The 72,089-nt window shown below is 38.8% G+C and overlaps 2 long non-coding RNA genes across 3 annotated transcripts; one reads left to right on the plus strand and one right to left on the minus strand.

Moving 5' to 3' along the window:
* Window positions 1-26,255: 26,255 nt before the first annotated feature.
* LOC108640307 lies at window positions 26,256-34,555 on the minus strand. 2 transcript variants are annotated; one of them, XR_001921081.1, is made up of 3 exons: window positions 34,345-34,555; window positions 31,190-31,337; window positions 26,256-26,639 (listed from the first exon to the last, which is right to left on the minus strand). It is a non-coding gene; the product is annotated as an uncharacterized LOC108640307 (long non-coding RNA). The 2 variants fall into 2 exon arrangements; XR_001921083.1 differs by lacking the exon at window positions 26,256-26,639 and adding an exon at window positions 29,568-29,711.
* A 64-nt stretch (window positions 34,556-34,619) lies between these two features.
* LOC108640254 lies at window positions 34,620-49,082 on the plus strand. Its single transcript, XR_001921045.1, has 3 exons — window positions 34,620-34,866; window positions 47,338-47,634; window positions 48,804-49,082. It is a non-coding gene; the product is annotated as an uncharacterized LOC108640254 (long non-coding RNA).
* Window positions 49,083-72,089: the final 23,007 nt, after the last annotated feature.

Here is a 72,089-nt window from a genome sequence, read left to right on the forward strand (position 1 = left end):
TGTTAAAAGTATATTGTGTAATGGTGTGCCATGTCATATATTATAACTGAAAAATAATTAAATATTATTAAAAGCAATCAAATTCTTTTCAGGCTGTGATGTGTATGTTATCTCAAACAGCAATGTTCTGAAACCTCCTGCTTCACACTGCTGAAAGTGGAAATTCAGGTCAGAAAAGTGTTGATTTATGAGATTGTAGTTTAGACTCCAAAAGAAGAGTGTTGGGAAGGTATTTCAGGGCTTTGCAGACTCATGCCATAGCAGGTCACATCTAGCAATTTTATTATTAATACATCCATGCTCTTTTAAAAAATGCTTTCTATTTTATACTGCTTTAGACCTTCGGTGTTTTGCTAAAAGAATAACAGAAATGGTAATAGCAGACAAATTTTCTGCAATATGGCCAGATTCTTCATATCACAGAGGGGTTTGGAATTCTGACTAAAGAATTCTTTAGCTGATGACATCTCTAAAGTGTTTTGCTTTGTACCAGATATAGACATAAAACAATGGATGTCCCTAAATTATATTTGAATGATAAAAATTATTAGTAAAGACAAAAATAAGGAGAAAACATCGTTTCTGTTTTCTATTACTTCAGAGACAAAGGAAAGAACTTGTATGCAATAACATTTAATTTGCTGTTAAAGAGCCAGGCCTAATTTTGTGATTCAGGGGTCCAGAGAATCACGCTGAAACCATATAGAAGTAGTCCTGTAATAGGACTACATACATTTATTTATTTGCAGGACAGCAAGGGGAGAGTCAATTTTTAAATCACTAGATTTGTTTGGCTAAATCAGTGCATGGTGAAAGTCTCTAAAAGTTATGCTGGAGTTTACAAGTTGCAATGAAGACTAGGGACACTAACTCTAGCTGCTTCATCACAGACAGACTTTTTCTCATCTTCAAGTCTTTACACAGGAGAGGTTCATGTTCCCAAACTTTTTAAGTAACTGAGTTGTACTTTAATTGAACTGGAACCATGCTTTCACAGAGACAGAATACCAGTGGGGTCTCTAAATATGGAAAGTTAATGAATGAACCTGTTGATCAGTGATTAACTATGGTAATTCAGGTGAAGCATGAATGTGTGGGTGACCACTGGAATGCACTAACAGGGAAAGCAGCAAGACTCTAGAAACTCTAGAGTTCACTCTAGAAGCCCTCCTAGAGGTTACAGTTAAGCAGAAGGCATGTTCAGGTGACTGCCCCAAGTCACCTTCAGTTCTGTGTCCTGAGATATGCAGCAGTCAGGCTCTGCCATCTGATTATTTTCTTTTTAAGAAGTTGCCAGTCCCACCCCCAATAGCCTCTGGAAGGAAGCAGCACCAGTGAAAGGGTGCACGCTGAAGGAATTGATGTGCTGAGATGGTCCCTGGACACCTGCTTTGGGCAGTATCCCAGCACCCTTCACACCATTTCCTGGGGGATCATTCTAGAACATATTAAATAGCCTGTTATCTCTGAGCCATGCCATTTTGCAGCTGAGTTAAGTCATTGACAAGAATCAAGTAATCTCAAAGTTTCATCTCTCTCACGTCTCTTTCAATGTGAATCAAAGCTCCTACTTCTTATTATTTCACCAGCATGAAAGTTCAACTGCAATTCAAATGTGTACATTTCACTGACTTCCACATCTTTACCTTGTAATTCTTGGTTTTATAATAGGCTTAAAATTAAAAGTTAACTTCAGCCATGAGCATAAGTTCTTCCACAATTACAACATTCGAATTACTTGTTGCAGTAGTATTTCATAGTATATACTCCTTTGAATAGTAATTTGGTTGCTTCATTTAGCAAATTTATTTTAAAAATCATGTTCTCAATCCTTATTCAGAAGGAACAAAAATATTTCTGTCTCTTCAAAATGCAACTGAGTGCATTTTAGTTACCCATTAAATTATGAGAATTGTTAGCTAATGCAACAAAATTAGCTTTTGGTAACTTGCACATCAAATTATTTTCTGAAGAAGCTCAGCATTTAATGAATGTATGTGACCTGCTGCTGAGAATTTGTTCATCAAGCATTTATTAACATATGGTTCATAGAATCATAGAAACACAGAACCATAAAATGGTTTGGTTTGGATGGGACTTTAAAGATCATCAAGTTCCAACCTTCCTGCCATGGACAGGAACACTTTCCACTAGACCAGGTTGCTCAAAGCCCCATCTGGTCTGGTCTTGAACAATTCCAGGGACAGGGCACCTACAACCTCTCTAGTCAAGTAATTCTTTGCCAAATGATTTCTGGTTAAAAACAAACTAACTGAAAAAAAATCTAATCTGAAATATCTTCTTGTATTCATACATATTATCTACCCTGTTATGTGTATACATATGTGTATGTGTATGTGTTTGTATACATACTTTTGTAGACTAAATTCTCCATCAATGAAATAATTCTACCATTTCTGTTATGCTATTGGATATTTATATCTGAAGATATTTACAAGAGTATAACTATGTGAAGCACACTTCATATCCATCTGTCTTGCTAATCAGGGAACAAAAAAATCTGATTTATACCCACAGAGTGATTACAAATGAAGCAGAAACTGCCTTATAGGATTCAACTCTTTATCCATAACTGTCTGGTTATTATTCCAAATCCCTAAGAGTGAAACCATGACTTTTAAAAATATTTCCCTCGATTTCTTTATAGCCCCTGAAAAGGTTTAAGACAACCTCATGAACTTTAGTACACTAACTGTCACAGCTTCCTTCTAGGTTAAGTAAATAAGGATATTTAACATAGGGACTAGTTTTAGGTACTAGTATGGCCTATGTGCCAGGTTTTGAATGATGCATTCCTGGACTCAAGCAGAACTGCTCTCATGTGTGGTGTCAGGCTCTGGTCCCAAACCAGCTTGAGAGGGTTAGAAGTAGAGGCACTAGCACTTTGCAAGAGGTCTGATGTCAGATATGCTGAGGACATGTCATTCTGTGTCAGTGGTTTGATGGGCCTATCTTTGAAACCAGAACTCTTATCATCCAATTATTGCCAAGTATAGTTTTAGGCTGTAAACTTTCAGACCCACATCCTCTCTTTAAGAACCTTGTTTCAATTGTGTGGGCAATTGGCAAGAAAGATATGACTAGAGTTCCACTTCTGTGTGGCTGCTTGCAAAGGCTGCAGCTTTCACTAGGTCCAAAGCACAGAGGCCTCAAGGGTCTGGGCGCTTGCACTGGCAGTACAGGTGAAGAATTGTTTTCACATGCATAGGAAAGTATCTACAAAAAGCACAGAGGATTTAACAGGATGCATTTTGATTTGGGTACCATCTATAAAGAAGTATAATATTTCTTGAATTTGACATGTCAGCTCAGCATAAAAATCATTCGGCTGTGTACAGAGACACCAACCTATCACCACTTGTACCATGTTTGAGGGCTTGACTGGAACATATGAAATGCACTGATTTTGCAGTGATCCTCTATTCACCAGTAAAAGGTTGTTTTTCAGTTTTGTGAATGCTTTCTAATACATCCCTGGACAGACTGCAGGCAGTGGCTTCATCGCTTCTTATTAGGACACTCATCATAGAAGAGGCTGAAATTGGAACTGATCTATTAACAAAAAAAAAAAATCAAAGAAAAGAAATGGGTGATTCTGCCAATAGCAGGATGTATCCCTCTAGTTTTCAATGTCACCATTAGGGGGAAAAGGAAACAAGATGAAAAACTACAAACAGGGAATGTGCACATTTGCAAGGAGCTGCTCATGCCTCTAGCATTTATCAAGCCATGTTTACTTCTTTTTATTCTTTCTTTGCATGTGCACATCTGTCTTAACCTCTTTGTTTTCTTCTGATTTGATGATGAATTTTGACCTTTGCAAGCACTTCAGATTTTATACTCCAACTGGTTTTCCATGCCCTACTTGTAGTTTTCCTATAAGCAGATGTCAGCAGTTCAGCTGATTAACCTCGCTGGCATCCAGTCACAGGCACATCTGCAGTCACATTTCTGAAGATGGATAGATTTAACATCCTTTGCACTATTCTAAAATTACGTCTACATAGTTCATCATTTAGCCAGAGAGATTGAATTTTATGTTGTGTGCTGAGCCAGTAATACTCATTTGGGAATATTCTTGCATTTGAGTTTTTTTCTGAAGACTTGAGCAGGCAGAACTCTACAATACCATTACCTGGATGAAGATCTCAAGCATAAGTTAGAGATACCATTCTGTGTTTTTTCCAGGTGATGACTGCCACCTCAAAAAAGACTGGCTGGATATTTTACAAGGGAAAGGTTCTCTGATAGGCAATTTTTGGTTTGTATAAAGCATAATGTCCTGTGGAAATATGTTTATTTTAAAGAATGTATGTTGGAAACATTCCTTCCTCCCCTGTCACTTGATACTCAGATAGCTTGAATAGCCACCTGGCTCAGAAACAGGACAACTCTAGTTCAGCCAGGGATGAATGGCTTCCAGGTCCACAGATCCATATGAGAGAACTTTCACAAGTGATTTTGCTCATTTCCTGTTTTAGCAGGTTGCTTTTAATTTGGGCTTTTTAAAATATAAGGGCTTTACCACAAACTGAAACAAATATCTTAAAATCTTGGACTGGTCTTTGAAGTTGAGTTACTAAAAAATGAGTTCTGCAGCCATTCTATTCCAGTGGCTCTGGGAAAGCTTTTACTGGCTTTAATTACCTGGAATAAGGTTCTTAGTTTGCAATAAGTCGTCATCACTGACTTCAGCCAAGACAATGTCATATTTTTTTACTGAGACATCATTATACATTTCCTTGATGAAATATAAACTACAGCATCCTAAAGTACAGATAAAATTACCTACTTATTCCTCATAGGCCTTGTGAGGTGCCTTTCCATTACTGATATGAGCTTTTAGAGCTGCCTTTGGAGTCACTGGCTAAAGGGTCAAGTGCTGAGCCTTCATTATACTGCATGAGGGGAACCAGCAATTAAGATAAATTGACCTCAGGTACATACATTGTTAATTGTGCAGAGGGATTCTAGAAGACCTGAGAGAAAATAGGAACTGAGGATTGAGAAAATCAAAGTATCAATCAGAAAACTCAAGAGAAATCAAGAAGTTCAAGAGAAAAGGCAAGAAGTCTGGTTTGGTCACACAGAGGTGAGTGACCAGAGTGTTGGTGTCCCAGGCTGGGGCAGATGTTTGGTGCTTAGGTTGTGCTCCACATGGCACGTGTGTGACTGTGTAAGAAAGTATCATCAAACTCTGCCATATTTTCATATGAATCTTTTAAGAACTATTCAAACTCAATCTCATCTACAGACAGTTGGATTTTATTTTCATTTCAAAATTAGTGCAATTTGTTTAACTAATCGTGTATTGTGCCGCCTTCGCCAAACTGCACAAAATGCAGGATGTGTACCACAGGCTGGTCATGCCTACAACCTGTACAACAGAATGACTAAGGAATTTTTGACAGACAAGGAATGTCTCTCCAATTACCTGGTTCTGGAGTTTTATTCTCAAAAAATAAATTCATTTTCCCACTCGTTCAGGTATTGAAATAGATTAGTGAATTCCAGTTGAATATTATTGATTGCTTGTTTCTGATATTATTTAATCCCTGAGGTGATTTCATAGCAAACTAAAAAACATTAGGATATACACTTCTCCTAGTTACATTTCAGAATCATGTATGGCCATTCAAGGCAAGAGAAACAATTCTCTCTTTAATTGTTTCTGTGTGGTCTCACTTTGGACTACTGTTTATAGGGTTGTTAGAGAGTGGGCTTTAGTCATAGTAATTTTCCATTCTGGTTGCAATTCAAGTTGGTAACTTTCTTTGAAGTTTCAACAACAAAAATATTATCCCACTTTGTTTTTTATTCAGGCAAGAAAAATAAATTTCCAAGGCTTAAGAAAACAGGTGCTCATTAGACACCTGTTAGTTCCTGGGAACAAACAGTTCTTCCAATAAGCTCAAGAGGGGCTTAATTCAAATGCTGTTTGTCAAGGCCAAGGACTAATGAGCATTCTCAGATCAGTGCAGCCTAGGGTGGGGGGATGCACCACCACAGTCTATCCCGTGATTAAAGTCAGCTTCTCTCAGTCTCTACACACAGTATTTGCGTTTAGATGTGTTATCAACAACCCCCACCTCAGTCTTATGTAATAAATGCCCACAATTACTTATTTGTTAGGGTTTTTCATTCAAAATGGCCTGTAAAAGCAATTCTCAAACTGTTTTTCAGTCCCAAGTTGAAATGTGCATTTATTATTACAACAACAGCACCTGCAGTGGAACTTTTTGCTTTGAAATCCATTTATGGACATTGCTTAGTTTCCTGAAAGCAGAATTGTCTGATTCCTTTTTTTTCAAGAGCAACTTAGCATCATGAAACATGACTGATTCATTTTGATACACTGACATTTTTGACATACTGGCATTTTTCCAGTTTGAACTCAGTCCTTGGGAGTTTGCATAGCCATGCGCTCTCACCATGGTGAAATACCACACAATTGCCGTACACAAGAGCTCAAGCTTACAGCATGTGGTGAAAACACCTTCAAGGCACAAGTTGCAGAAACAGATGCAAAAGCTCTGAGAGGTACATGATGGCTCCCACACATCTGCACCATGCCTCCAGAGCAGAGAGCATGGTGGAATACACTGCAGAGGCACCTGCAAGACTCAGACAAAGCGAGTGAGCTGGGCCAGTCCTTTCAGCCCCAGACCAGAACCATGGCTGAGGTGGACGTGGGAAGGAGAAGGGTCCAGAACAACATGCATCTCTGCCAGCTTCTGTAGGCAAGGTGGTCTGTGCTCAGGGAACCACTGTGGAACCGTGTCAGGGTCAAATGCCAGCCAGTACTATGGCAAGGGAAGTGGGCAGGATGAAGTGAGTTACTTTGCTGCTCTGTACTGTGGAGAGGTTAAAACACAGAGCTCTTTTCCATGTTTTTGTTTTCAAAGTTACAGTCAAAGGTAGGGATGATGCCACTGCTCTAACAATATGAATCTCTTCAGCTTACAGCTTTTTTAACTCTCAAAACTTTTCAGTGAGACTCCCCAGTAAATATTCTAGCTACAGAATTAAGAGAGAAGTTTTTTGTTTTCCGAGGAAAAAGGAAGATGTCCCTGTCTCTGTACTCTGTGTCTGTGCAGTGTTTCGGGCTATCAGAGCAGCATTACATTTTCATTTAAACCATAAAAAGCAAGTGATGATTTCTCATGGCAAAACTGTCATTTAATGCAATCATGGTTGGCAAAACGAGTAATATTTTATCTCTGAAGCAGTAGGAAGAGCAGGTGCATGTGTCTCTCTTTTCTTGCTTCCATCAGCAGTGTTGCTTGTTATTTTGTTACCATCTGGCAAGGACAGCAGGATCTACTAAAAAAATATTGCTGTTAGTTTTTCTTTAATAAAACATAGTTACCCAGTTACCATTGGCCCAGAACTGAACAAGAAATGCATAAAGTGTGAGTTTTCAATAGGATTTTCTGAGGTAATAATTTTGTATTCTCTCAGTTTTCTCCTCTGATAATTCTTTTCTCCAAGGAATGTTGTTGATCCATTACAAAAAAAAAAAAAAAGGTGAACAGAGAATACTCCTTTGGCTGCCATTACTTTAGTCTTGAAGATTCTCATCCCCTGGTATTTCATCTTACAAAGCATGCTCAGCTAAGGAAATACTATATCTCCTTTGAGTACCTTAGGTTTTTAAACATGTCGAAAGATTTGGTCAAAGCAATAATTATAATGCTGGTGACAGCACTACACAAAGCCAACACAGCAGGCTAATGAAAACAGGAGGTTGGTTTGTTTTAATGTTACATGAGTGCTGCTCTATTGTCTTAAATAGCAAAAATTAATACTGCTGGCTATGTCAGCTACTGGCCTAAGGTCTGAACCAGTCACAGTTACAATATTTAACACAGTAACTAGAAAAACAGAGAATTCCTATATGTCCCATGAATGTGCACATATTCCAGTAGCAAAGCTACTCCCACAGACTGCTTATAAAGGTGGGAGGGAATGGAATTTCACTTTGTGTGCCAATCCAAATCATGCATTATTTTAAGACCATGCAGCACCAGCTTTGTAGAATTTCATATTATCAATAAAGAAAAACATGCATGTTCTTGTATAGAAAAAAAAAGTACAGTTAAAACTGCAATATGACATTGAAGTTTTGGAAACAAAACAGGTTAGCTTTGCTGTGAATTTTTTTTCCTTGTTGAGTTGTTCTTATTGTAGAATCATAAAGACATAGAATGGTTTCGGTTGGAAGGGACTTTAAAGATTATCTAGTTCCAACCCCTCTGCCATAAGGGTGACTTCGCCTGACTGTTACAGCTTCTGAAGTATGATGGATAGTGGCTTAGCAATTTCATCTGCCAGTTCACTCAGGACCTGCAGACACATCTCAGCAGGTCCCGTGGACTTGAGAACCTTCAAGTTCCTTGGGTGTTTACAAATGCAGTCTCCTACAGCAGGTGGCTCCTCATTCTCCCAGTTCCTGCCTTTGCCTTCTGCAAATTGGACAGTGTGGCTGGAGCACTTCTTGGTGAAAACTGAGACAAAAAATCATTGATTACCTCAGCCTTCTCCATATTCCAGGTAACCAGATTTCCAGCTTCCTTCCAGAGTGGACCATTTTCCTAGCCTTCCTTTTATCACTGATGTACCTAGAGAATCTTTTCTTGCTGCCCTTGTTGTTCCTGGCCAGATTTCATTCTATCAGGGCTTTAGCTTTCCTACTTCATCTAGTCCTCAACTTTCTTGCAGTAAATGTGTATCTGCCGGCTTCTGAAAGCAATTCTTCAATATAAAATACCAGGCATCACTATTATTCACAAATATTTGTAACCAGGAAAATCATCCAGATTTGTAATTTTTAAAACTGAAGATACATCGCAATTCAAACTGACTAAAGTCTCATGAGTGAGATTTAGGAAATTAAACAAGCCTAGAAAACAGAGATGCAAAAGACCACCTAAGTCCTCCATTTCATTCACAGAATACATGTTTCTTTCCCTAATTTTTTGATTCAGTATAATCAATAAGGTCTAAGTGACAGGAAGTGATATGTAAGAGATGAAAACAGTTTTGTTCTTTTAATTTCCTCTTCGGTGTAGTTAATTATAATTTTAAGCTTAATGGACTGTATGTGTGAAAAGTAGTGGATTTGGTTGGTAATTTTCCAGTAAAGCCACTTCAGCATTAAAAAGATAGCAGGTCTTCAAAACACTTCTCAGAAATATTTTCTACAGACTTTTATCTGCCAGCTCACCTGGAGGGTTACACAGTTTGCAGAATACATGATACCAAGGAGACTCTGCAATATCTAGTGTATCATGACATGGATCCTGGGTTTCTGTTAGAAAGAATGCCTAGTGGAAGGCAAGACACACTTGGAACCAGGCCTCCAAAGCTTATCTCCTTGCTTCTTCAGAGTACTTAATAGTCTGTCCCTACTCCAGGAAAACTGAAGAACTGAAGGAAGTTGAATTGCAGTCCCACTGTTGTCTGCCTTAGAAGTCAAATTGATTTTTTGGTTGTTTTTTTTTTTTTTCCTAAAAAGAGGGGAAAAATACTACCATGCTACAGGAATTTTCCGAATTGCAATCACTTTCTCCAAATGACAACAAAATCTGTCAGCAGACATTACAGAATGGAAATTGCCAGGATAGCCACCTCTAAAATGTGGTATCACTATTCAGGGCAGGACTAACAACACCTGTAAGAAGATGTTAACAGTAGAAGACTTTACCTCAGATCTAGGTCCTCCCTCGTATGAAAGGACAGTGGGCAGTGTTTGATGTTGCTCCACATGAATGCTCCTTTGTTATCCTGTCCTTGGCCAAGGTGACCACAGGTATCCCTATAACCCATCAGTTATCCAATGAACTTTTGTCACCTCTCTCCTCCCATCATGATATTTTAGCTCCTTGTTTCAGTGTCTTTTGGTGTGTTTGCCTTGCCCAGAAAGTCCCTTTTCCTCTCCCAGGAACCAAATGTCCCCCATTTTCCAGAGCCACACTCGAACAGAAATTTCCTTAAAGGCTTTAAGCCTGGAAATCCAGCCTTATTGTTCCTTTTGGTTCACTTGATCTCCATTACTGCCACTTGCGGCTTGTGAAATAAAAACAGGCATCAAAACATGGGAAAAGAGAGTGCCCATCAGACTGGGCAGAAATCCACTCCTGAGCATGCAAAGACCTCCTCTGTGGCAATGTCCCTTCTTATTTAGGCTTCTGGACTCAGACAGCTGCCCAGAGAGCACGTAAAGCCCAGCAGAAAGGACAGAAACCTCAGGGATGTATTCAGGAGGCTGTATGCCACCATTTTAAAAAGACAGATAAACAACACAGGTTAAATTTATGCCACCGAGAGGTTTGATGATACTGTTACATTGCACAATATATATTTGCCTGAGAGCTGAAAAGTGAAATTAAACTATCATATAAAACAGGAAAGAACCATTTATATTTCTTGAAATACACAAAGTATTATGAGCTCTAAAAGTTCTTTTTGAGAGTAACACTTAATGCTTTTTTTAAAAAAGCACTCAAATCAGAATGGCATTTCTTTGATATACGTAGATTGATTGTCCTAAAACCAGTGAACACAGAGAACACTAAATAATGTATTGTGGCTTAAATAATTGAAATAGGGCAGATTCATGTGGCTTTCTAAAATACATTTGATTCAGCTGACTCAATAAAATAGGATTGTATAAAAACTCTCTTGAAAGTTACTCTAGGAAGAAAAAATAAAGTGAGTTCGAGCAGCAGAGCAAACAGACTTGCATGTGGGAGTACAATAGATGATGTCTTTGGCACCGGCACTCATTTTACTCTACCACTGCCTCCCATTGTCTTTTCTACTGGTCTTATTTCTAGTTTTACCGATTTTTACCCTTTGCTATTTACCTGTTACGTGATGGTTTTCATATCACCAGTAGACCTCTTGCCTTCCTAAGCTTAAATAATTCTGTTAGAGAGGGAAATCTATAATTTAATTTTCTCCAGGAGTGAGATTTATCTTTTCTTTCCAGACACACATCTTTCACAGATGGCAAAAGCCATACGAACTGAGCCTATGACTGGTAGTGTTTCTGGATAAGGAGTTTCTACCACACAGTAGTTCAGTTGAGATATACAGGAAACAAATTGTGTAATAAGTGATAAATGAAAATATTTAAGTAAGATAATTATTTTATCTTGAAGTGAGACTTTTAGTTTACTTTTTCGTTGGTACTTGAAGTCATGCTTAATCTGTATATTAAAGAGGGCAAATGTTAAGCTACAAAGCTGATTCACCTAGCTACTTTGGCACAGACAAAGCAACTTTGGACACAGAAATACTTCTTTAGATTTCATCATAAAGGTTAAATCATCAAAATGTGCATGAAAATGACTAAACTTAAACCTGGAGAAGTTTAAAATAATCAAAGGAGTTATTCAGATATTTAAAGTGGACCTACAGATTTATGATTTAATTCCTGCCTAGGTACCAAACTCCCTACAATGTGTATGAAAATATTCTGACAGACAGAGGGTGTGCAAGAGAGAACAGTCACAGGTTTGGATGCCTGGGTAGAACTATTGTGGGCTCCAGTGAATGGTCACATGCAAAGCAATCATTGAATAATACAGAAATATGATGGGTTTAAAAATGTAAATTTAGTAGTTCTGATGGCCTAATAAGATCTTTAGAATTTACCCATTCATATTTTAGACTTTTTTCCTGGAATAGAAATAGATAGATAATAGATTTAATGAAAGTGGAGTTTTTCAGATACTCACGTCTCTTCTAAAGCAGGTGTGTAAAAGGGAAAAAAAACCACCACTGTGGATTTATGATCAAGTCATTTGAAATGCCAGTACTGATCTCTAGAAAAGGCATAATACAGTTAGAGAAATGTAATGGTAAAATGTATACCTTTTGCATTGTTCCAAAGGTTTTTATTGTAGTACCCTAGATACATAGAAACAGGCTTAGATACAATCAAGTGAAGCTCATACTCATTCCATGTGTCACATCTGCTGCTTTTTCTACTCTATTTAATAAGGCAATAATTCTTTGCACCCCATATGGCTGGAATAATCTGAAGTTTTACATATTAATATTGTCTGTTCACCTGCAATTATTGGTGTAACACTACAAATTTGAAACAATTTTAATTGCAAAGAACAAGTCATCAACCACTTTTTATTTCTAGATATTACATCTTGCCTTACCTGTTTCCCAGGAATAACATGAAGTGATTTAAGTCAATAAAATGAGTAGGACACATACTGAAAACCTAAAATCCTTTAATCTGTATTTTGAAAACATAATTGGACTGAAAGTAAGGAACAAGATATTCTGCTTTTTTTGATAAGCAAGTGTTGCATTTTATTTGGCATTTTGAGAAGGCTGGGGGAAAAAAAAGTGAAAAATATTCAGGTTGTATTTCTGATTTTCAAATCAAGTTTGATAAAGCTTAGTTTATGTAGCTAAGAAACATTTAAAACCAAATCTCTTAAAGGCTCCTATCAATTTTATTTTCAGAACATGAAAATTGTTATAGTAAAGTGCTATATCAAAGAGAACATTTGGTGGCATGAATGTTGGATTAGAAGCCTGGATGTTACCCTTGGAGATGCAGACTCTCAACAGCAGTCATAAAATATATATCTAGACCTAAAAGGCCTGAAACATATAAAATGTACTTTTAGTACTTGGGACCAAATGAAAAAATCAGATCTTTACATTCTATCCTGTCACCAGTAAGATGCACAGGGCACCCATGTATGGGTAAAGACAAAGTGAATGGGGAAAGGATGGGGAAAAGTATAAGGAGGGGAAGAGCAGAGAGGGATATGTGGTGGCGAAATGGTAGAATCTTCCTTAGGGAAAGTTTTCTTAAATCCTAATTTTTCTCTCTCCATCCTTATAGAAAAAAAGAAATTGAACACACTACTTCCCCTGAACCTACATTTCTGCCCTTTTTGAAAACTTCACTGTAGTCAGGTACTATTTAACCAGTAGTTTTTGCTGGTCAGGAGCAATTGCTTTACGCTGCCCTAAGAAAGCAGGTTGGCAATGCAGTGCACATTTCCACTGTGCTCAAGTTGCAGTGCTCCCATGAGCAGAATTCTTTTTAGCTGGGAAATTCAGTTGTGTAAATGGAAACTGCTTTACCTATGCCAAAAGTAAATGGAAAGAGGTTTAAATTTTCAGAGACTCCATTCTGTATTGCTCATAAATCATCATACTTATTACAATGAATCAAAATGAACTCCTCAGGAATGCTAATGATAAAGTTTTTAAATGGTATGGCCAGCAGCCTAACCTCCTTGGCTTTGGACTTAAAAGCTTAGTCCCAGCATGAAGAATATAGAAAAATTATTAAAGCCAGTTAACCAAGTATTCAAAGTTGTCCCCATAACACTTGCTTTCTGAGCTGTGTTGATGGTGTTTTCCATGAAGTGTTACTTAAAACTTAATTGCTATTGATCTATCTCTCTGCTCAATTATTTTCATTACCTCCGATGAACTTAAAATGCAAAAAGAAAGTATTTAACAGAAAATAGTGCAAAGTGTGATGCTACTTGCTTGTCAGCAAATGCACACTTACCTGTCCTGTAAATGTTAAGTACCTGATTCAAACCCAAAGTGTGTGTGTGAGCTCTGAGAATCTTCAGATGCAATGGATGGAATTCATCTGTTTTCAGCTGTTTGAGGGTTAAAAACAGTCTGAGTTAATTGCTTAAATTCTTGCAATAACCAAAGAAAAGAGAGTAAAACTTATGTCAGGATAAACAGGCCTCTGTACTCTGAGAAGTACCTCCCAAGGTACCAAGGTGAAGAAAATTGATAGCTAGCTCTATTAACTCCAGTAGGCATTTTTAAAATATACATTTGTTAAAAATGAGCCTAGCAAAACCCTTCTCATAGTTTAAATTCCTGAGTTCAGAATAAATACCTAAAACCTCAGAACATAATTACAGTTGTCATTAGATAGTAGAACTATAAACAAATGGATTTAATATTTTCTGTACAAGTGTGTGCTCTTAATACTGGATCACAAGATAAAGACTGAAGCAATAAACTCTGAAATAAACAACAGTTTTGCTACTGATTGAAAGCCTCAGACTCGTGGTGCATATCTGCATATTGAGAAGAAATGAAATACTAAATAACATTCTTTATTATTAACTTGTCTTGATTTTTTTTTAAAAAAGCACCAGTGTACTACCTGACAGTGCCTAAGTAAGGTAATTTTGTTTCATGAAACAGGGCTACTTACTAAAACATTTTAGCAAAAACAAAAAGCAATTTAGAACTTTATGTGGCTATGCTTTCACATGAATTTTTTATTTTGAATTGAGTGCTAGGAAACCTGTAGATGAGTTTTTTGTATCTTCAAATTTCAGTTTTGGGGAGCAATTTAAGTAAAGTTACTCTCTTTCCTTGATCCCAAGTACTTTCAGCAACTAGAAAGTAAAAAATACCAATAACCATTAGCTTCTTCCCAGCCTGAATGTCCCTTCCCATCAGGCATCCCAATCCCAAACTGCTAGCATAATCAGCAGTTTCTTCATGAACCCAAATAGCTGAAGCAGGTAACTGTTCACTAGAGGCAACACAGGATTTCCTAGCAATGTGAAGAGCTCAGACTGTGCTAAGTTCACCTCCACCTCTGCCATCTGCCATAGTCTGTGGTCCATGAGGAGCAAGAGAGTGAACTGTGCCATGAGTCTGGGTGCAGCTGTGCCCTAACAGCTGACACAAGAGACAATAACAAAATGAAGCAGATGTGGATCCAGGCCACTAATGCTTTACTTGCTCAGACGGGAGATGGAAAGGACACATCACTCTCTCTGTGCTGAAGTGCAGAAGGCAGCCTGCCTTTGTCTCATGTCAAATATTTAATGTGTCTAGTTCGTGTGTGGTGGATGGTTTGGGAAACAGATTGTCTGAGCCTATGTATGACTTCTGCCTTGAGAGAGCTGCCCAAAACAGAGGGAACAAACGAGTTGGTTTTCCACAGTCCAGAAAAGGACTGGTGGACGTATGTGGTCTGCTACGCATGGCAGTGTGATTAAGGCCTTACAGCAGTATCTTGCTAGTCCTGTAGTGCACACTTAACCTGGGATGATATAACCATGTGTAGATTGGCTCATATTTTTCCTGTAAAATGATTTGGCAGTGCACAGATCTGGGGCTAATGGTAGTCAAGTGATGTCACACTAGAAGACCTCTAATAAAGCATCACTAAAGAGAACAATATGTATTCCCAGCTGATCGTCAGATGAACTTTGTCTTTTGCAATTTTTCCCTTGTTTCTGTCACAGCAAATACTTGGCAGAAATATTGCCAGAAAAAAAAATAAAAAAGAAAATAAAGTCTTGCAGTCAATACTAGAGAATACAAACTTCATAAGTAATAAGTATCCATGTATTACTCTGAATAGATGCAAAGTTGAATAAAAAAGCCTAAAAAAGGTAGTCTTTTTTTCATGGTGGATGAAAAATTAAGTTTCAGAAAGAATTCAGTTTACAGTTGGTATTTTTCACTTTCAGAGTTTTTTATGCATAATTTTGAGTGACTACAATAACTCATTCATCTCTACAAATCACATTCTGTGTTCTTTTCTATAATTGTAATAGGCACAATCTGCTCATCATCATGGCTAGGCTTCACGAATGAAGATTTGGGAAAGGCTCTATCCACATTTGTTACAAGCACGCTGGTGGCTAATAAGGCCAATACGAGATAGACATATCCAATTGCAAAAGGCACAACAGAAAAGCTCCTTTGGAGGTATATTCTGCAAGACACGATTCTTTTCTCCTCAAGAGTGATCCTGTGTGCGTTCTCAAAGGAAACAACAGCGCTATAGGTGGTGTGTCTCCAGACCTCCCGATTTGAGGCCAGAGTAGACCAGTTATGTTGATCAATATGGCCAAGGCTGAGATGTTGTTTCAGGGAGTCCTTGTATCTCTTCTTTGGGGCTCCTCTCTTGCGGCAGCCGGTGGCAAGTTCACCATAAAGCAGGATCTCAGGGAGGCGATGGTCCTTCATCCTTGAGATGTGTTCTGCCCATCGCAGTTGTGTTCTCAGCAACATGGCCTCAATACTCGTGACTGCTGCTTGTTCTAGAACAGATGTATTGGTCACATAATCTGACCAGTGGATGTTTAGGATTGTGCGGAGACAGCGTTGATGGAAGCGTTCTGGGAGTCGCAGGTAGTGGCGGTAGATGACCCATGATTCAGATCCATATAAGAGAGCAGACAGCACTATGGCTCTGTAAACACTGATCTTTGTACTTTTCTTCAAGTGTTTGTTACGCCATACTCTTTTATGAAGTTTTCCGAAGGCACTATATGCCTTTGCATATAACCTGTTGTCTATCTCTCCGTCAATCTTACCATCTGAGATGAGGCTGCCTGGGTAATTACACTGTTGGACTGATTTGAGCTCTGATTGGCCAATGGTGATATGGGGATGGTGGAAGACTTCCTGAGGTGCAGGTTGATAGAGAACTTCTGTCTTCTTTAAGCTGACTTCCAGCCCAAAGAGCTCAGCAGCATCTGTAAAGTAGGATGTTAAACGCTGCAGAGCTGCTTCTGTGTGGGCAACAAGGGCGGCGTCATCAACATTAAGCAGCTCCCGGACCAGATGGTTTAAGGTCTTGGTGTGGGCCTTCAGTTGCCTTAGGTTGAAAAGGCTTCCATCAGTACGGTATCGAATGTAGATACCGTCCTGATCATCGAGGTCTGCCGTGGCCCTTTGGAGCATCCTGCTGAAAAAGACTGTGAATAGAGTTGGTGCAAGAACGCAGCCTTGTTTCACTCCACTGGTAATTAGAAGGGGTTCAGAAAGTGCATCACCATATCTGACTTGGCCATACTGATCCTCAGGGAGTGAGATGATCATTTTAAGGAACTTGGGGGGACATCCTAAACATTCCAAAATCTGCCATAGACCTTTTCTGCTCACAGTATCGAAAGCCTTGGTGAGATCAACAAAGGTTACATAGAGACCCTTATTCTGTTCCCTACACTTCTCTTGCAGCTGTCTGAGAACAAATACCATGTCTGTGGTACTCTTGTTGGCCCTGAAACCACATTGGCTTTCAGGTAGAATTCCTTCTGCTATAGCGGGTATTAATCTGTTCAAAAGTATTCTTGCCAGGATTTTGCCAGCAATGGAGAGCAGAGTAATACCATGGTAACTTGAACAATCTGATTTAACTCATTTCTTCTTATACAAAGGTCTGATGGTAGTTCACCTAGTTCCCAACAGCGCACTACAAACTTGTGAAATTTAGCATGGAGTGCAAGGCCCCCATGTTTCCAGATTTCAGGTAGAATTCCATCAACCCCAGCTGCCTTGCCAATTTTCACCTGCTCTATGGCCTTAAGGGTTTCTCCCAAAGTGGGGGCAGTATCCACTTCATTCTTCACCGTTTGTTGTGAGATGGACTGAATTGCTGAGCCTTTCACTGCACGGCTAGTACTGAAGAGAGTCTGAAAGTGTTCAGACCATCAATTCAGAACGGAGGTTTTATCTGTCAGAAGTGTTTGACCATCAGCGCTGAGTAGAGGGCTTTGGACCTAGTATGTAGGCCCGTAAGCTGTTTTCAGGGCCTCATAGAATCCTCTGTGATCACCCGTATCTGCGCATAATTGAGTTTTTTCAGCTAGATCAATCCACCACTTGTTCTGGATGTCACAGAGTTTCTGTTGGAGATGGCTGCATGCAAGACAAAAGGCTGTTTTTCTTGTATGACAGGATGGCAGTGCAAGGTGTGCTTGGTGAGCGGTTCTCTTCTTCCTCAACAATTCCTGGATCTCGATTGTTTTCATCAAACCAGTCCTTGTTTTTCTTGCAGGAGAACCCTAAAAATTCTTCAGAGAAGTGCTGGATGCTGTTTTTAATATGGAGCCAGAGTGTTTCAGGAGAAGGATCTAAAGAATCTATAAAATGATTTTCAAGCCTAGTTTGAAGATTTGCCTGGAATCTGTCTCTCACTGTGGCTGATTGGAGATTGTTAACTTGGAGTCTCCTCCTTGGGATACTGCCCCTTTTGGGTTTGAACTTAAGGTTGAAGTTAAGCTTGCAGCGCACAAGTCGATGGTCTGTTTGGCATTCTGCACTAGGCATCACGCGAGTATGGTGGACATCGCGGACATCCCTCTGTCGCACCAAGACATAATCAATGAAGTGCCAATGCTTAGATCTAGGATGCATTCAGGTTGTCTTCAGACTATTTTTCTGTTGAAAGATAGTATTAGTGATGGTGAGTTATTGCTTCACACAGAATTCTAGCAGAAGGTGACCATTATTGTTGCAGTTTCCAACACCATGCTTGCCAGGCTTCAAAGTTCTTACCTACTCTGGCGTTGAAATCACCAAGGATAACGATCTTATCATCTGCAGGAATCTTTTGGGTAAGGCGGTGCAGGTCAGTGTAAAATTTATCTTTTTCAGCAGGGTCAACTTGGAGAGTTGGGGCATATATAAAGAGGACAACATGCTGCTTGTTGTGTAGTGGAAGGTGTAGGGAGATAATGCGGTCAGAGTGACCTGTCAGCAGATTTTCAAGTTTAGGAACAATAGAGTTTTTGATCATGAAGCCAATTCCTGAGAGATGCCTTTAGGTTCTAGGTTTACCTGACCAAAAGAGTGTGTAACTGGCATCATGTTCTCTAAGGCTGCCTTCCTCGTGAAACTGACTTCACTGAGAGCAACTATGTCGATGTTGAGACATGCTAGTTCGTGAGCGATTAGGGTGTCCACTATTCGTGGAATCAAGCATGGTTCTGATGTTCCAGCATGCTTCAGTCAGTTTAGTTACACCTTTGGAGGCAGATGTATGCCTTTGTCTCTTGATCTTTGTGTGACCGCATTGGAAGAAGATGCCCATTGGCCTGTGGTTAACCAACCAGGTGAAGGTGGAGATGAGGTTTGTTTAGGCCACCTTTTCTAGGCCCCTCTGCAAGTGGAGCAAGCAGTGATGTCCTTGAAAAGGCTGCTTGGTCATTCAGGGTGCTGCCCCAAGAGACTGTCATCTCCGGCCAGTCTCAAATGACCAATATCCTGAACCGCCTGCATGCAGGGTTGGGTCTGCAGCTTCCAATGCACCTTTCACCTGCCGTATCGACCCTCACCCATTGCTACAGGTCTTTGTGATGTGGGTAAAGCCTTTGAGCCTGCGCAGTGGATTTTTCTGGTGAGACGCAGTATGCATGGAACTGGACCCACCCTTTAATCCTAAGGTTCATCTGCCAGGGCCAAGCGAGCTTGGACAGTGGCAGCGAGGTTCTCAGGATGCAGATTTGATTAGAGTGCCCTTCTCTTAAATGGATGGCCTTACAGGGCTAAGCGAGCTCCATCCACCCCAGTTTGGGATTAGAGTTGTCCTTCTCCTAGGACGACTGCCAGAAGGCTAACGAGCTCATCCTGCCCAAGTGTCTATTGTATCTGACCCTACGTTTTTGACCTGTCTGGTATGGGTGACCCTACCAAAGGCATGTACCATCGCCAGCATAGCTCTCAACCACATAGGGATATACAGGCTACATTACTATTAAAACGATTAGGGCAAGTCTTTCACTTCCTATTTTTCTGCCAACTATCTATATTCAATCCTAAGGAAATACCCAGGAACAACCCTTTGTCCTGACTGCCCTTGCAGGATGTAACAAATATATCCAGAACATACTGAGTCTGGGCAGTAGCTACAGGTGAGCCAAAACCAAACAAACGAACAAAACCGTTCCGGCCCCGGTACCCACCCAGGGCTCAAGTACTTCTCAAGGCCCTAGCCCAGCTGATACCCCCAACCTTCCAGAAGAAACCGTTATCCACCCTGACCTTGTTCTCCCTCCACTGTGTTACCTCATATCTTCTTATGCACCACTTACCTGTGACACTTCATGCAGGGCTGCCCCACCCGCCCTCCTGCCCACCTGCCAGTCCAAAGGAACCCCGCAGCCTGCCCACAGCCCGCCTGGCACCCTTCCCCCAAACCGGCTGGCAAACCTCTGTGTGCTCCAAGGCCTCCCTTCTTCTCTCCCACGAGGGCTCAAAGCCACGCTGGAAAGGCTCCCCCTCTCCTTTCCCACCCCGGTGGCAGCCCCGCCCGGGGCCGTGTGGTTCCGGCAGGCCCGGGGGTGGCCCTGGGCCGCGCGGTTCCGATGGGGCTGGAGGGACCCCCTCCTCGGCCAGCGCGGTTCCGGCAGGGCACAATCTGCAAATGTAAAGTAGTTTTTGTGTGTGAAAAATAGAGCAATATTTTGCAGTTACATAGTTCTGTGCATCTATAGCTCTCAAAAAAAAGAAAAAAAGAAAAAGGAATAATGTCCATTTAAAAATTTTTCATTTTCTTAATAGCATGCCTTGGAGCTCACACTTTCTATGACAGTTATTAAATCCAAGAATGGTATCCAAGCTGGAAATTTAGATGAACTTTACACTGCAAATACATACTCACATATTTGGGTTTTCTTTATTTTTTTATGTCATTGTTGTTTATTTTAATTCATTATTTTATAAACTATTTTATACTTTTAGACTAATTTCCTCTATAGCTGAGGTCTCTTTTTCAGATATGTAGAGAAGAAAACCCGCACTATTGCTGTTGCTGGATTATACCTCTGCCTGCTTGCTTGGTTGTCTAGGCTTTTCTTAGAAGTTATCTCTTTTCTTTGCATAAGATCTGCATGGATATTTGGACTTTTTGGACATTAAATATATATTTTTACTAGTCTACCAAAAGAACCCAGGCCCAAGTTCTCACATAAGCACAGAGCTCATCCACGCTAACATCATGTCATGTTTTTGGTCTGTGCTCTTAGCACTCTCATAGGCAGCCTCTGGGGTAGCTTAGGAGTTTACAAAAGTCGGAAAAAATCCACAGGAGGCATCAAGGACCAACCATCCTGTTCTAGTGAAAGAAAGGATTTGTCTGTATAAACTCTGTAGTCCTAATTGTCATGAGAAGCAGAGAATAGACTGTCCCCTCTGGTTTCATTAGTATACACATTGCCTAAGTGTCAGTGTCCTTCCTCATTGTCTGACTGGATTTGAGCTTGTACCAGTTCCTCTACACTTGATTTTTATCTCTGAAGCCTGTTAGTTAACTCTTGCTAATTAGTTAATGAGTGCTTCTTTTCCATTTTGCTACTGTCTCTTATGTCAGAAGAAATTTTGTTAAAATCTCCAATTAGATGTATACACATAAACGAGACACATGAACAGGCCCTGAAGTATGCTAAACAGTATAAACACTGTTTATACTGTTTATACAATAATGAATTTGTCATTCATTATTGAATTAACAAATGAAGTTCTGCAAGAAAAGATAAATGCTGTTGGTTGCTATAACAAAGTCAATTTATTTTCACTTCAGAATTTGTATAGATGTATCTTAGGATGCTTGCAGTCTTACTTCTAATGAATAGGAGTAGTACTCCAATTCTGCTCTACTTTCAGGTTTGTTAAGCTCTATCTGAGTTAGTGAAAGGACAGTACTACTGATAACATTACCCGGAATATGTCACTATCTAATGGGTTTGCCACTATTACAAATTGTTACATTCCAAATTCTGGTACGGTTCCTGCATGGAGAATTCTAATCTGATAGCTTGCTTATAGCCTTGTCCTGGATTAATCTGAGCAGTTCAGTAAAGCCAGCACAGATACACATAATGCACAAACATCACACTAGTGAATTATAAGACAATCTTTTCTTGCTGGACAGTGCTGTACTGTTAGCACTGTACATTTTATCATGGCAATTTTAAGTGTCCAACTCCACACCTATATGTGTGCTTAGAAGTGTAAGTGTACTGCTTAATCAGGCTTTCTTTGCTTTTCTAGTTTATCATCTTCACAATCTGACCATCATCCATCTGCTCTTTAAAGTAAGAACTCATTTGCTTGGTTATTTCTGTACTCTACCAATTACAAAGCAAGAAACTGAAGTACTCTCTCTGAGCCTTTTCTTTTTCTGCATGACAGCTTTTCTTCTTTTACACTTCCCCTGACAATGAACTGTATAAACTCTTTCAGTCTCTAACCTAGCACAGTTATATCAAGTGAAGGTTTTTTGTGGGGACCTGGACTCTGTCTGTACTCTGAACAAAAATGGTTTTGCTCATTGTTTTGTTTCTTCTTATTATTTCTTCTATCATGTAGTGATCATCTAATTTACTTCTAAGCTGATGAGAACATAAATTAAAAAAATCAGGAAAGGTCTGTGAAAGGCCCCAGCACATGCCTAGGTCAGCATCTTGAATTAGGTAAGGTCTCAGGTTAGGTATGATCTCACATCGTGTTTGGAAAACAAATACAGTGTACAATTTTCAGCAGTGAGCACAAGTAGCCAGCAAAATAGTCAGTAGGATAGCTGAGAATAATCTTATTCCCAATACCTCTTCAAATTTTGAACACGTCTATAATAGACTATGACTCACAGCCCACATTTCCCTCTAGAATAGGGGATGAACATTTTGGGTGCAAATAAGGGGTTGACAGTAGGGAAACTGTTATCTACACTTCAACTACACCTCAGAGTTCTTTACTAGAAAATAAGAGAAAATTATTCATTTTATACCCTGCCTACAACCCGTCCTCTTAACCATTCATCAGTAGTTAAATTTATTGTCCATCTGCAATGGAGTCCATTTCACCATGGAGTCAACTGGAAAGAAATCCATCTCTCCATTTTACAGTAACTGAAGACTTCAGAGACTGCATTAAAAACACCTTACAAGACTCTGAACAAAAAGACACCAGAACAACTCAGACACACTAAAAATAAACATTCCTGTTTCACATAACTATTCAGAAATCAGATTCAGAAACTGAAGAAAATTGAAGACCCATATCAAATCACTCTTGTTATAGGAAAGCAGAATGGGACAATGCTCCTAGCTTTCATCACAGCATTTATTTTCCCTCTAGAGGAAAGATAATAAAATAGTATTAACAAAATACAAGTGGGAATTTCTAAAATCTAGTGGTCTTCAATGACTCTCCATTGTGATTTAAATGTATTTCCTTTTAAGAGTTTCTCATAAGAAAGGACTCATAATCAGAAAAACCTCAGTTTTCACTTGTCTCATTTTTATTTCAGCGACGGTACTTTGCACCACTGTGTATAGACAGCCTTTATAATTATTTTTATAAGTTAGACTAAACATAAGCACATTGCTCTTTCCTTTTTTTTTCTTTTAGGTCATCTGGAACAGGATTTAGGAGTGGAAAGTTCCAAGTCCCTGTATGGAGATATTGACAAGCGTGGGATTTTTAATTTATGCTCTGAGGTCTGTGCAGTCCATGCAGCGGTACAGATACCTGGTGAAGCAGGGGACTTGCACACTGAAAGTTGGCCTTGGGTGACCAAAATTCTAATTCAAATGAAGCTATCTTCTTAAAATCCTAGATGCCACATTTTCCAAATGTATGCCACTGTGCAGAAATGTGAATGAGTCACTGGATCAACAGAAATGCAAAAGACTGGCTGCTACTCCCTCGCTGGAGAACGCATTTGTGATGGGGGAGTTCTCAATACTGTTTCCATTCCTAATGAGATATATAGGTCTAAATCTGCATAATGCACATAAAGGGCCTAAAACTAGTCTTCAAAATTGTCATCCTTTCCACATAATTCTGGGCCTGATGGATCTGTTTTTTCTGCTTCTATCCTGGCTCCCTCTGGAGAAGAAGGGAAAAAGGGGCTCAATTCATAATAAGATTCGGATTAGGAAATCAGTAGAAAATCATCTTCCCATTTCCTAAATCTGAGCTTTAATCACCATCCCAGATTATAGTGTACAAGATAGACATCTGTTTCCTGCTTTTAAAGCTGCAGAAATCTGCCTTCAGCAGAAATGTCCAGCTGAACCTGAAGAGGAGAGGGGAGGGGAGGGGAGTGGAGCTGGAAGGCATGTACAACAATCTAGTTCACCTGTCTGACCACTTCAAAGATGACCAAAGTTTGAAGCATGTCCGCATGTCTCGTAAACTCTGACAGTCTTGGGGCATCGACCACCTCTCTAGGAAGCCTGTTCCAGCGTTCAACCACCGTCTCGATAAAGAAATGCTTCCTAACATCTAGTCTGAACATCTCCTGATGCAGATTTGAACCATTCTCGTATGTCTTGTCACCTCCCTCTACACTTTTCTTCCTCAGGAAGCTGTAGAGAGCAATGAGGTCATTCCTCAGCTTTCTTATTCCAAATCAGACAAGTTCAAAGTCCTCAGCCACTCCACACAGGACATGCCTTCAAGCCCTTTCACCGTCTGTGTTGTCTTCCTCTGGACACATCAAGGACCTTCACATCCTTCTTAAATGAAAGGGCCTAGAACTGTGCACAGTGCTCAACGTGAGGCCACACCAGTGCTGAATACATTGGGGTAACCCCCTCTTTTGCCCAGCTAGTTATATGTGTTTGATGCATTAGAAGTCATCAAGTGCATTTCACTATGCGAGATGGCCATGAAAATAGTTTCCCTCTGACAAAGGGTTTTTTTTGTTGTTCCAAACTTCCAGTGTAGTTTACAGTTGCCTGGCTGGGTCTTTGATCCTAAAGGAAGGACAAGAGCTATTTTCCCCATATTGGTTTCAGCAAATCAGAATATGAAATGAGGCTTTCAATTTCAGCTTTCAATTAAGTAGCTAATTAGACAAAATTCTTTATCAACAGGGAATATCCCAAATTTTTACATGAAGCAGATGTAGCACTTACATGAACAATATTCCTCAAACTGACAACCATGAAATACAAGCATAGGATAAATACTCCAGCCCTGGAAACATTGAAAAGGACATCATCTGACAAGACATCAGAAACAAACTGAGCATATGTGATTTTAACACCTTCATCATTATAACCAAAAACAGTTTTATGCTGCATGATTTTCTTTTGATTTTACCCTTTCCTTTTTAAGGGAATTAAATGCTAGGATTTTCAGAGCTGTGACAAAAAGTCACATATGTGACTTTTTGACCATAAGAGTATTTCCTGTTGCAAGTGTCTGATTATGTCTTTGGCAGTAGTACTATAGCCATTTCAACAGAAAAAAATCTAGTCATTTGCAATAATTCTTCACACATGTTTAAGGGAAAGACATGAAACTAGATTTTGCTCACTGAGAAGAAAACAAGCAACTTCTCAATGCAACAACTTGATTTTTCTGTTTTTTGCTGCTCTGATCCACTTTGTAGATGAATTAAATGGCACTAGTTGATTTGATTTGAAGAGACGAGGAGATGCCATGTGCCCCCTTGAAGGTTAACAACACTGAGGGCTATTACAAAGGTAGTTTATCTACTTCCACTGAGATTTTTTGCATGCTCCTTAGAAACAGTCTTCTAGCTCCTTAGAAACAGACTGTCTTCAGTAGTCTCTTCCTGAAGTCAGTCAAGTAACACATAGTAATCATTATGATCTGATCAATGATATTACATGCCTATGCTTCTTTTGTTTTTAATTACCAACTTAGGGTTTTTAAGGTTACTCTGCAACAAGTTTGTCCATGTAATGGGTTACTGCCCCGATCTGAAAAAGGAGTATACAATGGGTTTTGCTAAACTTTAAGATTCTCCTCAATTTTAGATTCTCAATTCTGACAGGATACTCTGTATCTGCTCCTTCAGGGAGCAGATGCTTCATGCTGCAGTTTTCAATTCAGAGGGGATGTTCAGCATCTGGCTATCCCAGAAGAAGATGAGCTGGCATTCTGCTTCCTACTGAACAGACCTCAGTAACATTACCCAGCAGATCTGGATAAAAATTAACCACTGAGCTCCAAGCTAAGGTTTATGGAAGGAGTCCCAGACAGTGCTGATGAGGCTGCACTGAGGCATAACAGCATGGCACTCTGCAGAACATTAAGGTTTGTTATCTCCTAAGTACATGTTAAACTCTACTTGCTTTCTTCAGAAGTTCAAGTCAATCAGACAAAACTTTACTCTTAAATTCTAAGGTAAATATATTTCTTGCCCCTGACCTCAGCAGAAATTACTTTATTCATAAATTCTATTTGTATAAAGGTCTCAACATCGAAGCAATACAGGCAATAATGTCATTAGCTAATAATGGGAATCATTTGAAGAAAAATACTAAAATACCTTAAATACTTAGCCTAAAATTTTGCAAACCATAATTGCACCATTCCTGAGAAAGAGTGAAAAGATTACAGCTAAAATGGGGTCAGCAGTACATGAGTTTTGTCCCACAAATCTTTTTAGTGACTTTCACTCCTTTCATATTTCAGCACACCTTCATTTCACTCTACCCAGCAGAGAGCTGAAATATTTTGTAATTGCGACCAGAAGCACTGTCTGGAGTTAATGTGTAGAAACACAGAACAGTACAAGAAACCCTCTGTTCCAGTGGTTTTAGGTCCAGAAGTCCTCTGAGCTTAGCTTCCTGGTCTTTCCTTCTCATGTGTTCATCCATACAGACATCAGCCAAGTAAAGCCAGCAGAATACTCTTTTGGAAACAAGAGAAATAACATACTACCTCTGTGTCTCAGCTGGAGAAAACTACAAAATGAGAGGTAATTCTTGGGCAGGGGGGCAATAATATTATTCATCAGAGAGAATAATCTGTCTCTGGTTTAATACGAAGCTGCCATTGGTGGGACTCTTAGGTACGGAAAGGATGTCCTGCAAAAAAAACCAGAGACTCCAACTACCATTCAAAGAAAATACTTAGAGTTAGAAATATTTAGAGCTAGAAATATTTGTATATTCTTATCAGTCAGTTTTCAGTAGAAAAGTCCTGATAAACTCTTTCCTCATGATATCTGTTGTTTGCCTCTTCCCTACAGAAATATAAAGTGCAATCATCATCATCATCATGGCTAGGCTTCGCAAATGAAGATTTGGGAAGGCACTACCCATGCTTGTTGCAAGCGTGTTGGAAGGCACTACCCACACTTGTTGAATGCACCATCTCACTATAACAGGCACCTGTTTTTTTTCCCCAGCTGTTTCATTATTCAACATATATCTCACTAAAATATCTCATGACAATACCTTTCTGATCCAGTTTTGTCTGCTTCCTGAATCCCATATTTTTGAAACAGTCTATCAGTAATTAATTTTTAAGATATTTTTAGGACTTGGAATATTTTTAGTATGCAAATTAATTACACATTTACAATAGAAATGTTCTGAAGTATGTAATTACAGATAGCCTTTGAGTGGTAAGATGTTAAGTACTTTTATACAGGATGTGGTTTCATCTCTCAGTTCCTGCAAGGCTGGTTACTAAAAAAATACTGCACATCTTATTAATGAGTTTCATATTGGGCTAAACTGAAACAAGTACTAGGAATGACATTAATATTTTGAACTTTATCCTTCTGAATCCCTCATGCTTTAAAAATACCTGCTAGCAGCAAATATGCTACACTTAGAGAAACTAGATTTGACCTTGCAGTACCCTGCAAATGTACCAGAGGTGCCTTCCTCCTTTTGCTCAATTAAACAAGGCTCCAAGCACTTGCTGTCACCTTTGTATTTGTTTGTTACCGATTAAAGTGTTCTTGCTGCATGAAGGTTCACATCTGCGACAGCAGCTGAGAAAATGTTTTATTTTTATCTCCCTGTGCTCCTAACTTCTTCAATTAATACTGTGAACTGAGCAGACTCCTTGAACTACCTTTTTTATAACAGTTGTTTCCCCTCAGAGCAAAGCTGCCTCATTTCTTGTAGATGGGATTTTGCTTTGACTCCAGGGTCACATCAAACATTTTACAGTCTTTAAATAAACTTATCTTTCCTTATTTGCATGAAACTTAGCAAATGGTGTTCATGACTTATTATTTTTCTCCTAAAGAAATAAAATGTAAAAGTCTGCCTATCTTGTTTCATTACCTGCTTATTTGTAATTACTGAAATACATAAAAGGTTTTTGTTTTTTATGTCAGGATCTTGCAGCCGTAGGCACTCTCCCTTATGTACGACGTCCAAACTGCAAAAACAAAATGGTGGCAGAAATCCTTCTCTTCAGTCTGTAAACTTTACAGACATTTATGGAAGCACTTAAGGCCCACATTTAAGGGCACTCTGGTACTTGTCACACAATTTAATATATCCAACTAATGCCAGTCTATGAGATGATCGACTGTATTTCAACCTTGTGCCATTATTAAGACATAATTCTATTTTGCAATCCTGTTGCACATAGCTGGCCTAAGCCTACAAGCACATAAACAGAAGTTCAAGCACTTGGCATGTCAGAAATGTCCTCTTTATCCTGTGATCTGGCAGCTACACACGTGCTCATCATGTGACCTGTCATGCAACAAAGATGTTTAAGTGTGCTCTAGAAAGATGGTAGGTAATGGACTACAGACTTTATTGCTCTACGTTTCAGGCTGAAAGTAGTTGAAAAACAGCTTCTACGTGTTTACTACTAAACTTAGTAATGTCAAAGCCTCACTGAAACATCCAAATGCGACTGTTTGTATTCGTTAACCATTAACATGTGCCCACCATGCTTTTGGCTTCCCACTTCCCATGCTTTTGTTGCATCCCACCTAGCAACATTACCAAAATAGAATGTTTGAGCATGTTTCAGAGAATAGTTTGAAGTATAAACTTTCCCCAGTAAGTTATATAGACCAGGTGATCCTCTTATCAGGGGAGAACATTTAGATGAAGAAATATGGAATATACAATGCTGCCTGCCCTCACAACCAAAGGATAAAATTTGGCCTGCAGCATCTACTAGTATAGAAGAAGACTGTGATGCTAAACACTTGAATGGGAATAAGCTGATGTCACATAAATCAGATTAATTATGAAGAATTGTCTTTCTTATGTTCCTAAGTACATACTGTAGTTTTTAATGGAAGTGATTGTCCTGATAAATACTTAGAGGTCTTTATCTTACTCTAAACAAGAACTGGGACAGTTGTAGCACCACTGCAACAACCTCTTTGCAGACAACTAGCAAGACCTCCACTGACTGTGAACAGTTTCTAACATCATAGTCCTTTACTAATATTATATAGAGTTTCTGCTGACAATCCTTACTACACAATCTAGTGCTTGTCAGCCAGAAACTTTTTAACCCCCCAAAATTTTACCTATATGGGACCTGGCCTTTTTTATTAGCAAAAACTGGATTATGATAGATAGTGTGAGAAAAAAAAAACCTGCAAGGATACTTCCACTGTAAATCATTAACTTCAGTATCTAAGTGTAATTGATTATGGAACATCAGTTAAGGTAGTTTACACTAAATACTGTGAAAAGGCACCAAAGTCATGTGTGTTTCTAAAAGCATGGCTGTATGACTTCAGACTAGCAAATTGAACCTGCAAAAGAATGTGAAAATAGCACAAAAGTTACTGTCATTTACACTGGCCAAGTATAGTAAGTAGTATGACAACCTGTCTCATGTTTGGCTAAACAACATCCCTGAGTGCTTCCTGAGGCTAAAGCTGGATCTTTGTCCAGCTTACACTGCAAAGGGCAGTGAAGGGTCTGGTAAGTGATGAAACAAATCTTTGAGTTAGTCACAGATGGGAAAAGTGTTCCTTGAATATTTGTAGTTACTAAAGCCTGTCTTCCTGGATATCAGGGGTTTTTTTATCTAAAAACTGAAATTTATGTGTTTTCCCCACATCTATACTCTCACAATTCCCCTCTTCCTCCTAAATCCCAGATGATTCCAGCGATGTCCATGGTGACTGACTTGCCACATGAACATGCTGAATAACTAACCTACAAACCACAAAAGAAATATCAGTTGAGTTCAGACTTAAACCTTTTTCTCATCAGACACTAATTTTATCTCTCTCATTTCCCTGCCATCATTTTTCATACAAGTTTTGGGACTGGAATAACTCATTAAATATGATTGAAATTAAACTTTAGATTCAAAACCTACTACAATGAGAGAAGTAAAATACATAGAAGTCCAATAATAATTTTTCTCTTGGAAAACGACATAGAATATTCTTTTTCCTGCATGCCCAGGAGGAATACATTCCATTTTCTTTTCTTGGCAGGAAATCCAAAGAGCCAGAACAGATTGCTGTTGAAAAGCCATGAAATTGATTCTCAATCATCTCTTCTGTTGGATCATTTTAGCTATAGTTCTGGTATTTAAAAAGTCATCAAGAGGATAGGTTTTAGCACTAAGTAAGGTGGACGTGATGACCTGAAAGGGCATTGCCTGGCCTTTTTACAATTGATGAAATTGCACAACTTTTCACAGAAAAATTGCTCATTGCATATCATGTTTGTTTAAATTTCAGCAAAGTGTAACTACTATCAGCAGGAGTCTATACCAATTATATCAAAAATCCTGTTTACAGCACAGTGCTTGGGATGATTACTACTACTCACACTTTAATATTCAGTAAATGGTATGAAAGTTATGTGGGGACTCAGAAATCAGAAATCAGGATCTCTGCCTCAGTGTGTGTCTCTCTCATAGACAGCCCGAAAGAGACTGAGAAGTGTGCTTGCATTCTTGACATCAGTCTCTAGGCAACAAAGAGCTGAATTATGGCTACTGAGTAGCACATGATCATAAAAGGCTTAAATTTCAGGAATCACATAAATACTATATGCACCTGTATACTTCAAAGTATCTAATCCATACTTACTACACATATATGTATGTATACATAAGAGTATGCAATATGTATAAAGTGTGTGTATATATACATATATTTGTACCTAAAGGTACATATGTTAATGTGATTCTCATATAAAGATGCATCTATAACATATAGGTACAATATATATATATAGTATGCAGAACACATGTATACTGGACCAGATGTTATTTCATGTGGTTCTCATCATATGTGTGCATATGTAGAGAGGTGTGTGATACATGTGAGATACATATGCATGTACCTATATTTGCATGAAAATATATGTATAGATGACTATTAATTCCATCATGCTTGAAGTACTTGCATTCAGACCTCAAAGAAGAAAGGCCATATAGTCATGGGTTTTGGCCAAGCCACTGCAGGCTGATGTCTAATCTGTTTTGGTTTCCTGCAATGTCTGTATCAATTCATATTACCTCTAAACTACCAGAGAGTGTGTTTTGAGACATACTTTGTGAGGTGATATGTGGGCTTGAAGTCAGAGCACATGCAATGTGGCCTAGAGTTTGTTCTTTCTTTGGGGATGCAAGGGGATCATCCAGGAGATGCCATTAATCTCATTTAAGAACTCACCATCTCTGAGGGTTCTTTGACTTCTCTGCTCAAAAAGGCAAATGTTTCTCCTCCTTGACTGTAATCACCCAATTCAACTAAAATAAATTTTCCTTCACAGGAGGGTAAGTGGGAGAGTTGGTGGTTTGCATGGACTGAGTCATTTCTCCTGTGGAGAAATCCCACATTAAATATTCAGGGAAATAGGAAACATGAAAGAGAACAGTCAGAAAAGTGAGCTCATCATGTACATCTATAGATGCAGGCAAGCAACACTCCCTGTTACTGAGCAAGGTAATATCTATCTTTAACAAACTCTTTTATTTCCTAGCTGTCCAGTAGCAATTTCATTCTCCTTTTCCACAAAAGCATCTATCTCTCCTTACTCTTGCTCTTTCACTACAGAATGGGAAGATGAGACAGTAAAGCTTGTTTTGAGAACCCAGAAATTACAGCTGTTTCAATCCGAATATTAAGAGGGTTGCAAGGCAACCTAACAGACAGAACAGGTGATCCTGCCAGTACTCTCCAACTATTGATCTGAAGGCCATTTTGTCAAAACCTCCTTAATTTACAGATATTGAGAATCATAGAATAGTAGAATCATAAAATTGAATCATAGAATCAACTGGGTTGGAAAAGACCTTCAAAATCATCAAGTCCAACCCTTCATCCAACACTGCTGTGGTTATTAGACCATGGCACTAAGTGCTACATCCAGTCTCATCTGAAAAACCTTCAGGGATGGTGAATCCACCACCTCCTTGGGAAAAAGATGCAGCTGTTGCATTGGCTGGGAATCGAACCCAGGCCTCCAGCATGGCAGGTGAGAATTCTACCACTGAATGCCAGATAAGATGTTTTTAACTCGTTTACAGAAAGGTGGTCAGTCTTTCATTATTTCCATAAAAATTAAATGTTCCTTTGGAAAGTATCCAGCTTCCTGAAGATCATCTCTGCGTGGACTCCTTATACATGTTCACATTTCAGCTGAGAGACCAAGCCAAGAGAACCAGTGCAGTGAAGAGGCAGAACAGGAATAGGGAAGTACTACAGAGCCCAGAGGTCTAATGAATATTTAATTATTTAAGAAATAATTTTAAGAAAGCAGATCAGCCAAATTAGACATCCTGGACCTTTGATCACTCTGCTGGGACATAAAAGACTGCCCTATCTTCCACTCTGTCTGTTTGGAAAATGGGGTCTTTTACATTGGTAGTTATTTAAGAGTCCATTTGTTAGCTATCTGGAATCTTAAAAGTGTTGGGTTTTGTTCACAGCCTGCAAAACAAGTGCCAGGCTTCACATGTGAAGGTGGGATCCATTTACCCAGCTAGACAACACGTGGCAACACTGGTCATCTCTCAAACAGTCATCACTTAACTATTTAGGGCTTACTAGGTAAAATCAAAAGTTTGAAATGCTACCTGAAAGCCAGGCACCCATCCCAGTCAGGAAATAATAGGACTAAATTAGCAACAGGACCATCAGGTTTTGTTACCCTGGCAAGGGCAGGAGGACTGGCTTCAGGACTCAGGGCCAGCTTGGAGTCGAGCAGCTGAGGCGGCTCTCATCCCACTGGGATGCCAGGCAATGGCCCAACCTGGCCCGTGGCACTTGCTATTCAACTGGGGCTGAGCTACAGAGCCCAAGGCACCACAGCCCTGTCCTGCCACCCCACAGGACCCACCTGTGAGCCCATGGCCTGGCCTCAACCCATCCCTGCTGTCCCAAATATGGTTGGGACATTTGGAATGGTGAAAGTTTGGTATTTCCCATTTAGGAAACAATGTAAAGATAGAGCAATGGGCTATACATTCCTTCAGCTCCATTTTACCATGTATGCTCTATGAGGAAGGGGCTTATGTGAGTAAGGGGGAATTACAGCCTCTGGGTGGATATTTCACTGCGTCAGTGATTAAAGGTCAGCACAAAGTTCAAGCAAAATTCTTCTTTGGCTTCAGCAGTAGCTTGTAATGGTGTTACCTCCTTGCTGGATTATAGTGTCATCCTGCTCTTGCTCCTCAGGTTGTGGCTCCTTGTTTCTGCTAGCTGTCCTTCCAGGAAAGCAGTGATGGTCTACAGGGAGCTGAGAGTCTGCAAGCAAACATGACCCCTTGCACCCACACGCCCCACTTCTGTGCACTGCTGATGACTAGGGCAGGGGGAAACACAAAGTCATGGGTCCTCTAACGAGGCCACTTCAAATGGTGGGCAGTGGCTTAAAAGCTGCTCTATTTGATTTTCACTTGTAATTCCATGGGCCTGTGCCCTGGAGAGCTGCCAGGCTGATGCTGTTTAGCTCCTTGCTAAACAGAATGCTACTTTGACCTTTGACATCATTAGTCTCTGAGGTGTTATTATGCTGTTCTTTTAGTGTCAACTGTCTTCCTATTGTCACCTGCTCCCCTTCAATGCAGAAATTTCCTTGTTTGCTATGGAGATCCCATTGTGGCCCACAAGGTAAATGAATCACTGCTCATAACTATTATTTACCTCAAAGGTGAGGAAAACCTATTAACCTGTAAATCCCTCCCTGTAGTCTTGTCTTGTTCCCGTCTGCCATCTTGTGGCAGTAAAAATTTAATTCGGCTGTAGCCAGAACTGTCATTCCAGACTGAGGGGCAGCAAAGCACCGAGTTGTTGCCTGTCCCACCTCTATAAGCTTATTCCCTCACGATGTTGAGAGGCACCCTGTGTTGCTGCCCAGGGAATGATGGAATCATTAAATACCATCTCTGAAGGTATTTAAAAGACATGTAGGTGTGGCACTCAGGGACACGGTTTAGTGGTGGACCTGGCAGTGTTAAGCTAATGGTTGAACACAATAATCCTAAAGGTCTTCTCTAACCTAAATGATTCTATGATTCTGTGTTAGGCACACACCACGGTAACAGGCATTCCAACCTTTTCCAGAATTTGGTGACAAACCTGAAATAAAATGTTCACATCAACAATTTGGAAGATGTTCAGAGTGAGAAGGAGAGATAAGGTTGGATTAGAAATGCATTACACGTACAATGCATCAAAACAGAAATTAAATCTTGTCCAGAACAACTGATATGTTTTTCCCTTCTGTAATTATTTCTGAAGAGAATGATGAGGTGACAAGGGAACCAGGAGAAGCCACAGGCAGACTTGGGAATATTGAATAAGGGTCAGCAGTGATAGCTTACCAAGGCTTCACAGCAAGTAAGACAAAATTGAATTTGTTATTTCACATATGAGGACAGGCCACAGCTGTGATGGAGAACAAAAAGGCAGATGGAAAGGGCTGGAGCAGCAACACAGAACTCTGTCCCAGTTTCAGAGGAGAGTCCTTGAAGTCACACCAGACATTACTGTAGTGGCTGGGACTGTACAATAATGTGCTCAGCCACGCAGAGAGGCTGCCTCTTCTCCAAACACACCACAGCTATGATGTCATGGCTAGCTCCCGCTCAGCCACAAGAAGTATCAGCCACAAGAAGTATCATGAGCAGAAGATATGGCTCTACAAACAGCTTATTTCCTACAGTAGCATGCCATTGTAGACATCAATCTGCTTTATCTCACCTAGAGACATTTGAGATCCCTGGAGAGCCTCTGCCATCAGATCCACAGGTCTTGCTAGCTTGTCAGCCGTGAGAGCTGACACCATCCACACAGGCCAGTGTCAGCAGAGGTTATTGAAGAAATGCCTTTCCTTGGCAGAGCAGGTAAAGACTGAGCATAACTTGCATCTATAGGGGCTGGATTTATGCAGACAATGCACTGAGATCAGAAACATACAAGTCAAGTGCTCTTAAGATGAACATTCTGGTGAAACAAAGCATGGAAGAGGAAATCCCTTAAAGTCTTTGAAGTGAATTTAATAGTTCCAATATTTACACTCATCCTAGCATGATAACATTTCTGTCAGAACAAAATATTGCTAATATTATAAAATAAGGCACTTGGAAGTTAGAAAATGCCAGCACTGTAGCATAATGACAGATTTACTTCTGGGGATGTCCATGGCAATCATCATTCAGGACCTTTATGATAACAGGAAGGAAAATCTGTTTCTTAGATCAGTATTCCCTTGCTTTTTCTATAAAGCAAGGACTGCTCAATATTTTAGAAATATTTCTGCAGAACAATAGCCCACAGTAACTTTAATTTATAAAAGCAACAAATGATCATTAGATACTATATTTTTAGCCTTTTTTTGTGGACAGATGTATTCATTTTAATTAAATATATTAATGGACTAATATTTGGTCCAATATTTTCTCATATTTTACAACCTTCTAGACTGATTGAATTTCAGGCTAATGGATAATTTTGTAGATTATTCTTCCCTCGTGTTACAGAATGAGACAAAATGATATGATGATGCAAGTAACTGTGTCTTCCTTTACCTCTGACCCAGAGTGGTGCTGAGCTAATCAATTAAATGAAACTTTCTCCAAGTAGTCCCTAGTCCCATGCTCTTCTTAACATGTCATATTTTTGTGTGAATTCAGTCGCAGAATCACAGAACAATTCAGGCTGGAAGGGACCTCGTGTAGTCCGTAGTCTAACCTCCTGTTCAAAGCTGTTTTATATTTACCTATATTAAAGCTGTAAATATGTAAACAGATTCTTTAGAAGCTATTTCTAAAGCTCCTTTTGATGTGCATTCAGTGTTCATGTTGTCATGAAAGTGTTACATTATCCTGCCTCTGGATGTCAGCACTTGCCCTCATTTGGAGGCGTTTATAAATTGTCCTTCAAATTGCTTTTCTCTAAGGAACCATAAAGCCAGAGAGATTCCAGTTCTCATTCTGAAATCATCTGAACAGTTTGGTCTGGCTGGAATAATTATCCTGAGTCAGAAAATTATATTATCTGTGTAATTGAGAAGAGATTTTTTTTCAGGATTTCACTTCTAAGATGTAGGGGAAAGGGAGATTCAATCCTGAATTCACCTTTTTCCCCACCATTCAGACTGCAAGCCATGAGCAAGAAACAGGAAGTAAGAAGAAATAGAACAGGTTCAAACACCTGCTGTGCTACCCACTTGCTGATGATGCACTTTCAGATGAGCAAAAGTTATACACAGCTTTTTATTTCAAGCTAAAGCTTGCCTCTGAGACAAGATCTGTATGAGGCTGCACTATTCTTGCTTTTGTTATGGCCAGGTGGTGGGGACAGAGGCTCTGGAAGGGCCATTTTGCTCTTCACAAATGTAGTCAGAGTCATGGCTGTCACGTGAAGGAAGAGCAAGAGAGTAAAGAGGGAAGAGAACAGTGATTGTTTTAACAGAAAGACCATAATGCCTATCTGTCAGAGACTGAAATGGTTGATGATTTATGCATTCTAGGAGACTTTTACAGGCTTTTGACTTGCATGATACCTCTGATGAGCAGTGGAGCCCCTCCCTCCCTCCAGTGCTGAAGGTGTGAAGTCCTGAAAAAGCAAGAGCTGACCTTGCAGGCTTTTGACTATTGATGCATCTGATGGGCAATCAAGGCCCTCCCTCCCTCCAGTGCTGGAGGTGTGAAGTCCTGAAAAGGCAAGAACTGACCTTGCAGGCTTTTGACTATTGATACATCTGATGGGCAATCAGGACCCGCCCTCCCTCTGCTAAACTTGAAAGGCGGGAACCAGGCGAAACACAAAAGACACAGCACAAGGCCTAGAAGATGCCTCAGGTGGACTAAGCCCAAAAAAGGAAAACAACCCCTCATGCCAGGGAGGTGCCAGAGCATGCTGAGGGTATATAAACTGACTGGTGACTTTGAGAATTTGGGAGTTCTCCTTCTCCCCCACCGCCTGCGAATCAAGACCATCGCTCTCAAGCATCGCTGGATCCAGTGGGCGGTGACTATGTCCATTTCTTTTATACTCTCAGCTTCTCTTTTCCCTTACTCTCATCCTGGTTTTCCTCTCCCCTAAACAGTTTCTCCCCCCCCCCAAAAGGGGTTCTTTTCTTTTCTCTTACTCTCCCTGGCTCTTATCCTGCCTTTCTCTACCCTATGCATTTTTCTCCTTCCCAGAAAGGTTATGACAGCACCCAAAAGTGTTAGCTTACCTATTGATTATGACAGCACCCAAAAATGTTAACTTACCTGTTGATTCAAAATTGTTAAAATAAATCTTATCAATATATATTTTCATACACCGATTATTTAGTGTCGTTTCGCTTTAATCCACCCCAAAGGAATTTTTGATAAAACCCGGGTTACCCCCCCCCCTCTTTTCCTGGGGCGGGTCGTAACACTATCCAATGTAGCATACCTTTGGTCTCTCTCCTGGTGCACACCAGTAAGCTCTCAAACCCAGTGGGGTCACAGTGTGACTTCTGCAGGCTCAGTCACAGCAGGGTCTCCGTAACACCCAACTCTCAGAAACACTCAAAAGATTTGAAGGAACTCAGCACCTTATGGGACCAACTCTCAGCTTTTCTGTAGCTCCTACTGTGTGCACTCAGAGGCACTGCTAGTAAAATTTCTCTAGATCTCAGTAACTGGATACAAGCATATCCTACGGAAATTTGTCTTCCTAGAAGATTTTACTTCTTATTTTGACATGATTAGACACAGAACCATAGAATATTTCAGGTTGGAATGGGCCTATGAGGATCATCAAGTCCAATTCCCCGCTCCTTGAAGGACTACGTCAAATTAAATCATATGACTAAGAACATCATCCAGACAGCCCTTGAACTCTGGCAGGCTTGGTGCCATAACCACTTCCCTGGGTACCCTGTTCCAGTAATCGACCACTCTCTTAGTGTAGAACCTTTTCCTAGTATGCAATCTGAACTTCCTTGGAAACAGCTTTGTTCCATTTCCTTGTATCCTACTGCTGGTCACCAGAGAGAGATCAGCACCTCCCGCTTCGCTGCCCTCCTTTAGGAAGTTGCAGACTGTGATGAGGTCAACCCTCAGCCTTCCCTTCTTCAAGCTGAACTAAGTAACTTCAGTCGTTGCTCATACATCTTGCCCTTGAGGACTTTCACCATCTTGGTCGCCCGTCTCTGGGCACACTCTAACAGCTTTATATCCTTCTCATACTGTGGTGCCCCAAACTGCACACAGCACTTGAGTTGGGGCCGCACCAGTATGGTGCAGAGTGGGACAATCACGTCCCTTGACCAGGTGGCAATGCTGTGCTTGAATCCAATAATATAATGTATTATCCAATAATCTCCAATGTAAAACAAAAAAAAAAACTCCACAAAATCTCTCTATGGAAATTATTTAGTTAAGATTGAATTTCCTGACAAAATAGAAATAAGTGATAACTCATGCATGCAAACCAGAATGTCCTGTCCCGTGTGGATTTATATTCATACCATCCTACATCAACAAGTTCAATCTGACAAACACAATGTATTGCTAGAATGTTGCCCCCTGAAGCATGACATACAGGTTTATGCTGGAATTAATGAAATTCTCTATTTTTATTCATTACATTGGGATGTGAGCTAAGACAATAAATGCCTTAGAAAGAATGAACATTCAAAAGCCCCTGTTATCTTGTGTATTGAAAGACACTTGTTTTCAGATTTAACGCATGACACCAAATAACTCAGGCATAGTTGTTTTGTCTAAATACATCTGTCAGAAGTAAGATTCAAATTCAAAAAAAACCCCAAACTGAAATTTATATAAGAGGAAATTCCTGCCATGCTAAATGTACTCTGATTTAATCTAAAAATGGTGGAGCAATACTATTATAGCCCAATTTACCCCCCTTTCAATCACTCATTAAGCTGGTTTGGATCCACAGATGCTTTTACAACTCCCAAGTGCAGTGAAAATGGTGTAAATTCTTCCATGCTAAGATCAAGTATGAAGATACTTTCATGCTATGCAGCCATCTCTGACTTTTTGAACCAAATTAGAGATCAATTAAGAAAAGTGGGTGCAAAACAAACCCATAGAACTAGATGAGATGTGTTCATGGGCAGTACAAGACCTGCCATTTGCTATTGTAAGGCCACTCTAAGTCATCATTGTAAGGTCATGGAAATTAGGTGAAATCCCCACTGACTGAAAAAAAGGTAAATGTAGCACCCATCTTCAAAGGGCAAGGAAAGAAAAAGGGTGGCTTGTTCACTTAATATCTGTCCACAAGAAAATTAGGAGACAGACTTTCCTGAAGGACATTTGCAAGCACAAGAATTTTACTGAGAGCAGCCAGCACAGATATATCAAGTCATCACACCCAACAAGCCTGATGGCTTTGTTTGATGGGCTGAATGGATCATAGAACAGTTGGAGACTTGTAGAAATGTCTTTAGCAAGGCATAAGTAGCCCATAATAACCTCAGAGCCAAACCAAAGAGATAGACTAGAAGGTCAAGGTTGCTTTGAACAGCTCTCACAATCTGCCTGTATTCATGAATTTATTCTTTTTCTTCAGTAGCAAAGGAGCAAAAGTGCTTGTTTCCAGTGAACAAATCAAAGTGAATTATTATTATTACTTGATCAGTTCTGATGCTCCTTGGTGCAGTGTAGTGCATGAAAATACAGTCTGCTGAAAAACGGCCCCCATGACAAGCTCAAGGAAAGCCAGGCAGCCTGTAAAATGGAAGATGATTTAGTGCTTGTGATCTTTGCTTACTTCACTGTCAGCTACTGCTTCTGTCTTCCATTAAGACTTTTTAGATTACAAGCAGATGGAACTTTATAGATATATCTGTAGTCTTACAAGCGCTACTCTACTTGTACCCTATTAACTATGAATGTAAGAGAAGTAGTACTCAGCATTCAATTCAGAGCAACGTTATATCAAGGATGGCCACCACATTAGAATTTAAAAGAAATGCTCAGCACATTTTTTAAAATACAATTTAGTCTAAATTCAAAATATCTGGGACATATAATTCTGCAATAAATAAAATTGAAGATAATAACCAGAACTGATATGCTTAACATTAGAAATAAAAGTGCTGCTGAAACAAACTGGCTGTAGACAAAACCAGCTCAGAAGTATAAGTAAGCAGATTCTTTGGGTCAACATGTCTCCAGATCAGCTTGCACAACAGAACCCACATCAGGAGCTATCAAGTCCAGAGTTGCTCACTTGCACCTGAGCAAAAGGGTTTAATGAGAAGAAATGAAGAGATAACATCCACAAGTCTAAGATTTTGTGATTTTTCACTGATGAATACAACGGAGGTGGTATGAGGGTGGATCCAGAGAGTCTCATCACAGAACACAGACATTTTGTAGGATAATGAAAAGATTAAAAGAAAACATTTGAAGGGCTCCTGTTTTCTGTCAATGAAGAAGGATGATGAAATCTTATGGAAACCTTTGAAAAGCCAGTAGGCAATTCTGTGGGCTTTGTTTTCACTGTGGTGTTAGAAATGGTTTTGATTACTGAGATGGACTACAGTTTCTGCACATAAATAACATCTTTGATCTAAAATGCTATTGCTGTCAGGGAGAAAGTCTGATCAGTGTTCAACTTTCCTCACTCTCTTTTCTCTCTTTGTCTGATTTCTTTGAAGTTCAGTAAAATATTCCTAGCATGCCATCACCATCATTTCATTTAAAAATCCCGGGAATCCAGATTAGTCATGACAAATTATATATAAACTGAGGAATAGTTTCTTTCAAACAGACTTCAATTTGGATGAGGTGTACCCTTCTACTTGCCTTGTGAAAAGGTACATTTCTTCAGCTTTTGTATTTTTCTAATGTAATAGGAGAGGAAATTTATTTCCTGACAATACTCACTAGGACTTCACAGAAGTATTTGGCATCAGAGGAAAACATACAGCACAATTCCTTTGATAGTAAAGGGACTGGGAAAATAGAAGCTTAAGTAAACTTAATATTTCCTTGAAGAAAGGAGGATTTTTTTTTACCCCATCACTTTGCTTCTTAACTTTACAGTAAATACTTGCCTTCTTTGTATACACACACCTTTATTAAATTCATACTGTTGTCACATGTTTGTTTTACAGTTGTGTTTTATGGTCACTTAGAACATTTTATCTCTCATTTATCTTATTTAAAATTTCTAGTTACAGTAGCACCAAAGTGCACTTTGACTGATTCGCAGAAATGCACAATTTCTAGATTTGATAACAACAACATTTCTTAACAGCAAGTGATCGAAGTCTCTGGAAAATCAGGTTTTCTTTTCTTTTTCTTTAGTGTGTAAACAGTATGAATACACTCCAATGCTGAGACTGACAGCTGGAAAGTGGCAGGAGTAGCTGAGGGAACTGAGGTTGCTTAGTCTGGAAAAAAGGAGGTTCGGGGGGGGACCTTATCGTTCTCTACATCTACCTGAAAGGAGGCTGCAGTGAAGTGGGGGTTGGTCTCTTCCGTGAAGTAATAAGCAATAGGAAATGACCTCAAATTGTGTCTGGGGAAGTTTAGGTCGGATATTAGGAAGCATTTCTTCACTGAAAGGGTTGTCAAGCATCGAAACAGGCTGCCTGAGGAAGTGGTTGATTCACCATTCCTGGTGATAATTAAAAGACACAGAGATGGGGCACTGTGGTTTAATGAGTGGAGGTGGTTTAATGGTGGACTTGGCAGTGGTGGGTTAATAGTTGGACTCGATGATCTTAAGGGTCTTTTCCAACCTAAATGGTTCTGTGATTCATTCTATGACTCATTGCAAATGAAATTAGTTCACAGAGCAGAAGTTAATATTCTAAAGATCTCATTCCATGTCAGTAACATACACTGGGATCTGAATCAAACTGGAATATGGGAGCTTTGTGGGGCTACTGCCATCAAGCAGCAGTTCAGTGGATATGAGGCACTGAAATATGTATCAGGCTGTCAGCTTTGGAAAATGAAATCCTCTGCAATTGAAATATAGGGTAAGACATGACTGATAAAACTTCTTACAAGCATGGTTCACTTCTCAAAAATAAATGATCCACTTTGGAGACAGAGGGTAATTGTTTGTATCCCCTTCACTGACATTATCAGCAAGGGCACCTATGTTCTATCCTTTTTCCCTCTGTCATAATACAAGTTCTTCTGGTGCTGCACTAAGCATAGGTGATTAACTTGTGTCATTTGCTTGTTTCTTTATCTTCAGTCATTGTGTTCAACCTAGAAAGTTAAATTAATTTTTAGACTCTTTGAACCCAAGTCTTTTATACTTTGAAAACAAGAGACAAAGGTTTTAAACTTGATCTGATATTGTGTGGGAAGTCAGCACTGAGTTGAAACTGGTTTGATGAGTTAGTAACAGCTGTTGCCACTAATTCCGTATCAGCTGGATCTTCCCAAGTTCTGAGGGATTCAGATCCATGCAATGTATCATGGAACTACATTAGAGATGTAGATCCAGCAGAAAAATGTGAAAAACAGAAGTCAGTTTGAAATGGCTGAGACAATGCCAATGAGGAATCCCACAGAGATCTTCACTAAGGGACCGAATTAGACAGTCACAGGTATACTGCTTCTAACAAAAAAGACTGTACCAAGACTGTCCAGAACTGCTCAGTTTCTACCTGTTCTTCATACACTGGCAGGTCATAGGATAAGACTGTGAGTTTTTCTGACAGTCCTGTTCCTACATGTGGTAAAACTCAGATAGTTCTGTATCACCTACTATTTCATATCATCCTAATCTATCTGCAAGTAGGTGTTTACTTGGTTTATAAAGAAACAGCTAATACTTTTACTGTTCTGTAAGTAAAACTTTCAATCACTGCCCCTTTTATTGTTGCCTCCTGGGAGCACACACGAATTTACCAAATTATCCTGAATTTCTAGTAACTCCCTTAAGCAAGACTGTATTATTACATAATACAGACAGATTAAGGAGGAAGAGAATGGGTGTCTTTCCTCTGCCTTTTAAGATAAAACCATCCTCTCTTTGCACCACTGATGCAGTTTGAATGACACGTTTGAGTCTGAAGCCAGCGCTTTACCTTCCAGTGAACAGGTTTGTATTTGCCTTTGGTTAGCTTTTCTGTGAACCTGTTCCAGAAGTAGGGACAGAGGGCAACAGCTGAATATATCATAGAATCATAGAATAGCCTGGGTTTGAAGGTACCTTAAAGATTATCTATTTCCAACTCCCCTGCCATCTCTTATGAGTTTCTCAGACAGGACTAAAATTTGTGGTACACAGCCCAAGAATATGGACCCCTTTCCAATGGGGCATGAAAAGACCTTCAAATGGTAAGAACTAGACCAAAGGTATCCTAAAGAATAGAAAGACTTTGTAACCTATGAATACCTGGCACCTTTCTAAAGCTCATTAAAAATGTTTCCCGATAAACAGATGTAAAAGGAACTTTTTATGGAGACAAGTGTGAAAGGTGTTTGTTTAAATTGAAGCCCACTGTGATGCGTTGACCTTGGATTGTCATCAGATGCTCAACCAGTCACTCCATCACTCCCTTTCCTCATCAGGACAGGGGTAGAAGAAACAAGAAAAAAGCTCATAGGTTGAGATATGGACAGGGACATCATTTCCCAGCTACCATCATAGGTGAAACAGACATGACTTCAGGGAAATTATTTTTATTTACTGTCAATTAATAACAGTAGGAAAGTGAGAAATTGAAACAAAATTAAAAATACCTTTCCCTACACCATCCCTTCTTCCCAGGCTTTGCTTCACTCCTGATTCTTCTACCTTCTCTGCCCTGACTAGAGCAGAGGGATGGGGCATGCATGTTGGAGTCAGTTTACAACTGATAACTTTGTCTCTGCTGCTCCTTTCTCCTCATGCTTCTCCAGTGCTCCAGCATGGGGTGCTTCCCACAGGATACAGTCCTTCACAAACTTCTCCAATAAGGGTCCTTCTCAGAGAGTACAGTCCTTTGGGAACAAACTTCTCCAGTGTGGGTCCTCCACAGGTCCTGCCAGAAAGCCTTCTCCTGCATGGGTCCTCTCCATAGGCCACAGCTCCTGTCAGGAGCGTGCTCCACTGAGGGGTCTCCATGGGCATATCCCCCTTCTCTGGTGTAGGGTCCTCCATGGGCTGCAGGAAGACAACATGCATCACCATGGTCTTTTCCATGGACTGCAAGAGAATCTGTGTTCTGGTGCCTAGGGCACCTCCTCCCCCTCCTTTTTCACTGACCTTGGTGTCTCCAGGACTGCTTCTCTCACATTTTCTCACTCGTCTCTCACAGCTGCTGTGCAGCACTATTCAACCTTTCTCAAACATGTTATCACAGAGAGACTACCAGCAAAGCTTAAAGGACTCAGCTTTGGCCAGTGGCTCTGTTTTGGAGCCAGCTGGAACTGGTTCTGCCTGACATGGGGGAAGCTTCTAATGTGTTCTCACAGAAGCCACCCCTGCAGCTTCCCTGTTCCCAATACCTTGGCACATAAACATACATAACAATGTTAATAACATCTGGCTTAGAGATTGATTTTCAAATGCCTTAATTGTGGAATTCTCAGGCAAAATTACTGCCTATCTGTCCTGGTTAGAGTCCATCACAATGCTTTGAATAGTAGTAGTTTTTCCCTTAAAAGAAAAAGCAACCCCATTATTATTATTGTTTACTATTGCTTTAAAGTCATCATAAGATGTGTTTGCTTCAGTGAGCACTGTGATCGGTGTACATTTTGTATTTTATAAAAAGAGCCTAATCTCTTTTCCCAGTGCTTCATGGAGGCTGCTTGAAGATGAGTCTGGCATAATAAGGTCAGCACTGCTGGGGAGTGTAACAAACTTGTCAGTAAATGTTAATATCAAAAACAGCATCTCAGAAACATTTTCTTTATTCTTTCACTTGCTTAAGACATGTGGTTTCTTGCCTTAACACTATATTCAGTAAAAAAATATACAGAGATTTGAAAAGAAATATAATTAAAACATTCCCTTTAAAGCCAGGAAAATATTCAGAATCTCGTCATTAGCAGGAAAGAGTATAGGCAGCTATATATACTTAATTTCCTGTGCACACTAACAATAAAGTCTTTTAGGGTGGATTTCTGATATATTTGGCACCATCCCATCCAGGAACCGTGAGTTAAATCCTTGACCATGTACAAATCCTCTTTTTGATGCTTCAGTGGAAGATTCACCATTACAGAAAAATACTATGCAAATCAGATTACATTTTCCTGCCTTGGGATTCCAATCCTTCTGCCTGTTGACCACATCAACCTTCTTAATATAGATACACTAGAAAATCCCAGAGAAAGAAGCAATAAAAGTAATAAAATAATGAAAATCTTACAGTACCAGGGATAGACAAGAGATCCATTTGCTGGGGAAAGAAATGAGAAAGGTACCAATAGAAGGACAAAATTTGGAAAGAAATGTGGAGAAGAACTACCCACACTTCCATATTTTCTAAATATAAGCATTATATTCAGAAGTATAAGCAAAGAGAAAGGTCATGGTTCCAGCTGCAGGTTTTTGCGTTATGTTCTGCCCTTTGTGTGAGCAAATTTAAATCTCAGGAATGCGTTTTGTGCCATGTGCTGTCTGTATACAAATTTACTGCACTAACCAAGGAGCACAATATGTGAAAGTTTTTGTGGTATATCAGCACAGTCAGTGGTGACACTGAGCTCACGTTGCCTGAATCCCAGAAGTTGTGGTCAGTAGGACAGTAAGTCTGTGCTATTAAGCATTGATAAGAGGTGCACCATAGTACATCACACTAATATAGTTACCTGGGTACCAGTTGGCTTGATGGAAAGTGGAGAAATCTGGTATGTGGATATAGCAGGCTCTAGTCTGCTGGGAAAGAACCACACAGATGTACCCACCAATAACCAGGTTCCAAAACACTGGAGGCTTTTTAGATATTGTATAGAAAATACCTTTTCCCCTCTGATATGTTTAAGTAATTTAATTTGAACCCATTTTTGCTTTCCTCTTTGATGAAGAAAAACAACAGATCTGCCCAGGTGATTCACAGAGTGGTTGTGGGTAACATACCATCTAATCCATCTCCTTTCATTGAGCAACTGAAAGATTTGCAGCTGAGCTTCCTGAGTGGGGAGGAAACAGAGGGAGTCTAAAAGCATGTAATGTCACTAAACTCTTTATTCAGTAAGTGTAAAATTTATTCCACAGTCTCTTCAGCAAATATATTTATGGCTTTTACATTTGTGATGGTTTGCCATTCTGACATAAAATTTTCCTTTGTTTATTCAAACTTGTCCAGTAGTACAGGATTGCTCTGCAATCTCTGTATTTTCAGATGGTTTAGGGCAAAAGCAAGGTTCTATTTGGAGACTGCATATAAAATTCCTGAGGCAAGAGGTTGCATAGCAATGGGAATATAGTGCATGTTCAATACTGAATCGTCATCCTTGCCTTTCTGTTACTATGGAGATGGCATGACTGCTTCACAGCTTACTCTATCTCCACAGCTGCAACAGGAGTTTGGATAGGGTGCATGTGATGTCACTGCTCCTCATACCTTCTCTGTCCCTCAGAAACAGAGGAAACTGATTATTTTTCAGTTTGTGCTTAAATCACAGCTTGTTGAAGTACTATGTTAGTTCTGTGTTTACGAATATCTGTGTCAGTTCATCCTAAGACTATATGAAGCTCAAGGGAAAAGAACCTTATTCTTTAAACACATGCACCTCTAAAAATACTACTGTGAATTATCTCTCTTCTATCTAAGAGCCTACAAACAGGATATCTTACTCACCCATTTTTGAGAACTTCATATGTACATTCAATTTAATATGAGAATGTGAAAACCATTATAATTAATATACATTATAATTAATGTACATTTATCAAGTATTTTGTATTTGAGGGCTGCAGTGAGGGAGAAAGGGAGGGGAGTTAAGCAGCTGATGGTTCCAGGTATGAGAGAGAGGCATATGGCAAGGAGCCATCTCTTTTATTGTTGTGCCACAAACATTTTAGCTAACACATTGAACAGAAAAGCAGGTCATATGATGATTCCTTTTTATGAACAGCACTTGACAGGCTGCACTTGTTTAAAAGTATGTCTGCTTTTTGAATGGCATTTCTTACTTCAAGATGGGAGAAGCATCTACAACTGAATGTATAAAAAGCCCATTTAAAGTACGTGTGAACTCTTCAACAATAATCTCAAATGCTACTTTAAACCCACATACTCAAGACCATTTATTCTTAATCAGAACTACCACATATTCAGTTTTTTCCACTGAAAGAAAGCACTTTTTTGTTTGCCACTGAGCTACCTTGCCTGCATGAATTTTGAAGAATTGCCTTTTTGTTTGAAGTTTTGTCTGAATAATATTTTTTTTCAGATGAAAGGGCTCAAACTACTCTGTATGTGCTATGTGACAGCAATGAGTTCAGATCTTTCATCAAGAGCCAAAATCTAGCAAGCAGGAAAATCATGAGATTTTCTCATTGATGTGCTCCACAGCCAGAAGGACATAAGTAATAAAAGTAAAGCTTTTTGAGTAAATATCAGTCTTCTTCCCACCTACTAAGCAACAAGGCAGCACTGGAAGCTTCAGAAAGACTATCTGATTTGCTTGCACATCATTTTGTTGACTCTGTTGAATTGTGCTACTTGTCATCACAACTGTTGTCATTTGGTATGTAGACTCAACCCTTCAAACAACATAAGATGCAAATAATGCTTTGTTTATACTTTTTCATTCCTGTAATTCATACCATCTACCCTAGAGCATAAGTTTTATGAAGCACGCACACTCTCTGACTCATCTAAGTGAAATACTCAGGTTATGACATAGATAAAATTTATCCAATGTAACACTGAGTGGACCTCAGCATATATATAATGTACTTTGCTATGTTATGCTAGTCTTCTGCTGTTTCAAAGCCCTTTTGACACTACATTCAGAGAGGGGCAAATAATTCAGCTCTTCTGTTCAGTATGTCCAAGTGTGAGTCCATTTCCCATCATCATCAATCACGCTCCTTGCATAAGCACGGTTCCGGTAAGGCTGGAGTCTGGTTAGCATCCCATTAAACTAATGGCCGTCGCATGCACACATCATACGCACTTTAGAGATAATTTAGCTACGGCCGTAAGGCCGGCATTGCCCGGCTGCAGGGCAAGCTGCCAGGCCCCCCTGCCCGCCCCGCAGGCTCGTCGGATGCGGGTCCCCTCCGCGGGCGGGGGTCGGGTCCCCTCCGCCCGGCGCTGTCCGCGGTGCTGGAGGTGGGAGCATCGTCACTGCCGCCGCCGGGCTTCCCCGCAGGCGCCTTGGCAGAAGGGAAGAGTTTCTGGCAGTCTTAGGTCATACCTGCACTGATTTAAAAAAAAAAAAAAAACAACAAAAAACAAACAAACAAACAAACAAAATAAACAAACAAAAAACCAAACAAACAAAAAAACCAACCAAATTAATTACTGTTGGAGAACTTTACTTCTTATACAAACATCCTAACGTGATGTCACCTTATATGGCAGTGGGGTGTACTAGAAGATCTTTCAAAGTCCTTTCCAAATCAAACCATTCTATGATTCTATGAATATTAAAGGAGATTAAAAGCGCGCTAATCCCTTTCCAAAAGACACACATTTTGATGTCGATATCCCTAGACTAAACCAGCTTTCTCCAGTGCAGTTAGCTTCTGCAATGATTTTACACAGTGATTTTTTCAGAATCTGCTGTAGGTTTAAAGCAAATAATCATATTTAAGTTATGGAAGGGTTCTTGTGAACAAGTGTTTGTTAGCAGTTAGCTGGTTTTGACAGTGCACATTAAGAGATTCCACGCTCTTTCTTGAAAACAAGGGAACATCTAGGCTGAACTGACGAAGAAACCTGGATTTCAGGTGATATTCTTTCCCTTCTGGAATTAATAAAGAACTTCAAAGAGATCAGAGAAAGACAAGATCAAACACCTGTGTCAAGGAAGCACTTAAGACAACAGCTACTTCCACAGGGGGATTGTGAGTCATTCCTATGGAGACCCTAGAAGTCCTCAAAGAGACTTATTAAGAAGATAAATGGGACATGGGAAGCTGTTCCCTGGCTGGTAAGTGGCCAGAAAAGAAGGACATGAATGAGAAGCACATAAACAAAGGTAGTAAAGCAGTCATGCACATAAGCAGTGTAGAAAAGCACTCCTGAGACAAAGAAAACATAACGGAAATCCTCAAAAAAGGGGGCTGCGGGCATGGAAAATCCCCAGGGAACTGGGATAAGAATGTCTCTAGTGAGTACAATTAATGCCATTGCTATCCTATGATTTGATCAACTGTTACTTTTTATACCTTTTTTTCTCCTTACTTAAGAGTTTGTGAATATTTACTAAAGAGTAAAAAAAGATGAATGTTCATGTAACCAGCCTTCTTTCAACTTACAGTATTCAGAGCATGTGAGTACATTCATTAAAAATATAGATTTTTTTTTTTCCAGTCCCAGCTGTGACACTTGATATGGGACAGATGGCACTGCCCAGACCAGAATCCACTGCTTCATGCCACAGAACTAAATTACTCATACACTATCATGGACTTCATTAAAAAAAAAAAAAATTGTTCCTAATTTTACACTGTATTTTCCTTTCTTCAGTTCGACTCTTTACTGCTGTTTATACAACTTTTTTCATTTTAAACAATACATGTCCTTCACTTCACCTTTCCAGAAAAGTACTGACATGTCTGATTCACAGTGTCTTTGAGATAGGCTTACTGTAGTTGATAGGAGCTTGTTAAGAAAGGGGAAGAATCAGTCAACAACCAAATCTTATTTTCATTGCTTGAATATGCTCGTACAAGAATTTCTTGAAAGGGCGACAAACACTATTCAGCTTCATTTATTCACGCCTTTAACTGTTGCTGGTTTCTGCTCACATTCACTCTGAAAGGGTGCAGCACAGTGGGTCTGATTTTATTAACTGGATATTTGGCTGGAAGCTCTTTGTCAGATCAAATCATTGCTCTACAAAGTAGCAGGAGCAGTGTGAAGTAGCAGGTTTTCTGTTAGCATTCTGCCTAGAACAAAGGTGCAGTTCTGCAAATAAGGACTCAGTGCATGTCTCTCTATTTTGTGTTTTGGAAGGAGCACAGCAGCCGCATGCTAAGTGTATTTAAACAGCTTTATTCTTTGGATACAGATCAAAAAGGAAGATATCTTTTACCAGTGTGTCCAAGACAGGGTTCTCTAAGAAGAACACAGCTGTTTCTGTTATCTCATCTCTTCTTCTCAAAAGGCAAGTCTTTTCTTGTTTAAAGTGTGAAGGAAATTTATCGTTCCTATTGTACTGACACTGCTGGTCAAGCTCTGCTTGCTTCCCTGAATCAAATCAACAGGACTTGTTCCAGGAAGCAGTACTAAAAAGATTAAGACAATAATGCTGTGGGAGGCAAATAATTTTGGAAATTCTTCACATTTATAGCTCAAAATAATACAGCAATCAAGAAATCAGCATGTTTCATCTCAGACAGTAACAAAGAAATCTTAATCTCTGACTGTTATAATAATCCTTAAAATATTATTTTAGATACTTTTTGGCCTTTTAGAGAGCATTTTATATATATGCTTTCAATGTAGCGCAGCATTTTGACATGTTGTTGAACCAGCCAGATCTGCTGTTAGCAATCCAGCAATAGACTACAGTGTCTGACAGACAAACAGTAGTTATCAATCTTGCAGATGCAAATCCCTGTATATATATATATTTACATACATTTTATATATTTATGATTATAATATATATATATATATATATATATATATAAAGACTTATTACTTAGCCTTATATTATTTAGCCTTGTAATTTTTCAGGAAGTGAAAACTGTATTGGAAAGGTCCTATAGATGAAAAAATTATTTTTAAATTTTGCTGAGTTTGGAAGTGTATAAAGAAAACAGTTCTTTACCAAGAGGGTATTCAGACAGTGGAACAGGTTTTTTAGAGAGGTTGTGATACCTTTCAGTGTTCAAGAGGCATTTGGACAATGCCTTTAATAGCATGCTTTAAGTTTTGGTCAGCTCTGAAGTGGTCAGGCAGTTGGATAGATGATTATTGTAGGTCCCCTTGAACTGAAAAAGTTTACTCTGGTCTAATCTGGTCTAGTCTGCATAGATATTTGATTTGATGTAAATAATTTTTATCCTTTTCTTTTTATAAAATCTTGACATTTAACATCAAAGTGTTGAAGTCAGAGTACCTTAGAAGGTCAAAATGTGTAAGTGTGAACATTAACTGTGCTCAACTCATTAGGATCAACATTGCCTAACTGACAAGGCAGCATGTCCTTCTTTAGAAATGTGGGCTCACAAGCAGTGGCATATCATTTTGCATTAAATTATGAGGTCTTCTTGGTGCTTAGTGTGCAGTTCAGAAGAGCAGCATGTGGTATGTGCTGTTCTTTCTGACTTGATCTGTCGAGAGTATGTATTGAAGCTTATTATTATTTTCTTCCTTGATGTTAAGTAGTAAATATATTACACAGAGGAAAGGAATAGCAGTGAATTTTTACGGGAAGAGCCTATGACTTTGAACAAAATGTAAGCAACACCATTACACACAGGTGCCCTAGTTTTGCTGCCATAAGCTTGCACACAGAAATAGCTGGGTTTCCTTTTCTGTGCTATCTTCATAGGAAAATGAAAGCTGAAATTCTCATTTATATTTTAAGTTCCCCATGCCAAGGATGCCCACGGCCATGTGCTCCACTGAGCCACACTCAAATTCTGCTGCATTCCACAGTTAGCACTGCTGAAGTCAGCATAAATAAAGTACATGACCTTGAATGCCAGCTTTTACTCCAATATAGATACACATAGTCTCATTTGACATTTAATGGAATTATCTGAATCATATAAGGAGTTCATATGGACTTTCTCTATGAATAATTTTTTGGTTCTAGGTGCTATAAAGGATGGATATCTTAATATATCTAGCATCTGGGAAATCAAATATCCTCTCAGTTCTTTATTGTTTTCAGTTTTGTCACAAAAGCACATGTAATCTTTGCTGTTCAAAAGACCTAAGAAAAGGTTCTCCTTAGATTCTTTTTACATACACTGAAATTATATAAAATGAGTTCATTGAATCCTTATTTGATGAAATTTATGATTCTCAGAATGAGTTCAGAAAAAAATGCTTCTAGCAATAACCAGGTAGGGCTTTAAGAAGGAAAAGATGCTCCATCTGCTCTGCCATGCTTGTTTACTTTAAAGTCCCCTAATAATTTACAGTAATTTTCTCTTTCCCCATCAGTACTCCACAGGGAAGGCTGTGATACTGCTTAGCTCTACTGGGAACTGGAGTTTGAGTGCACAGAATAAGGAACTACACAACATTTTTTTCCACAATAATTGTCTATGTGCCCTCTTATCCCCTAAAAATTATGAGGTAATTTAAGAAATCTTACCCTTTATAGACTGAAAGGCTACTCCCCATTCATTTTAGAGAAGCAAACAATTCCAAAGCCAGTTGCTGGAAAGCTATTGATGTACAGTAGCATGTTGATGTATTGGTTCAGCTTAGAACCATCTTGTGCATGGGGAGACTTATGATTAGTGGTATAATATGAGATATTCTGAATCACTGGTATTACTTATCAAATTTTATATATCTCAGAATTTTGTACTATTTTTATATACTCAAGATCATGATTAGATTTTAAATCTCTACAGGTAGAAAATAAATAAAGCAGTGTGCATAAGTGTATAAGCATAAATTAGTCTTCAGAAAGGTTAAATTTAATACAGAGATTCTAAAGTATCTTAATTTATTCAAGTAAAATACAAACAAAATATTCTGTACAAAAGGGCAACTGAAACAAGTGTTCAAATTTTTCAGCTGAATTGAGGTTGAACTTTCCTGATCTGGCAGAAGGGTGATGTAATTCAAGACATTTTAGGCTGCATTGAAAAATAGCTGAATTAACTCAAGTGACTTTGCATCTATAATAAAAATAAGCATGAAGCTCACCACAATAGCTCAATTAATGCAACATAACTTGCTACATTATAGAAGCTTTGTGCCTGACTTCTTTCTTTTACTAGGATCATTTAAGGATTAATTTTAGTATATGGATAATTTGCTTCATCACCTGTGAGGAAGGAATATGACAGTAATTTTGTACAGCTCTCAGCTGTGCACACACAGGTTTGACAGTAAGAAGATTCCATTCCCTGCTTCGCAGCCCGTGCTGACTATGGAAAAGAACAAGATGTCAGGTTGTGAAATTGTAACTTTCCATTGCACCTGGCACAGCCTTAGAAATGTGCCTAGAACAGAACCATGGTGACTTCACTGGAGTCAGTTTTTTGTGCTTTTACAAGTAAAGACAGCATTGGGTTTGAGGTTTATGGAGTTTTACAGAAATTCACTAATTTCTGATCTGTCCATACCAAAGACATTAACTGTAATAAAAACAAATTATAGGAGTTGCAGAACAACTGTGAGAGACATATATTATTTACTTTATTAAAATTTATATATTGCAAAAATAAATTAATTGCATTTGTCACATCAAATGTGTAAGGGAACAGAAGAGGAATTTATTATGAACTCAATTAAATTACTTTGTACAATGACAAGGAAGATCACTGGCAACATAATATATCCTCTTGGACCAAAGGTGGTTAAAGAGATAATTCACCTGACTATAATGAGCTTTGAGATTATAAATATTAGTTATTTGCTTCGGAGCTGCTATTTCTCGTAGAATTACCATACTAAAGTTATCAGTTTTGTGAAAGAATTAATTATAATTTCCTTTCTCCAGGATGTGCTGAATACATGTAAAGCTGAGCAATTAATAAATACCATGTGTCATTTGTATGCCATGGATTTTGAAAATGGCAAAAGAAATTTTTTCCTTTCCTTTCTGCGTTTGAAGATTTTGAGTATTCACAACAAAGGCAGCAAAATTACATCAATAAATATTAGCATAGAAGAGGTAAATTGACTCAGATTGCACTAACTGCCCATCAGGAGACCCTAAGTGCCTCTGTGAAAAATTGTTAGGTAGTGTGGCAAATTTCTTCAGTTCTCTCCTCATGGAAAGAATTTGATACTTGGTTTTTAATGTTCTTCAAGAAAATAACTTGGAAAATAATTTTGGAAATTAATGTTGGGTTGTTTAGACAGGCATCTTTTTTTCTGGCTCCCATGAGTATTTTGCAATTGATTGAATGGCCATAGCAAATGGGAGATTATCAAAGCCCTCAGGTGTTGTCCTTTCCTTGGCAGTGAGACAACTCCTAAGCTAAGGTAAAGGAAGTACTACAAGATCCAAGACAATGTACTCAATCATTTGGGCCATCAGCTATTTGTGTGGGGACATGTGGAGGATGTATTTCAGTAAGTTTGTCCTCAGAGCCAGTGACCCAGACTGCGGGCTGCAAAACTGTCCTAGACGTTGATTACCTGTGCGCTGTGAAATCTCAGGTGGTTGTGCATCTGCCAGTCAAGAGAAGTCATTTTCCATACTTCCACTGTCCCTTCTCCCATTCATGCAGACAAGTCTTAAGGCCAGCTGGTGTCTTACATTAGATACTGAAGAAGCATTCATTCAGATACATGGATATGAAATGCTACTTCTTTTATGATTCTTTCTTCCTAAGCCAAAAGTTTAAAGCATTTTGGATCAGGATCTCCTGGGATTTTTAAATAAACACTGCTTGATTAGTAATTGCAAATGATGCCCATATCTAACCCACTATCTAATAGTTAGCAGAGCACCACTCCTAGTACATATTCACCAAAAACTGCATGCTATTCTTTCCTCAGAAAACAGTAAATTCCTTTATATGCATTTCAAAGGTTGCTTGGCTTGTGTTGCCTTCTTCTTTGCCTAAAGGAAGAGCTGCTGAATAGTAAACTAGTTCTAAATTCTTTAAAATTATTTATAAAGTTAAAAGACTTTAGCATGCTGATAAGGCATAAAAATCAATTGAGTTTTTACTACAGATTTGTTAAATACTAAGATTTGGAAGATAATCTATCATTAAATCTCAATAAGAATAGAATTGAAAATATTATTCATTAGATATCTATGAGCCTAAATAATAAGTTAATTCAAGTTGCATGAGCTACAGTGGTGCTGTGGTGACTGGGTCACTCAAATAGTGCTAATTCAGTGAATTGATATAAAAATTGATAGTCTGAAAACTTCTGTACTACCATTAAATTCTGTAAAACTGAAAGTAGCACTGTATATTGTCCTGACCTACTTTTCTGCAGTATTTCTGAAAGGTGATAGTGCCAGTGGTTTCAATGTAGATGAGGGATTTAAAAGGGAAGTGTAACAGATCTGATTATTATTTTTTTAAAAAAACTTAGAATCTGATATCTATATTTATATTAATTCAATTATATTACTTCAATTTTTATTTAAATGTCAGATGGGAGGAAAGTAGTTATCCTCCCTCTCAGTGCTGAAGGCTTTGGTAAATGAGTGTTAACTACCACAGGAATTTTTGCAGCACCCTAGATTATCAAGTTAATTGGAATTATCTATACTTTATTCTTCATATAGATGTAATTATTACATTTATTTTGATCCGCAGAAATTTCTAGCACAATTCATAGGAAATTTCAGAGTCTATTAAGAGAATGAAAAGTGCTTTTGCCCAATAAAAATCATTAGTTCAGAGAGGTCAGGATCTCTGATGAAGCCCATGAAGGCAGATATGTTGGGCAGCTCTGGTCAGAGCAAGATTCTTTCTGTTCTCTGAGCTTTCCAGTTTAAAAGCCTCTGTCACACTTATGCAGAAGTTTGTTGCTACCAGTTTAGTCCTGTGAGACTGCTCTGTGGTTAAAAGGTTTGACAGTTGCATTTGTCCCCCCAACATCTAAGTAAATCTTCAAGAGACTTTCTCTTCCCCTGCACAATTAACAAAAGTGATTTCTCTAAAACCGTAAAAATAGCTGGCAAAGGAAAAGAATATTGATAAATGAGTTCCAACTAATTTTTGTTCTTATTCAGATAGTAATAGCTCTCTAACAGTAGAAATAGATGTGCATTAGAAAAAAATTTCTTCTTTCCCATTGTTCATACAGCACAAGGGGTGTGATTTTGTGTCAAATTCATGTCTATGGAGACATTGGTGTGTGACTATCATTACTCTGAGAGAAAGACTGATTTAATGATTATAAAAAAAGTTGTTGGAATGAGGTGAGTGTCAGTCTCTTTTCCCCAGTAACAAGATGAAAGGAAACGGCCTCAAATTGCACCAGGAGAGGTTTAGATTAGATATCAGGAAAAATTTCTTTGTGAAAAGGGTTGCCAGGCATTGAAACAGGCTGCCTGGGGAAGTGATGGAGTCACCATCCCTGGAACATTCACAAAATGTGGACATGTTTCACTTGAGGACATGGTTTAATGTTGAAAATGATGGTAGTGCAAGGCTGATGAATGGACTTGGTGATCTTAGAGGTCTTTTACCAAGCTTAGGGATTCCATGAATCTATGATTCTAACATCCTGACTGGTAACTGGCACACCAATCCTATAGCCTGCAAATTCTCACTGCAGTGTCATTGTGGTTACCCTCGTGTGCTACTTTTGGCCTTTGGCTTTGATTGTGAATTAAAATGTGGCTAAGTTAGTTATCAGCGTAAAGTTGTTTTTGTGTACCTTTGTGACATACCCGTGGATCAAAGATAGCAAATCTCTGGTGAACCACAGCCTTGCATTTAGCTTATTCATGCTGGTATGAGAAAATGGCTGCCAAAAGCCTTGAAAATCACTCACATCTTCAAAGTAATTTAAACACATATTTTCTTTCTTTTAGATGCAAAGTTTTCTATATGTATGTATTTACATATATATGATTCATTGACTCGTGTTTCATACACCTTAAGTATAAACATCCTTACAAAATCTCTCAAAGTCACGAAAAACATATAATTTTCATTTATCTGATACATTTTTACAATATAGAATTTGTCAACATTTTCATAAAGCAGCCTGATCTTAAGAGTCCTGCTTTTCATTTCATGACATGAATGCATTCATATGCACCAAATGAAATTAAAGACTAATGCAATTACTGCATTTTACGACTATATCTGCAAGTAAGTGGTTGCCTGATTAGAAAGTGTTCTTTCTGTTGTGCTTACTTTGTTGAAATTATTCATGTTAGGCAGGAAAACAAATTTTGTGGTACATGGATTTTGTTTTATTGCTCCCCTCCTTGCAGAACTACAGCTAAAAGCCCTCTGCTGTGTTCCCTGGGGTACACTGTGGTTAATGACTAAAAGCCACGGCTGCACTGCTGGGGAAGGCAGAAGGGAAGTGAACATCGTTGGATTGAATTCTCTGCAGCGCCAGCTCTGTGCCTTTTCTGGGTCTGTTTCTGAGCATGTGAAGATGTAATTGTATGATTTCGTTTCCTTCACAACCTTATCAAGTGACTATGAATAATAATTTATGATAAATGTAACCCCTCTTCAATCCTGTAGATAGGCTCATGGTACTTACAGGAAAGAGGAAAATAATTTTGTTTCTCTCATCCACTTCATTTCCACTCTGAATTTCCATTAAAAATGTAGGTGCCGTCTGCCATCCTCTCCTTCCCCGAAAGACCTGACACTTTCCAAGCTGTAGTGCCACTCGAGCCAGCCAGGAGAGGGTGCAGGAGAACACAGTCTGCCAAACAGTTCCCTGGGTAATTTCACTCCTAAAAACACAAACAAAAGTCCATTCCAGTTATTACGCTTTTCTGTTATCTTATCTCTTTAATTTTTTGCCTTGCTAATTCAAGCTTCTTGCTACCTACTGCATCCTTTTCAAACAGTGAATTACAAGTGCAGAGAAATAATATACCAGATGATTTAGGATCTGGAATTTTTGTTGAGATGGATTCGCCTGCTTTTTCAAAAAGATTTAACATCTTCTAGTGTTAAATAGAAATTCATGTCTCACCCATGTACCTATTTAAAGGTCATGTATAAAATCACAGAATAATCTACCACTCCTTCCACTGGCAGGGACACTGTTCCCTAGACCAGGTTGCTCAAAGCTGCATCCAGCCTGGCCTTGAACACTTCCAGGAATGAGTCATCCACAGCTTCTCTGTGCAACCTGTTCCAGGGCCTCACCACCCTCACAGTAAACAATTTCTCCCATTCTAAACCTACTCTCTTGTAGTTCAAAACTGAGGTCATCCAGCAAATTCCCTATCCATCAAATAGTCTGTCCAAGTTCCAAAAAGCAAATTTATTAATTTTATTAATTTATTCATTTTCTTAGCCTGTAGCCTAGAATTAGGAAGCAGAAGTCTTCTGGAATGGGAAGTATTTAGATAAAGTACACTATCTCACCTTTTAAATTAGAAATTTTCTGATATTTTTAGATACATGTAAACTAGTAGTGTTCCTAATTTTATAAATGTTACTATGATCCCTTAATTTCCTAAAGTGATAAACATCAGTAACAATTAAAGAACAGACCCAAGAAAGATGGCTTTGCATTCAGGCAGACGAAAGATCCAGGCTAATAACTATTTATGACAAACACAGAGTGTTTATGAGCTCCCTTCTCCCATGCTGTAATTATTTGCAGAAGCTTCCACATTTACAGTCACCTGTAAATGTCTCCCATCTTAATAGCAGAAACACCTTTGTGTGATCCATCAAAGCAAATAAGAGAGCTCTTTGACATATTGTTAAAATTAACTTCATAATGACTTTTTGTGAAACAAATAATTTATCACATATGGAAAACTTTTTTCCTAAGTTCACCTGATTTTTTTTTTTGTTTTGTCTTGTTTTGCTTTTGAAATTATCATTAATTATTTTTAAATGTGTGTGAGTTTTCAAACAGAGGAACTCAGCTCACCTGGTCTGTGTCACATTGGCAGAGCAAACTTCTAACTGCAGGCAACGCATATAAATCATCACTCGAATCATCTGAGGACAGAACAAGAGGCAGCAAAGTCACCTTTTTGGTGTATGGCTGTGGGAATGGAATAACAGCTACAACTTCCCAAGGTAACTTTTCCACCAGTAGACCTGAGTCTATAGGACATGCAATCCATCCCCCAGACTGCCTTGGCTGGCAGTACTGCAACTTGTTTCCAGGGAGCATTCAGGGAATGTGTCAGCAACAACCAGAGGCTGTGCCAATGCATGTCCCATCTTTTCTGTGCTGGAGATATTGGGAGAAGCAGTAGGTAAGGGAAGGGAGGGATTAAGGGTGGGAGAAAATTCTCTTCCATCCTAGACCAACTTGTTCAATTGAGGAATGAGCAACTGGTCATAGGGAAAAGCAGTGACCAGAGAGGAAATACAGACAAAAAATGGTAATGTGACCCCACATCTAACTAAGCTACAGAATGCTGCTCTGCAGAAGGTGGTGGACTTTAAAACTGTAGAGATTGCTAGAGGAAACAACTGGGTGAATTAATGGATTAAAATCCAGCTAGACCTATAAAATACAGAAATTTCATCTCTGCTGTAGAAAGCCCTTGACCTATAAATTGCCACAGACTGAGAAAATATTTTGCAAACATAGCACTGTATGCATAACCCTGTCCTTCTACCCTTTTGCATGCATGCAGTGCTGCTCAGTGGCAGGGGGACAGTCCCACAGCCTTTAGCCTGAGCTCCTATGGCCTTTCTTTGGTTTTTATTTGCTTAAGTGTTTGCAACATAATAAATGTGAATTTAAAAACTAAGAGGAAAATTTTGATTTATCCTCAAAATTTTTCAAGTAAATTTTGACAGTACAGCATCACTTTTATGACTGTTTAATTCTGAAACCTTCTTTTCAGTATCATATTTTAGCTTAGAGCTTTTAACTTTAGCATTATTATTGCATTTCTCGTTAATACCTGCCGGAAGGCATCCCTTCTAAAGGCAGATTTTTTTTCTGGTTTTGATATGGAGGAAGGATTTCTATTCATTTAATAAAAATTTTGTTTAGCTGGAGTAATATTAGCAGACGTATTTTATAATACTCTGCAGGGAGATGACAGTTATTCATTACTTTGCCTTTTTAAATATTTCTATATTTACTACCTAACACAAAAATCAATTTTATTTCTTTTAAGGAGTAAAATAAAGTATATAATTAAATAGCTTCATTAAATTGAACTTGATGAATTTATTTTTTAAAAAATTTATTCTTTGATAAATTATTTATTCATTCATGGCTAGGCTTCACAAACGAAGATTTGGGAAGGCTCTATCCACATTTGTTACAGGCACGCTGGTGGCTTATGAGGCCAATACGAGACAGAAATTATTTATTATATATACATAATAAATATAAATATATTTAGTTTTATATTATATGTTCTCATCTTTGAGATGTTCACTTTCTGAAAAAAATATATCATACATTATGCTTTAAAATGTAGTGACATGAATATACTTATTAAGCTGTCACATGATGTACTGAAAACAAGCACTTTGGCCAGCACTTCAATGGAAATTCACTTTAAAAGGACTATCAAATAACAGATTTTAATTGCAAGACAAAATTATTACTCTGATACGAGTGAAAAAGAGAAGTGATGCAACGGACATTTGGAGGACTTTAATCATAAGAGAAAAGCCTGAACTGTCACTCTAGCATGCAGTGGGTATGAACAAATCATGCTGCCAAGTTTCATTTCACTGAAAACATCACTTGCCAATCAAGTGAGAACATTGGTGAGAACTGTGAAAGATCTCAGCTTTGAAAAGGGATGCAAGAGGTTAAGAAGACTGAAGCTGCATCCCAAGGAGTCAAACAAATGCGCCAGGAACCAGTCCCTGGCACAAGGTCTGACTGGCACAGACACAGCCCTGTTACTGACCTCACAGGCAGCAAGGATTCCTGCTGCAGTCTGAAGGGCAACTGGGGTGAAGAACCTAGAGAGGTAGAATTTATTCTGGTAATATACACCAACATTCAGCTGGCAGCTGCCCACGGTGCTGGGCTCATCTCAGTTCCCTCCCCCAGTCCTAACCAAAATGGTCATTTTTGTACAAACTGTAAGCATCCGGAGGAAAAGGAGGTGACTAAGAGTCCATGTGGATTAGTTAATAATAAATCATGTCAAGCCAATATAAATTCCTTTGTGAGAGGGTCACAGGCCCGTGGGTAAGAGAGAAACAGCTGAAGTCATATATTTTGATTTTAGTACCTCTTGTGACACTGTATTGACAGTGCATTCTCAAAGCAAACTATGGGCACATGACAGAGGTGTAAATATCATTGACTGGGTGTGAAACCAGTTACAAAATCATACTGGGAGGACTGTTATCAATGGTTCATTGTAAAAGTGGCAGCATATATTTCACTGGGGTCCTCAAGGATTTGTCCTGGGTCTGGCAAAGAGTTCCATCAATAGCCTGCATGATGAAATAAGGAGCATATTATTAACGTGCAGACAACTCCAAGCTGAACAGGACTGTCAGTGCTTTGAAGAATGGCTAGAATTTAAAATAATCCTAAGAAGTTATATCATCTTACTATAATAGGATGATTATTTTAAAAAGAATAAATGAAAATTAATGAAGGAATCAAAAGCTGAACAGAATGAGGAAGAACTGAGATAAGCAGGAGGAAATATTCATGTGCATAAAACATTGCTACAATGACAGAGTGCACTCTGTTCTTCATAGCTGTAGAGGACAGAACAAGAAGTAATGACTTTAACACTTTAGCACAGAAAGGTCAAATACCAAGTAAAGATAATTAAGAGTGGAAGAATAATGTAGTTGGGGAGATAATGGAAACCATTGCTGGAGACTTCTAAGAGCAAGCTAGACGTATCTACCATAATCAACATAGGTATAGTTGAAACTCTTACTCCTTGAATAATTTTTATTACCAGTTACAGAGAACATATCTATTATTTAATATATTGAGGAAGGAGAAAACCAAATCACACACACACTGACGACTCAGGAAGGAACCTGTTTGTTACATGCAGCAACAAAAAATCTGAGTGTCTCCAGATAAGCACATGCCTGTGCCTCTACACAGCCCTGGGGGATGCAAATGCACATCACTGTGACTGCAGAATCAAGGCTTCTCTCATGCTTCTCCAACACCCCTGTAGGAAGCAACAGAACAAAATGCCATCTTGCTGCTTAGGGCATTTCAAATTCATTTATGATTATAACAAAAACAATAATATTTGCCAAGATCCAGAACCTGCAGGAGGATCATAAAAAAAGTCCTGTTTTTAGAAACGTGAAATCAACTCCCATGCAAACTTCCTAATTGCTCTGCAGATTAAATTGCCATTTAACTTCTTCACTCCATAGAACAGAGTGAATTCAGGTTTATTTAATATTGCCATTATTTTAAATATCAAATGAGGTCACATTCTTTAATCTGAAAGCATTTTCTAAGTGGGAAGAATTCCAAGTATGATTTCATACCGTTCATATTTTTCTCTAGTCCTATTTGGAACTGAATAGTGGCTTCTGACAAGAAGCTGGAAAAAGTTTATAATGTCTTCAATAAAAGCAAAATTAAGTGACCATTAAGAAAAATTAGAGAAGGCATCACATCATCAAAGAACTGTGAAAAATGGACGGGAGAATGGACAGCATTTGTGACACATTACAATACAAATCCAGTAACAGATGTAATTACTTTCTCTATATCTACAGAACATGAGATTCTAACTGGAGAAGAAAGAAGTAACACCACCTCTGCTGATGCTATTAGTTGCCTGTTATTGAAAGCGGACCTTGTCAGTACATGTTTCCACCTTACAAAGCACAAAAAACCTACTTGCTTCTAAAACCCCCAAATGATCTTATCTTAGATTAAAACAAATTTCAGATTCCTGAACTAATATTTCTTACAGATTGAAGTAGACAGAAGATGGAATGAGAAATTGTACATACTTAGGAGAAGATGAATTGGGGAACCCTGAAAATGTACTGAATGATTTGCTAAATGGTACAAAAAAATGGCCAAATTCAGTAACTTTTGATGACATTAGACTATGGGATTAGTGACATGTAGATAATTTTGACTCATGATGGACTGTGAAAAGCGAATTTAGTGAGGTACAAGGGAAAGATGCATTCCAGTACATATTTGGGGCAACAAACAAATCAATATATAAAATTTTAAAAAATACAGATGTAAACTCCTTGAAATATTTGTGTTCCTGTTGAAGCATTGCTAAACCTATTTGTGAAGATTCCTAGTTGGTAAAAACAAAGAGTTCCTTGAAAAAAAAAAATTGAACTCATCTCTGAAATCAAAACTGTTACCAGTGTGTTCTGATAAACTCTAAAGATAAAATGCCCCCTTGTTATCAAGCCCTGTATTGTCCAGTCACATCCAGTTTCATCTGCTACAGTGGAGAAGGGAGTTTCTCTGGAGGCTGAGGTCAGGTCACAGATACAGACTGTTTGCAAAAGCACTGGAGCATCTGATGAGAATTCGCATCATGTCCCTGAGCCAGGAGCATGAGATCCCAGACCAGGTGACTGCCTGTTTTTCTTATACAAGCAAATAAAACTTAGTGTTTTTGGGAAAGAGTGCACCAGAAGTTGTTGGTTTTACACACGTATTCCACACCTGCTGTTTTAAGTAGATATAACTTCACCACTTCAGTGGGGTCCACCAAAATTCATTTATAAAGTTACAAGTGTTACAATATACTAGGCATGAACTAAACACTAATCCTATGTTTCCTGCTTTGTTGCAAAGAGCAGATGCATCACACCATAACATTTCTAAATGAAAAGTATCAAAATAGTCTGGATGTATATAGGATCAGAGGAGCCAACCAGTATTTAAACTGCAATTTAAATTAAATTCCGAAATAACAAAAGTGTTTCTAATATTCCTAAATGGTATTAGAAAGCAGTTCTAATATTTGGATCCATTTTTTCCTTATTAAAAAAACAAGTCTTTAAAACTCCTATCTGTATTGGATATTTGTATAAGCAGATTATGGTTTATTGACTTTTTTGCCAGATGACTGCTAGCCTTGTTCATGGGTATACCATTTAAAAACAATGGTGACAGGAATATGCAAGTCCTTTCTATTTGGTTTTACTTTTAATGTGAAAGTAACATAATTGTTTGGCACAGCTTGTGGTATTTGCTTACAGTAGGTTTCAGCAGGCTATATTTCATTTTGTCACAAGTCTCTTGAGTTCAGGCTCAAAGTATGTTTCTTTTAACTCTACTGATACCACAAAAAATAACACTGGGTGTTATTTAATTATTGTTTATGAAGATTTTAAGTTATCTTCCATCAGTGATACAATTTTAATACTGATCTGAGGTCAGATCCTGCAGACTTACCAGTGCATAACTGCTGATGAACAGAATGACAGTCCTTCTTGCATTAAGCTCATGCATTTTTGGAATCATGCTGATGTGGGTTAAATCTACATTCCATGAAAATTCAAGACTAATATTTTCAGTGGGTTGAGTGGGTGCACTTGACTGCTTAAAATCAATTCAAGCCCACAGTAAACAGTAATAATACTCTCATAATGACTTACGAAGTATCTATATTAAATAGAAAATGTCCATGAAAATGACAAAAAAAATAAAACATGTATGGAATAATAAAGGGAATATACCATTTAATATACTTAAACACATTTGATACAATTTTCCAAAGGAAAAATGAACAATTTTGAAACTGAGACTGAACCTGTATTTGTTACCCCGAAGTCAGTTACAAGGCCCACTGATCTCTTGACATCTAGATTAAGAGAACAAAGTACAAGGAAATCAGGAAAACAAATCCATAAAGCAGGTAATTTTTAATAACAGATTTTTTACTAACAAGGATTTTGAATCTTCTGAAATTCGCACCATCAGTGTGTGCACAATAATTGTATTAATTTAAGTTACTCTTAGTATCTGGAGGAATTTCTCAGTAAATGATTTTCAAAGCTTAGCCTTTAATTTAGGTAGGAACTGCAGGGCAGGACATAACCTTTCAGCTATGCTGGTAGTTATGGATATACAAGGACTGTGGGATTGAATCATATTTCAGAAATATTTGAGCCCAATCCTACAGTCTTTGCTGTACTAAAGCTTGCCCAGAACTGCTTTGTGCTGCAGGAGGGAATGCTGAAATCCATTGGTGCCAGGTGGCACTGTACCCAGGGCGCCTCCCACAGGGCATGGGATATGAAATCAGCTCTGGCAGGATTCTTTCCTGTCCCTGCACTTACACAGATCCCTCTGCACTCAAATTCTAGGAGGCATTTGTTGCAATTAGCAGTTAAACTGAGTCAAGGGACTGGGTGTCAGACATGTGCAGCTGGGGATTGCTGGCTGGGCGCCTTCAGCCACTTTGGAACAACAGAGCATGAGCCAACACATATCTCAGCAGGAGTTTTGCCATCGTGCCTGGCTACAGCCAAAGGCCTTGTCCAGAGAGAAGGGCAATGCCTGCAAAACACAGCTGAGTCCCAATAAATAGGTAAGGGAGGCTGATGCAGCCCTTCACTGTTGCCCATAATTCATGGTTCAGACTGCAACTGTTTCTTTCAACTAAATAAACAGACTATAAATCAACAACATATTTGACATGATGGACAATTCAGGATCAGTAGGAAATATTTTCTTGTTTATCTTGTCTTCTTTCAGAGAAAAATGAAATAAAATAACAAATTTACATTGTAAATAAAATTGTCAAATCAGATGCAAAATTAAGATTAAAAAAATCATTTCCTCTTCTTGACATTTATAAACATTAAGATTTTTCAGCAACCCTACAAACACACATCTTTTCTTAAAAGTGGAGCACTCTAATTTCTGTACTATATATATACAGTGTTCTCAGAAACTTCACAAGCCTTTGTATCAAAGCAGTGTTACTGTTATTCACTGACAGTTGTGGAAAATGTGATACTGCCGTTGTCTAAAGTAGATACCTACATAAAAAAAAAATTAAAAAAAAATATGTGGCATTTGCCCCAGATAGCACAATTGTCTTGTTGAAAGGGAACAAGATGATGGTAATAATATAACTCATTCACGTGGGGGATGTTATCAAGCAGAAATGTACCTGTCAAGAACCATATACACAAACTACACAAGATTCTTATGCCAGTGATTTAGAAACAATCCAGGATTACACAATCTGTTTGATTACTGGAAGAATTTGTAGCCGAACTGGCATCCCAACCATCTTTTTAATGTTGAAGGCATTAAGCTGCACTATTTACTCCTATTCATATTACCATCTATTGTTTAAATGAAGCAGCATTTCAGGGCCCTTTTCAATACCACATTGCAAGAGATACTGAAAAAATAGATCAAAAGACCTTGTCCTTGTTCATAATTAATCCTCTAAACCTTCCCATAGATTGTCTCTGGGAAGGACAGTTCTGAGTAAGTGTCTAGGCAAGAACATCAGTTAAAGCAGAAAGGAACAAGGGTAGGAAGATGAAAGTAACTGTGATATGCTCCTTGGCTTATATATATTGATACTATGAAGTTGGTAGAAGCAAGGCCAGGCTCAAAGAATAAGATCAAAATATAACTATTATAGCACCAGTTGAATAAATAAAAAACATGTTTCTGGTTGCTCTTCGGAGCTATTCAAGTCTTCATGAACTACTTCATATATGAATAACCATCAATATACACAGAACCTCTGTACTGAAAACATGCATATCCCACATTTTATTAATAATGCAGCCTCAGAAGAACTAATACAGCACTTAATAATAAGATGATTAGTATAAAAAAGTTTGCAAGATTCTTTAAAGTCTACTTAGTATGTGTGTGGGAGAAGTATTATTCTTATTTTTACCATTCAGGAGGACTGAGGTAAAATGCCTCAGCTTTGACAATTCATCATTGATATTTTTTGTGAAATATAGTTAAATTTAATTCAGTTATCCTGAGCTCAAATTACAATGTTCTGTTAATACAGTTTCTGCTCCTCCCTTAAGTTGAGCAGCTATTGACAGTGGCAATTATGTACTGTTTATGCTGGTTGTCTTATTTCAGCTGCATTTTAGATGGATTTGTGCTTTATATATGGAGCATGGGAAGTCATACTATTTTGATCAGCAGTGCCTTGAGTCACATTTGCCTCCTTGATATCCTTTTCCCATTACCCCCAGGGACATAGAACTGATTGTCACCTCCTATATCACATCTCACTTGGCTAGAGCACATGCAGCGCTTTCTGATTCGTACAGTGGAGCCTGTGGGGACGTTCTAGATGTCACCTTCTTCTACACCACGACAGCCTCTCATTTCGCCTTTTGCTCCTGTGTGAGTGTTCCCATAAACTGATGACATTTGTACTGGTTCCAATCCTTGCATTTTGCCAGAGGCATGTGGTAATTGGCAAGGCACTACTTTGATTCAAAGGGGAGAGCTCCTAAGAACCATGTTAGATTCCAGGTCAGTGAGAGCTCATACTCAACTATATTAAATATCTTCAACCACTTTTGAGCTCACCTACAGATCTCTTGAAGGGTGTCCCAGTTCCTGGGAAACTTTCTGATATACATTTCACTGCATCCCTTGTCTTTCCCACACTGAAAAACTTTTGAAATCAGACTTTCTCTAACTGTGTACTAAGAACAGAATAAAAGTAGCTCAGAAATAAATCTTTTACTCATCAGAACAGAAAAATCCCATTCGGTCTGTAAATTAAATGGGCAGATACTTCTCAGACACCCATTTTGAGGCCATAAAACTCCTTTCACAAATTACATTTGTTTCCAGATAGAACTAAATATATCAACTATGCCTCTCCAAGTGGTACTTCAGTCCAGATTCTCAGTGAAATGCTTTTTCTATCCACTCTGTGATGCAAGTGCTTTATACTATATAAATGTATGGAAGGTACTGAGGAAAAAAAAAAGCAAGATACTTGAATTATTTCCTTGATAACCCTAGGAGATGCAGCATTCAGAAATAATTAACTGCTGAGTACCACCAGTACTTACTTTCTCACTCATTCTGACCTAACATGAAAAATGTGTCCATCAGATCCACCATACCAGTGTAAATAAATCTTGGCTCACACCCACTGAGTCAAATTAAAAGTAAACACTTGCTTCAAAGCAAAAAAAGCTTTCAAAACTAGGTAGAGTCATTATGTACATGTCCATCTCTGAACAAGCCATCTCTCTTGAGTATTTATGTTTCAGCAGTATTGTATCAAAACCTAAACCAATTGAGGTTATAGATTATACCAGGGATCACTAGCAGAAATAGCTGCACACCATCATCTTTTTCAGGACCTCACCATAGCCACATCCCATGCTCTAATGCAAATCTGTACAGAATTTGCCATATGGTGCAGTAAGATACCATTATTGAGCTCAGATGGTTGGATTTCAGGAATCATAACAAGGCCACTCCTAAACTTTGAGACTGGATCAAGCGGTAATCTTAGAGATTGTCAAAATACATGTCCTGTTACGTACAACCATTTCGTGAGTTAGATAAATTAGACCTATATAGAAATATCAGATTTTGTTCTTTTAGAGCTCTGGCACAGCTGAAGTCTAAAACACAGAGAATATTTCTGTGCCACTTAGACTGCGCATCTACAAACTAACACCCTTTGATGGGAGTGCTTATTACAGTAAGGCAGTTTAGTAATTGTTTCTAGAGAGATTTTTTAAATTGTTTACATTATTTTAAAAGCAGAACCAAACTGCACTTTAACCCAAATTTCACATGTTTCCCAGACTGTTTGGATGCAGAGCCGAGTCATGAGTTTTGGCAGAGCTCTGGGACCCCTGGGGAGAGAAGCTTAAATCCAGGCAGTTGCTAGCCACAGATCCTTCCTTGCACCTCCATCTCCAGTGTGGGCACAGGCATGGAATGAGGCTGCTTGTCATGACTCTGGCTTTATAGATCTCATAATTTCACACAGTAACTTCAGATGCCTGAAGTCAGACAAGTCAGCTCAAATCCTTTCTACATATATAGGCTGCTACACAAACATCTGAGAGTGTGCAGTGCTTCAACTTGCTTTCTGGATTACATTTCATTGAGTAGTACTGACAGAGATCTGTTTAGTACAAACAGATCACACAACTCTTATCAGAAGTCAGATTAAATAAATGTCTTGCAGAAAATAGGATCTGCCTTGAACTCTTTCCCACTAGCACTGAACACACTGTTCCAGCAGACATCTTATACTGTGCACACAGGCAAGATCACTCCCCTATTTCAGCTCAATATTCCATTTCTTCAACACTAGTTCTCTTAACCACAGTCATGGTCTAAGAACACATATTGAGGTATTTGCTACTATGGGTATTTAGTTTCCAAAACAGTTTCCCATCCTGATGGTAGAGCTTTATTATTTGTCCCAGATGTCATTCTTTGAGTTTGACTGTATGTTTTAAAATGTTACTATTTGCTCCAATTTTTACAAGATATGCTTCCTATGAAGATATCCTGATAGCTATTAGTTATATTTTCAACCTCTGATTTGTGTTGCCATGGTCCCAAATTAATTATATTATTGTTTTGCCCAAGATCAAGAAGCAATGCTTCCCTTTTTCTTTTTTCTATATATTATAATGATATTCATAGTCTTCTCATCTTTCCCTCATTTTCCAGTATTTCTGAAAGATGATGACAGAATTTTTCAGGTAATTCTCTAAAAACCTCTAATGTAAACTGTTGCAGTGAAAATGGTTAGCTCCAGCTGATCTTCTTTCTAGCATTTGTGTAACATTTGAGTCAGATCTGCTGATATTATACAACCCATCTGAATAGAAAAACAGGATCAACACATTTGATAAGCAAACTTGCCTCAGCTGGCAAACTACAGATGCTCTTTAAGTCAGACAGGAACATTATCAGCTATGTGCTGCATTAATGAAATCACGTAGTATTGGGGTTACAGAGCCCAGCTCTGCCTCTGCCTCATTCAGCATTCCTTTGACCTCAGAGGGTGATGTGATTCAAAACCAAAACATGGCCCACGGTCCTAAATCAGTATAATTATTGTCTGCACTTTACTGACCTGCAAAAGCCCAGTGCCAAACCAATAAGAAAAATTCAGCCACTTGAAATTGAATTTAGAGAGATTTAGGCACCAAAACTCTCCAAATCAAAATAACTTTGCAAGAAAGCCATCTAACTCTAATGAACATAGGATTACAAAATATCTCTTTGTTTTTTATCCCAAATGTCCATGAGTGCTTTCAGTAATACAAAAACTTGTAAGTCCTGGCCTGAGCAATGAGCCAGACTGGTTTTGGACCAGCATCCTCCAGGTGAAAGTCAGGGTGCAGAAGCATGCCACTTCCCCACAAAGTCAAATTTTGCAAGTATATGTAATACTACCAAATGGTGGCAACATAAAAATAGCAAAGATGCATGAGGTGACTGTTGAGTAATAATTCACATAGCGCAAGAATCCTTGTTCAGCCTTTTAATTATCACACACACACACACACACAGAAAAAAACAACAACAACAACAAAACAAACAAACAAACAAAAAAAACAAACCAAGAAGTAGATGTTCCACTCCTTTTGCTACCTTGGATGACTACAGCCTCTGACCTTCTACAAGTCCTGCTTACTTCCACTCTGTAAAGGGACTGGTCAAAAGAAAAGTGAGGAGTGAAATCCTTCTTGCTGAAGCTCAACTACTGCAGAGAAGGAAAACTCATGGAATCAGAAAGTCATATGCAAGGCTGTACCACCGAGAAGGTCAAAATTGAGACTTGGTCCCTGCTAGCAGCATGAATAAACCACTTGTGTGGAATGGTGCAAAGGGACCCTTGTACCTACTGCTGTGCTCTAGGCAACTCTGTCCTGAGTACGTTATGGTTTTTGCTTGTTCTTCTGAAGTGCCCAATTATGAACAGAGGTATTTGGATACCTAATTAGGATGCTGGGACCTTTACTGTACTGCTCTCCTGCTGTTATTCTGACAGCTCAAGAGCAAAACTACTATACTGCAAGAAAGCAAACTGGAAAGCAGCATTTGCAGATGTCTAGAAACCGTGTGCCATCAGATAGAACAAATAAACTTAGAAAACTAAATTTCACAGAAAGCTTTGCAAAAACATTAGATAAAGCTTTTCTCTTAGCAGTTCAGATGTGGAAGTGGCAATGCACTGAGTTCCTTCTGACTGTGCTGATGGACACAGCTAACTGCTGGCCAAAATCAGCAAAACTCTGCTGCATCAGAACCCCATTCCTCCTCCAACTGAGAAGATTCAGAGGCGGCAGCAAAACAGGAACAGAGATGACAGCAAAGCATACTCTGTGATCCTCTAAAATTCACTCCATCCTCTCTCCTTTGCAACTTTTTCTGTAAGAGCACTCCAGCAGAGTGAAGATCTTGGTAGCAAAGCCTGGAACAAAAACTGCTTCATATACCTTGCTCCCCTTTCAGGAAAGCATAAGGTCTAACCCCAGGGCCTGGCGCAGTGCCCAGCTTCCCCTGGCAGCTCCTGGAGTCCAGGCACTCCTGCTGAATCTGCAGCCCTCTGCGGCTTCCTGGAGAGCTGTTATTTTTCAGAAGGGAGTAAAGCAAGAAAAAGGCAAAGAATACACTGTGTTCTGTAGGTTTTTTGAGGCCTTCATAAATGTATAACATTTTTTCTTTACACAGCAAATATAGATTTGTTCAGAATTACACACTGGTTATGAAAATTAGTTTTATAGGTATTACAGAGATGCTGCTGGTTTGTAAAAGACATAAGAGAGGAATAAGAGTGGTATCACATGCTCATGTCAAGTATGTGTTCCTCCCAGTACTGACGATTAACTAGTAAAAATATTTTAATAAGCTGAAAAGTGACTTAATGTTTCAATATTTATTAGATACACGACTGTAAGGGGGAGTAAAAGTTTGCTTGAAAGTTAATGATTGTTTTATGATTTATGATAAGGCTATAAATCTCTATGCCAAGAGAAGAGGAGATCAAAGGGAATCACATCCCATTATGAACCCTGAGGCAGCCTGAAGACTTCATTTCTTATATCTTGTTTCTTAGCAAGGGAAAAACTTGAGCTTGAAATGGAAAAAGATAAAACAGGCTCTGACAATTGAATCATCAGCAGCAGCTCCGGAGCTGAGTTACTATGGCAATGGCAGTGCTGCTGCACAGCTTCTTCTTACTCTTACAACTGGTACAAGAGCTTTGCAAATGTACATGGGAAATTTCCACCCCAC

Source organism: Manacus vitellinus, unplaced genomic scaffold, assembly GCF_001715985.3.
Source record: "Manacus vitellinus isolate BGI_N305 unplaced genomic scaffold, ASM171598v3 scaffold_1_pilon, whole genome shotgun sequence".
In the NCBI taxonomy this organism is placed as follows: domain Eukaryota; kingdom Metazoa; phylum Chordata; class Aves; order Passeriformes; family Pipridae; genus Manacus; species Manacus vitellinus.